Source organism: Jatropha curcas, chromosome 9 (assembly GCF_041381405.1).
Source record: "Jatropha curcas cultivar XTBG-Jc1 chromosome 9, XTBG_Jcur_1.0, whole genome shotgun sequence".
In the NCBI taxonomy this organism is placed as follows: Eukaryota; Viridiplantae; Streptophyta; class Magnoliopsida; order Malpighiales; family Euphorbiaceae; genus Jatropha; species Jatropha curcas.
In genome coordinates this window covers 26100627-26170504 of record NC_143159.1, presented here as the reverse complement: position 1 = coordinate 26170504, position 69878 = coordinate 26100627, and the positions used below count along the sequence as shown (strand labels likewise).

Below are 69878 nucleotides of genomic sequence, written 5' to 3'. Positions count from 1 at the left end.
GTATTTATCCAATATGGGATTACCCACATACTCCAACAATTTACTTGGATCGTGCCTCCTAATCAGACAAGTATCGATCTTACAAAGTCCGAGAGTAGTTTAGCACTAGCTAAGCCATTGATTGCACTTGTGAAGCCGCGATTGCCTGCGCACGTATATGACCAAATCATGCATGATCAATAAGAAAGGAGATGTATGGATTTCCATAAGTAACCTTTTATTTCATGTGTTGTGATGCGTCAAATTTGATATATAAACTCTAAATCTCAAATTAAGAACTCTAAATCCCAAATTAGAATCCATAATTCCCCGTTAGGAATTTCTTCTTTGATGGTACTCAACTAGAATTATGAATCAAAGATATTACGGTGAAAGCATAAATGCCACAAAAATTAATTATCTTTGATAAATTCGAAAACAAGTTTAATAAAGAACCAAAGAGAACTCATCTATCTTTGATAAGTATATATATATATGCTAAGAAACCCTAAAAATTAAATAAAACAAAAAGCCCAATTTAAATAAAGCCAATTACGCTAGTTAAAATATAAAACTAATTAAAAGACTCAAAGCTCATATGTTTGGATCATGTTAATTAGCATTAGATCTTCATGACCATCATAAGCTCGTCGTTTTTCCATTATTTGACACGCATCATACCCCTTTTTGGAAAATGATTTATCCTCAAATCTGAATCTTTATTACTCTATAAACATATTGGTGTATCTCTTTCTTCAAGTGCAACTAGATCAATGCACACTCCTAGATCAAATGGGAAGTTCTTGAATTCCTGATCTTGCATCAGACCAATTGAAAAGAGTATAAAATAATCCCTCCAGGCCAATAGAAACACTCTCCTTTTAGTTTCAAAACCTTCCTTTTGTCAATTTTTGCGGCCTTGCGAACTTTATAGATTACAATAAAATCAAGGTGAACACTATCAAAATTAGCAAGAAATTTACAAAGATCATATTCTAATGGTTGCACAAAAGTGCTAGCAAACATCCCTTCACCAACGTCATGATCATCATTTTTGGTGTGAAATAAAGCTTCAAGCTAATCCAAATAGCATTCTTAGATGGCCCCACAAATCGGAATCTAATAGGTTTTGCCTATATTTCATCATTATTTTTCCTTACGGAAATATGTTCTCTGGTCGGCTTATTTAATCAAATGGTCCAAATTGCTGCTACTCATAGTAGAACTAATTACATTAGAATAATGCTGTTACTAGGAAAGAAAAATTGGTTGGCTTCTGATGCAAATTTGAGTTTTTTAAACATGGATAAAAATAAAAATAATATCAACTAGTTACTAGAATTTATTATTTTATTTTTTTGTGTGGATCAAAAGCTTCAGTAAATCAGATTTTTTATTTAGTTGTTTTTTCCTTTAATAAGTGGAAGCTATATGACACAACTATTTTTATCAATAATAATTCTATCGATCTTATTTTACCAATCTTATCACTAATTACTGAGAACGTAGCGTGGAATATCCTCATCTTTTACTCATATTATTATTTCCATAAACATTAGGAACATGTCTTGCAGGTTATCAATAAGTGCATCTTGTCTTTTCATTCTATCTGTTTCAAACATCACAATCATTGTCAAACCGTTGCTGTATATCTTAAAGAAAAGAAAATTTTTCTTGTTTCATTATGTCACAACTTTGTTAAACATGATGATAAATGGATAAGAAATATAGCTAACAACTATTTTCCATTTCAAGAAAGAAGAAAATAAGATGATTTAACATGAAAACGCCAAACCAAGAAAACTTCAAATATTATATATTTGATTGAGGTACAGCCCAACTAGTTATGGCTTTAACTTTACTACTAGTGTTCATCTAAATTCATTTACTACATGGAAATGTGCATGTAGTTTAGCCAATGGAGAACTGCTATGGCTTTGCAGCCATTGGCTTTTCCACAACTCCATTCAGCTTCTCATTCATTACTATTCTGATGGGAACGATGACCTTACTACTAATTTATTTCATAAAATCCAATAAACCACTATCTCAAGATGAAAAATCCATATTGCGACAACAATTACCTCCTGGTCCAAAACCATGGCCTATTATCGGTTGCCTACCTGCGATGTACAAAAATGAACCTGCTTTTAGATGGATACACAATCTCATGAAACAAATGAATACTGAAATTGCATGTATCCGTCTTGGGAACGTTCATGTAATACCGGTCACTTGCCCCAAAATTAGCTGTGAAATCTTGAAAGCTCAAGATGCTAATTTTGCAACCCGACCCATAAGCATGTCTACCCGTTTTACTTCAAAAGGCTACTTAGCAACAGCTCTTGCACCTTTTGGAGACCAATGGAAGAAAATGAGGGGAGTTTTAGTGACCCAATTGCTTTCTCCGGCGAAACAGCGGCGGTTTTACGGGACAAGAGTAGAAGAAGCAAATCACCTAGTCCGTTATGCGTATAATCAGTGTAATGAAGGTGGTTTAGTGGATGTGAGAGTTGCTGCCCAACACTATTGTGGAAATGTAATTAGGAAAATGATGTTTAATAAGAGGTTTTTTGGAAAGGGAAGGAAGAATGGTGGACCTGGTTTTGAAGAAGAAGAGCATATCGATGCTATTTTTAGAGTTCTTCATCATTTATATGCATTTTGTTTGTCTGATTATTTACCATGCTTGGTGGGTTTTGATTTGGATGGTCATGAGAAGATTATTAAAGAGTCTAATGGGATTATAGGAAAATATCATGATCCTATAATTGAAGACAGAGTTCAACAATGGAAGGATGGAACTAAGAAGGAAGAAGAGGACTTGCTTGATGTTCTAATTACTTTAAAAGATGATAATGGCAATCCTTTGCTATCCACAGACGAGATTAAAGCTCAAATTACGGTAATCTGATTAATTTCTTTTCTTCTTTTCTATCAACCCCAAAGATTGGTTTAATTAATTAGAAAGGCATGCGATGATGTTTGCAGGAAATAATGTTAGAAACAGTGGATAACCCATCAAATGCGGTTGAATGGGCAATTGCGGAGATGATAAACCAACCGAAGATACTTGAAAAGGCAGTAGAAGAATTGGATAGAGTTGTCGGAAAGGAGAGACTAGTCCAAGAATCCGATCTTTCACAGCTTAATTACATCACTGCATGCGCAAGAGAAGCCTTTCGCCTCCACCCCGTCGTGCCATTCAATGTTCCTCATGTCTCCATGACTGATACAACAGTAGCAAACTTCTTTATTCCAAAAGGCAGTCATGTTCTACTAAGCAGAGTGGGTCTTGGCCGGAACCCTAAGATTTGGGATGAACCGCACAAGTTCAAACCAGAACACCATATCAAGAACAATGGGTCTCAAGTGACACTTATTGATCCATATTTGAATTTCATTTCATTTAGCACAGGAAGACGGGGGTGTCCAGGGGTGACAATGGGGACTTCGATGACATTGATGCTATTTGCCAGACTTCTTCAAGGATTTACTTGGAACGTGCCTCCTAATCAGACAAGTATCAATCTTACAGAGTCCAAGAGTAGTTTAGGGCTAGCTAAGCCATTGGTTGCACTTGTGAAGCCGCGCTTGCCTGCGCACGTATATGACCAAATCATGCATGATCAATAAGAAAGGAGATGTATGGATTTCAATAAGTAACCTTTTATTTCATGTGTTATGATGCGTCAAATTTGATATATAAACCCTAAATCTCAAATTAAGAACTCTAAATCCCAAATTAGAATCCATGATTCCCAAGTTAGGAATTTCTTCTTTGATGGTACTCAACTAGAAGTATAAATCAAAGATATCAAGGTGAGAGAATAAATGCCACAAAAATTAATTATCTTTGATAAATTCGAAAACAAGTTCAATAAAGAACCAAAGAGAATTCATATAAGTATATATATATATATATATATATATATATATATATATATATATGCTAAGAAACCCTAAAAATTAAATAAAACAAAAAGCCCAATTTAAATAAAGACAATTACGCTAGTTAAAATATAAAACTAATGTTAATTAGCATTGGATCTTCATGACCATCATAAACTCGTCATTTTTCCATTATTTATTGGTGTATCTCTTTCTTCAAGTGCAACTAGATCAATGCACACTCCTAGATCAAATGGGAAGTTCTTGAATTCCTGATCTTGCATCAGACCAATTGAAAAGAGTGTAAAATAATCCCTCCAGGCCAATAGAAACGCTCTCCTTTTAGTTTCAAAACCTTCGTTTTATCAAAGTATGTTGCCAATTTTTCCGGTCTTGCGTACTTTATAGATTACAATAAAATCAAGGTGAACACTATCACAATTAGCAATAAATTTACAAAGATCATATTCTAATGGTTGCACAAAAGTGCTAGCAAACATCCCCTTCACCAACGTCATGATCATCATTTTTGGTGTGAAATAAAGCTTCAAGCTAATCCAAATAGCATTCTTAGATGGCCCCACAAATCGGAATCTAATAGGTTTTGCCTATATTTCATCATTATTTTTCCTTACGGAAATATGTTCTCTGGTTGGCTTATTTAATCAAATGGTCCAAATTGCTGCTACTCATAGTAGAACTAATTACATTAGAATAATGCTGTTACTAGGAAAGAAAAATTGGTTGGCTTCTGATGCAAATTTGAGTTTTTTAAACATGGATAAAAATAAAATAATATCAACTAGTTACTAGTATTTATTATTTTATTTTTTTGTGTGGATCAAAAGCTTCAGTAAATCAGATTTTTTATTTAGTTGTTTTTCCGTTTAATAAGTGGAAACTATATAAACACAACTATTTTCATCAATAATAATTCTATCGATCTTATCACTATTTACTGAGAACGTAGCGTAATATCCTCGTACTCATATTATTATTTCCATAAACATTAAGAACATGTCTTGCAGGTTATCAATAAGTGCATCTTGTCTTTTTGTTCTATCTGTTTCAAACATCACAATCATTGTCAAACCGTTGCTGTATATCTTAAAGAAAAGAAAATTTTTCTTGTTTCATTATGTCACAACTTTGTTAAACATGATGATAAATGGATAAGAAATATAGCTAACAACTATTTTCCATTTCAAGAAGAAGAAAATAAAATGATTTAACATGAAAACGCCAAACCAAGAAAACTTCAAATATTATATATTTGATTGAGGTGCAGCCCAATTAGTTATAGCTTTAACTTTACTACTAGTGTTCATCTCAATTCATTTACTTATCGCCACATATCCAAGAAAATACTACCTTGTCAGTTAAAAAATGACATTTCTTCCAATTGGCATATAATTTTTGTTGTCTTTTTAGATTTTAAAATTATATGAAAATTATATAAAAATGATATTAGTATGTCATTAGAATAAACAACTATACACTTACTAATGAAAACTCTTGATTCGTAAGTCACATAAGGGAGAACGAAAGGCATAACCATCCATCCGCACAATCCATCTCATACCCTTATTTCATTGTTATCCTTTTTTTTTTTTTTTCAAAAACAAAACATACCCTTATTTCATTTCAAATATCTAAGATGCCTCTTCAATTTTTGTACCAAATTTTAATTTCTTTTACTTTAGTTTATATTTTTTTTCAAATAAATATGTTGATAGAATAAATAAGTTAAATTATTTATATGTATTTTTAAAGTAATATACATAGTTTTAAATGCTAAACAATAATTAAGTTTCGTTACAATTCAAAATAATAATAATAACCTCATAAAAATAATTTTTAAAATCATAACTTTAGATTTATGATTTTATTTTCACTGCAAAATAAAAAGTTAAAGAAAAATAAGTGGAATAAAATATAACATAACAAAACAAAATCATCGGAAATTAAGAGTTTTTTATAATTCCATATATTTTCGTTGAATAAATTAAACTATAGTAAACCTTTATTTATATATAGAAAGTGAAATTCATTAATTTCAGAATCCAAGAGATGTATATGGATTTCACAAAATCCATGAATTATGAAATCAATGTAATTTTACATTCCATGTCATTGGCTTGAAGAAACAGAATCAATAGATTTGAAAAATACTTTTATAATACAAAATTAAGTGATTTAAATTTCATCATTACCAATAAATTATTGGTTGAGGTTAAGCGACTTAAATTCTCATAAGACTGAAAATACAAGTTCAAATCCCGTGAAACCGGCTTTGCTGGGAGGGTAAAAGACATTTACACTTTACGACCTGAAACGGATTGTACCTCCTAGTTATAAAAAAAATTAATCATTAATAAAAAAATAATGAAATTTATAAAGTTTCACCTTTAAAATAGTGAAAATTATAGACAATGGTATTTATCAATTTCATAAATTTTATTATTTTTTCAACCAAATGAAGAATCTAGCAAATCTACAAAATGTTTAAATTTTATTGTTCAAATTCTATCGATAATGATTTTTCCAATTCCATTCTTCCTCATGTATCTATAATAAAACAAAGGAATGCAATCAGGATTTCTATATATCAGAACATCCAAATATGAATTCCCATTCCATTCTCATTTCATTGCAAGAAGTAAAAATTAATTATTTTATTGTGATAAGTAATAAAAGAAAAATACTTTTCTAGGTATATCTATAATTCATACACTTAGTCAATAGCAGACTCACATTTAAAAAATTTATAATGTTATACCCGTTTGTCACAGTTTTTTGTTTTTAATTTTTTATTTATTAGAAATATAAAGTTGTTTTTAATTTTTGATTATTTTTCTCAAAACTATTTTTGTTTCTAAAATTATTTTTTCATTTCTTTTAGTTCATGATGTGAAAAATTCTTCCAATTATCAAATCTCTCCCTCTTTGAGCCATTAAAGATTTTATTTAATAATAAAAAAATCTAAAAATATAAAATATAAGACAAAATAATTAAAAATACTTCACACTTTAATTTTTAAATTCAAAATGAAATTAAGTATTGATTATTTTATATACAGTCAATTGAATAAAATATAATATCCAAGTATTATAATAAATAAATAATACTAAATGACATTAGATTTATATGGATAGAGAAAATAATGATAAATATAAAAATAATACTAAACAGAGAAGAGATGGAAAAAAAAAACGTAGAATTTTAATAGAGATAACAAAACTAATGCTTATATATTTTGGATAAATAAATGACATTAGATTTATATGGATAGAGAAAATAATAATAATAATAATAATAATAATAATAATAATAATAATAATAATAATAATAATAATACAACTTTATGAGGACAAGTCTTATAAAAAATGAAAAAAAAAAGGAATATAGAATAAAAACAAAAAGCACAATTATAGAAACCATTATTTGCGGTTTCAAAAATTTTTTTTTATTTTAAAAAATAGTTTTCTAAAAAGTAAAGAAAAAAAATTAATCAAGTTTAAACAAACAAGTTTGTTTATTTTTTAAAGAAAAAAACAAAAAACAAAAAACTTAATCTAAAAACAAACGGCACCTTAATTATCATTATTAAATTTATTTCATATATTCATCCAATATAGCTCAGTTTTTTCTTAACTAAAATATTATTTTGTACATGGTACAATCATAACTTTTTTTTTTAAAAGAAATAAGACTGAAAATTTTATTAAATAGAAACTGTATATAGATATAAGATATATATCAATGTATTTTTTATATTTTTATATAAAAAGTCTAATAATAAATTGGTTATACAGAGAATAAAAAATATAATCTTCATTTGAAGTATCTGATTAAGTTGACAGAGTATAATATTTGTTTGCGATCGCTTGCTCCACTTGATGGCTATTCATTGCCACTTTTCGACTCCATAGTCTTTCTACGAGTCCGATCTGATTATCTTCAAATTTCTTTCTTCTATTCAAGAGGAGATCTGCACTTTTTTTTTTTTTTGCATATATCCAAATAATAAAAGAAGCTAGACACAATCATCATAATAGTGATAACAATAACTCAAAATTAAATCTGAAAATAAAATTTCAATATATTGGCAACAATAAATCTCAATATTGGGCGATAATAACTCAAATCTGTATACAGATCTGAGGATTATTCGCAAAAAGAAAACAAATAAAAAAAGAAAAAGAGGTGACCACCGATGGTCTCCCGTAGAAGAAGAAAAGAGAGCTTTTAGATTTTAGATTTTCAGTGAAAGAGAGAATTTTAAGGGTACAATCATAACTAAACTATTAAATTAGATGTAATAATAGAAAAATATATGCATAACAAGTTATAAAATTGCCCTAAACTATTAAATTAGAGTTGTTTAGTCTCATCTACTAGCTTGTTAAGTATTAAATTGGGATGTAATAATAAAAAAAATAAAAATATAATATAATTATCGCAAATCCTAAAGTTTGAAATAAATATGGCTGCGCTCCTTTTTGTCTTCCTTCTTCGTTACAATTTTGTTTTCTTTTCTCCGTTAAAAGACAAAAACTAAGCAATAGGAAGGGCCGATTTTTATCTCTTGTGACAACCATTCTCTATTATTTTTTATTTCATTGTAAATTTTTTATTTTTTATTTTTTTTGTTAAATAAGGTACAAATCTATAACTATTTAGCACAAATCTAAGTTATCGATGTTTTTGCTATTTTTTATGGTTTATCTTCATCTTGTGTGGAGTTTGTGATCTCTCCATCTTGTGTGGAGGTTTTATTTTATTTTTTGCATTTGTTTTGATTTATTAGGCCAAATGTGCAATTTGTGGATAATTTTTTATATACACGATGATCTTTGTTTTTTGAAGCTTGATAATGCGGCCTATTCCTCCATTGGATTTAGTAGTTCAAATTCTCTATGCTCATCATAAACAACTCGTTCATGGATATTATGCCGTATATAGAATATTTAGGGAATTTGTCTAACCAGTCACTTTAAATATCTATTAATTTTTTCAAGTTTACTTTCCAATTTTCATTAAAATTTTTTATTAGATCAGCGAACAATAATTATTTTAGTTATAATAATCCTCTCTGCATTATTTATATTGATTTGAAGCTTTTAATAAGATCTTAATATATTATACTCAAAAAAAAAAAAGAATATATGGCTAAGTAAGGTGTGAGCAAAGGGTAGGTTCGGTTCAAACCGAACCAAGGCCATAAGATATAAATTGAACTTTTTTGCGGAAATTGATATTTGTATTGAGCCAATCAATTTGATCACTTATGTTCAATTTTTACTATTTCGATATGATTTTCAGTCCAACCTATGAATTTTTATCAAATCAACTCAAATCGAATATCAAATTTGATTTAAACTGAATAAATCAATCAATCGAAATGTCAGTTCAGTTTTGAGTTCGGTCGGTAATTTTGCTCACCGTACAACGATATTGTAAAATTCGCTGTACCGTTTAAAATTACTGTTGATTGATTAACTGCAGCCGAAAAAACCAAACCTTATTATTAAGAACCAGTGAAAAGCGCTAAGCTATTAATGGAGAGAAATCCCAAATCTCGTGAAGAGAATTACTAAAAATAACAAACGCAAATGTCGATGGAAATCCAAGATCCACATTCCAAACACAATCCTAATTCTAATTCCAATTCCAATCCCAATCTCAATTCTGATCCAAATCCGCAAAATGCTCTCGCTCCTAGAATTCCTCTCTCCAATTCACATTCATCGACGTCAATGTTCAGTGTTCGACCCGGGCCCCACCATAGGAGGGCCCACTCCGAGATGAGCTTCCGATTGCCGGACGACATGACTATGATGATGATGGGTCTGTCGCCTTCTGATCCGATCAATGGCGGTGGAGGTGGAAATGAAGGTGGCGGATCTTCTGCTTGTAGTCTCGAGGAGATCGGGTCAGAGGACGACCTCTTTTCTACCTATATTGACGTCGATAAGCTTAACGGAGATGGGCGCAACTCTACGGATCAGAGTAATAACAATAACAACAACAACAACAACGGTGAAGGTAATGGAGATAAAGGAGGAGCTTCTACTTCAACGTCGAGGCCAAAGCACAGGCATAGCAACTCCGTTGACGGAAGCGTTTATGGAGACGTAATGGAGGCTAAAAAAGCTATGCCTCCTGATAAGTTACAAGAGCTTTGGAGCATTGATCCAAAAAGAGCAAAAAGGTAAGATTTTCACCTAATATTTTGAATTTCCCTGTGTTGGAGTTCTGTCATCTAACGTCTTGAACTTTGTAATTATGGAAATTATGGTTTTATCATTTTGAGAATGCAATTGTATATTGAATTGAATTGTTACTCAAGTTTCCTGAGCCTGAAAGTATGATTCTTTGGTTAGTTTTTTCTTTTGGTTCAGAGATTTTCTTTTAAAAAAATAAAATTCAGTGTTAAATTGAATTTCAAGCAAATTTCAGGAAGCAATATGTTGTAATGTTAAAGAAATCATTTAAAATGACATGATAAATTTGGCATCCCTGGTTAATTTAAAAGGAAAATTGTGATGTTCCTGTGAATACTCATTTTTATTGTTAAGGTTATTTTGCTTTTGAATTTTTATATATTAGTTTCGAAGTTTTATGCTGGCAAATATGCAAAAATTGAAATCTATACACATCCATGAACACATACTAATACCATGATGTGTAATCGTGTAGTATGATCTCTGTGTTTGTTTTTTAAAGATTTTTTATATTAAAATTGGTTTACTTATGCTCAAAAGTCTTGGTCTTTGCATACAGGATACTAGCTAATCGGCAGTCTGCTGCTCGTTCTAAAGAGAGGAAGGCCCGATATATTCTAGAGCTTGAGCGCAAAGTTCAGACCCTTCAAACAGAAGCCACCACTCTTTCTGCCCAACTGACCTTATTCCAGGTTCATTTTTAACTTTAGCACATATATGATCTTTCCTTGTGTCATGCATTCAGGAGGCAAGAGCTAATGACCTTAGTTTGAACATTTCACTGTGATACAAAAATGTTAATGTTGTGACCATACTTGTAATTATTGTACTTCACTCGTGACATGATTGTGTCAATATTAATCAGAGAAAACATTGATGCATGATTGCACAAGGAAGAAGTTTCCGTCAGGACAGAAATAAAAGTATGATTTACAATATTAGGGAAAAGGGAAGAGGGGAGGAGGCATTGCATCTGGATGAAATTTTATACGTATTCTTGATAGTCATTACCTTCGTCCAAAAATGGCTTTTTCAGAAGGCATGGTACAATGCAGAAGCTTCTAAATTGTAACATTGTGTCTATATTTATTCTCATGTCATTGTGCATTTGCCTTTTCACTAAAAAAAGTTCACATCAATGTGCCACCAAGCTGGGACTTGTATATTCCACTAGGATTTACGGTGTTCAGTCATTGTCCTGACCATGGTTCTGCTTTTTTTTTTTCTCAAATAGAGGGATACAACAGGACTGAGCACAGAAAATACAGAGCTTAAGCTTCGTCTTCAAGCTATGGAGCAACAGGCTCAATTGCGCGATGGTAAGTGCCCACATGATATTGATAAATGATACATGTTCAATTACTTTCTCTTGGCTGTATCTTTCTTCTAAATATTTGTGAATTTTATTTTTATTTTGATATTCTACAGCTCTGAATGAGGCGCTAAAGAAGGAAGTCGAGAGACTCAAAGTTGCCACTGGCGAAATAATGAGCCCCGCTGAGTCGTTCAACTTGGGAATGCACCAAATGCCATACACCCCATCTAACTTTTTCCCACATCCACAACAACCAGGGCCTGCTGGTCATCCAAATATGCAGTTGCCACCACTTGCACATTCCCAACCTAGTATGCCATCTCACCCTCTTCATCAAACAAATTCCCATGCTTTATCAGAAATGATGCAAAATGATCCTCTTGGCAGACTACAGGGGCTTGATATCAGTAGTAAAGCACCAAACATTGTAAAGTCAGAAGGCCCCTCGCTTTCTGCAAGTGAAAGTAGTTCCACATTTTGACAAAAACTAGCTGCTAACTAGCTGACTTGTTCATGGCATGTGTGTGTTTATAGACTGACATCCAGTCGCTTGGAGAAGGTACCCTTTTTTAATTTGATCATTCATTCTTTTCATGTTGTGGGGATCAATTCTTAATTGTTTATTCTTAGGGTTCTCCCAGAAAAAGGGAAGCACCCAGGTTTTGATGCAACGTGTACGAGTTCTTGTTTAACATGAAATTTTGTTCATCAATGGGGCTAGGTTCAATGGGAATGAAAGGTCATTCCCGTTTGGCTGTCAAGATGTTGTGACATTGTTGTCCAATTCATTTGTATCTCATTTCATTTGTAAACGTGGACATTCTCGTTCCATTTCCTGGATTGTTCAAAATGGGATCTCAATCGCCTCCTATTTTTGTTCCAACCTGGAAGCTTTTGATAACAGTTACTCACTACCCTCATTTCTCCCCATTTTCTTTTTCCTATTGTTTCTATATTCTTGTACGTTTTGGGGTGACTTAAAACTTCAGTTTTCACATTAGGGCGTTGTTCGATGACAGTTTGTTAAGTAGCTTTTACAGCTTTTACTGCTAAAAGCTATAAGGTAGCATTTTAAGATTAATCTCTGCAATGTTTACCTTTTAGCTTTTTATAAAAAGCTAATCCAAAAACTAAACGTGAGTAAAACAATCAACGCTACGAAAACAGACTAGAACAGTTAATGTTACTAAAATAATTAATTTTATCGAATAGACCTTAAACAACACTTTTGCCAATGGAGAATGGTAGTTTTGTTATTCCTCTATTAACAATGTGGTTTAAACCCTTAACTAAAAAGCTGAAGATTAAAATATGTGAAATTTACCTTAAAATTTCAAAAAAGTTCGGTTTTTTAGCAGACCAGAACTTTTTGCATCCATGGGATCTATGAAAAGTCAAGGGACTATGACAGCACTACTTGAAAACAAAGGGATTATGCAAAAATCTTGCCTGATAGTGAGGGAGTCATGTGACGCTTCGTTCAGGATTACTTCAAGGAAAATTAAATATTTTAAATTTACAAATTGGTCAACACAGAACGTGGCAGGGCATGGTTTGAGTAGGAAAGGAATAAAATTGTTCTCCATATCTCAAATCTGAACGTGGCGTTATTTGATTGGGCGGTAGAATGGATGTGGTGGAATAATATAATTGTTCTCCGTATATAATATACGATTTTAAGGTATGAGACTGCCTTACACGTATAAGCCATTCATATAATAAGTCACAATTTATTGTATTTTTTTTCTGCAAAAAAATATTAATATCCTTATTTATGTCAGCTGTAGTATTTGATTAATTTAGTATATGAGGAAGTCTATATATTAATTTTAAGTAAATATAATTAAAATTTATTGAAAATATATAGTTTTATAATAATAAAAATACATGTACTCATTCGTAAATTTTAAGAATTAAAATTACTACTTTCCAAAAAATAAAAATAAATGTAATTTTTTTCAACACATGTGGTGCTGATGTGCATGTAAATTTTGAATAGCTTTGAGAGTTTTGACCGATCAAAACACTGATTTGAATGCTACTTCAAAAGTTGTTTTGTAATATAATATTTGAACTAGTTTTTGAAGGTTAGCATAGCATTTTTTAAAAATTAACTCATGTAACGTTTAACTTTTAGCGTTTCATGAAAAGTTATTTAAACAGTTAAACACAACTAAAACAGTTATACGGCAATTAGCAAGCAATTAAATATTGTTCTCATACTTAATTATCTTGTAAACATAATCAAATTACAAAAAGTACCATTTTATTGATACAACATTGGCTTTTTATTTGTCTTTGTTGCAGTACTAATCAATAACCAGAGAAGAACTCTAGTTCTTCAATATATAGTTAAACTCTTCCACACCCTTCAAGCTTTTAATTATTCTCCTCCCAGCTACTTTAGAATCATAACCTCGAATCCTCTATGTTCTATGGTATCCTGAAAAAAATAATAATAATACCCATATAAATTAATTAGCATTTCTAAATCACATGATATATATATATATAGGGTAAATTGATGTTATAAAGTCTACTTGTTTGTCAGTCATTAGATTTAAAATTATATTAAGATAAATGTAATTATTTCATAGCGTCATAGCTATTGTAGTGGGGTCAATTATATTTATAATATAGGTTTAAATTGATGAAAAAATTTTAAAAAGTGTCCGTTATGTGAAAAATTTTTAAATTTTTAATCCAATTAAACTCACTAAAAAATATTTTTAACTCTTCCGTTGTACATATATAGTGGTACTAAGTCATTTCCAAAGATTATATAGTTGCGAGTTTAGATGAAAATTTTTTGCCTACACTTTGTATATGTCCGGTGCTCTGCATTAAACTAATCTAAAAAAATATTTTTTTAAAAAATGTTAATCTTTTGTCTTGTTTTTTTCAAAAATACCCTCGTTTGAACCAAAACGTTATTTGTAATTAGTTTAATATCCATATACACCGGTGCAAATAAGTTTTTCCCACTTTAGATTCCAACAAGCGTTAAATAATAATAAAAAAAGTATGTATATCTATAATTTAAAGAAAGAAATGGAAACGCATAGCAATAACTTAAGAAATAGAAGCATACTTGGAGCAGTCAGTCTTAGGGCTAACTATATATGGAGAAGTAGTTCCACAAATAGCAGGAAGCTCATTAACTCGAGTATAATTGAGTCCAGGGATATTAGCAGCACCGTCCTTGACGCATTGGCATTTAAGCCTTCGATCTTCGGTGGTGTTAGCGAGTTCAATCGACTTTTTAACACCATAGCAACATGCCGGTGGCACAACACCGCCAAAAACACCGTACACGATGCACGGAGTTAACAGAGCAGTTGCTTGCTCGCATGTTATTTTTGCATAAACATGAGGAGCAATTACTAGCATTGAAGACACTATCAGTGATATTAATATTGCTGCCTTAAATGCCATTTTGATATTGCTGTTTCTTTTTTTTTTTTCTCTTTCTTTCTTTTCCTCTTTTGTTGTCTAAACCAGTTAATGGATATGGCTTTTTATATAGAAGTGGAAGTTAGGGACGATGGACGATGGTTTGGCTGTTTTTGGCGCTGGTCTAGAGTGGCGGCCATATAAGCTTCGTTTTGAAAATTATTTTCCAAGACGATTCTAACTAATTACGGTGATTTACGTAAATTACAAAATTACTTAATTGCTTTTGTTGAATGTTAGAATGATTTTATCTGGATATAACTCAGGTCTGAATACGGAGACAAGTATATGCAAATTAAAAAAATTATTCTTGGAATATTGAAATTTATTAGTATCCCATAGTATTTATAAAAGGCTAATGGTATAATCTTTTTATTTTATTTTTTCATTTTTCTAAAAAATAATAAATAATTTAAATTATATATTAGATATGAAGTGTCATTTAGATTGATGGATAAAAATTATATACACTCAATATATGGGTCCATTTACACACCAAATATTATTTATATTTATATTTATATTATTTATTATTTATTTATATATTTTTTATATTTCTTATAGGAAATTTTTTATAGGAATATATTCATATAGAATTATTATATATACTTGTATATAGTAGTAAACATTAAATATTATTATTTTTACATATAATTATATTTATTACTGCTTATTTTATTATATTATATAATTATACTATTAAATTATTATATATTAATCAATAAATAATTTATTTTTGTAAATATATTTATATAATTATAATTATAATTAATTTATATAATCATAATTAGAAATTGAATTTACTAATTCTATTTATTATATAATTAATGTATAATTCATATATACATCAACGACGAGGTTTTTTAAAAACATTTTATTATTTTATTCTTTTTTTTCTGATAAGTGGTTATAAATGTCCTCGTTTGAAGTAAAAAATTAGGGGTGTATTTAATAAAAAACAGTTTTTATTTTCTATTTTTTGCTTTCTAAAAAAAAAAGTTTTTTTAAAAATGAAAATGGAAAATCCATTCACTTGGTAATAATATAAAAATTATATTTTAATTTAAAAAACTTCTTAAACATTATATATAATTAAAATGAAATATTATAAATTAACTTTAGAAATTTTTTATTTTAAATTTTTAAATTTTTATTATCGATTATTTATAATAATAATAATAATAATAATAATAATAATAATAATTTTTTTGTAAATTTTTTTAAAAATAAAGGATATAATATATTTGTAATAACAAAATTAATTATATATTAAAATATAATATAATTCTTTATGTTATTTAGATTTTTGATTTATTTAATAAAAATATTTTATAGAAAAATTATTTATAGATATTATAACGTCAATTATGAAAATGTCTTTTGGCACAAAGAAAAATTGTGGAAAACAACTTAAAATGGTGTTGCAAACCTTAGTTAAATTTTGTAAAATTGAAAATTTGTTTTCTAATTTTCCAAATAGAAAACTAACTGATTTGAACACAAAACTCTACTTTCAGTTTTCTTGAAAAATTTTTCTAAAAAACTACTTCAATTTTCTGCAAGTTAACACATCCTTGATTTTAAAAAAAAAAAAAATTAATAAATAATTAATTTTAATTGATTTCGATGTATTTAATAGCCTCCTACACAGGATGTAAATAGTGTTTCCTTAGACTAAGGAAAATCATTTTCAATTGGTTGTTTTCAACTAAACAAAAGGAATAAATTCCCACGTTCTCCAAAAAAAAAAAATCTTCTTTATAATTTTCACTTTATCCTTTTAATTCACTCTATTTTTTTATTTATTAAGAGATTCAATAAACCGAAATAACACGATATATTATACAACAATAATAGAGAGTAGTCATTCCCTTAACACATTAATTTAGTGAAAACTCTTATGATCGAAATGATTTGAACTCGAGACTCCTCACATTAGTAAAAACAAATTAGACCACATCTAATTAATCAATTCACTCCAATTTGACGAAAAAGAACAAAATCCGAGACATTATTTTCCACATATATACGTTCAAAATATGGAAAGATCAACCGAAAATTCCAAGATATTTTGTCGATAATTGACAATAAGACTGAGAAGATATTTAGTTGTTTGTTATGAATAATTGAACATAGCATAAAGGAGAAGAAAGCTCCAGATGTGCAATTAGGATTTTTTGATTACTCACCAACCGTGTCTAAATCACGTTTAGATATTCCATGGATCTTTGGATATTCATAACCTTATATTTGGATTGATGAATGATAAAATTTCGATTTTTTATAGATTTGCTAATTTTTTTATTTGACGGAGAAAAAATAAATTACAATTTATAATAATGTCTATAATGGCATTAATTTTCAATGATGCACTAGTAGTTAGATTTTTCCGTTTAAAGTTTGATGAAACAGTTCATTTTACCGAACATATTAATAATTTAATTTCAACTTTTTTTTAAGGATACTCAAGTTCGTTTTATGAAGTTTAAAATATTTAATATTATTAAAAAATATCATTAATTAAACCATAACATACGAAATTTTATGAATTTTGTGAAATTAATTAATTTTTTAAATTCTAATATAATCCAGTGAAAGTAAGGTAATTCAAGAAGGTTTTATAACTTGCACCTCCATTTGAAAAATGATTCCGTGAGTGGAATTTTTAACTTAGACTGGTACTAGGAGTAGGAGTACGTAGTGGACTAGTACACATCTTTAAAAACTTCCATTTCAATACGTTACGCAGCCTCAAAAGGAAAATTTAAAATATTTTTTAATTTCTTTCTAATATTTATGTATTTTGAATATAATTTAACAAATTAGAAATGAATTTCTTATTAAATTTCTAATTTTTAATTAATTGAATTTCTAATATTCTTAAATTAAAAGGTTTAATGCATAAAATTTGTGTGAAACATTATTTATTATATTTGTAAAATTTCAGCCTCTAAATTGAAAATCAGTGGTGAGATTTATTTTCAACAACAATTATTCACTTTTTATATTTCTACTTTTTTTTTTTTTTTGAAAAAAAAGAAACAAGACAATAATAATCATATGCTTGAATTTTAAATTTATGAAAACTAATATATTAGGCCTTGTAATATATTATTATTACTGTTTATATGGGCTTTCGCATGTCGTCATTCCTGGGCTTCCATAGAGTCCACTTCCAAGACTAGGGGAACTTGGACAGAGAGAGTTCAAGTCCTTTGCAAATCCAATTATGTCTATTTGGACCGTCCTACACTCCTACTCCAGTCATCTATGTCCTTTGCAAATTCAAAGTTTCCTTCTTTTTTTATATGTATATACCATCAGTTACATATGCAAAAAATATTGCAATCTGCGTTAAAATAAATATTATACACTTTCCATTATGGACAACAAATTTTTAAATCACATATTACACCTTGCAACTAGATTAGCACAATATTCAGCAATATCTCTTAGCCAGCTTTTAGCGTTTTGATTAAATCAAAACTCTATCTTTGTTGATTCTAATGATCAGTAACTGCTCAATGTTACAATTTCTAAAAAATATTATAAAAATTATGTTATTAAATGGCGTTTAAGCGTTTTCACATAGAATGTCAAATGAGTAGGGAAATGTGATCGTTAATGGGAGAGCTTGAATGAATTGCAAGCTGCTCACAAATATAGAGTTGAAATATATTAAAGTTCAGCGGAATTAGACAATAACTGATATTTCAATGAGTGATGTCAAATAAGAGTTTAAACTCGGCAGAAAGAATATCAATCTGCAGTTGAGGCCGTGGGGCAATGTTAAAACAAAATTTTTAAACTTGGCAAATAGATTATTAGATTAACGAATGATATATTAGACCGTGGGTAAATATATGGTAATAGTCAAAATGGATTGCCTCGGACAGGACAAGTTGGTCAAGAGTAGCATGTGAGACAATCGTCCATAAGACCATAAGAGCAAAAGAGAGATGGCAAAAATCACACTTCTATCATGCATATGAAACCAAAAGGGCTTGAGGTGTCACAATAAAATAATTTTTCTTTATATATGTACTTCATTGAGTTCTGCACGCCCCAATAAGTTAAGCTTCTATAAAGAGGGTAATAATTATAAAAATAAAATTGATTTTATGCAAAGTATGTGCACCAATATAGCATAAGGCTACCACGCAATGTTCCAAGAGAAACGGCACATAGAAAGGCAATTTGAAATCGACAATGAATCGTGAAAGAGGAAGTTGTAGTCAATAGTAAATCAATTGTAAATTGACTCGTATTGCAGTTACGGCAAAGCTCTAAAAATACGAATAAAATAACAAATGCAGCAAAAGAATAATGAAACCGAGAGATATATCATGAGACGTGCAGATGTTTAATTAGAATATATGTGTACGTGATATCATTTTCTTATTTTGATGTGTTATTTCATTTTGTGCTTATTATTATTACCATTGCGAAATATGAATGTGCACTTAAAATTTATTACATATACTTCTATCTTGTAACTGCTTTGGATTGTTGTTTGTATTTTGTAAGGTTCATATAACAACGGCACGAAGTAGCATAAGGCAAATATCTACTCGAGCGATAAAGAGCACTCGAATAATAATGGACGCAACTCAAAAGCAAATCAATTAATGACGGAAGAACCCTAGTGCAAAGAGAAATGCAGATGATACTCTAAGCACACTATCCTAATCGACAAGGTCATCGATTGTTTGAGTGGAAGAAAGTACATATGAAAATCCTATCTAGCTAAAAGGGGAGGAATGATGTAATATAGAGAATACTAGTAATTAATATAAAGTATAATCCTTTATGTAGAAAGGTAGTTGATTGGATAGATAATGATAATATGTAGTAGATAAGCGAAAGAATGTTGTACAAAGTATAATCATTTATTTTCCACTCAAAGTACATTCTTTCTTTTTGTAGCAACGCAACAAGCAGATGCAAAGGAGCATTCTTTCTTTTCGCAGTAGTGCAACAAGAAGATGCATAGAACTTTTTCAATGGAAAGTTGGAAATAAAAGTAACTGCAAGTGGAACGCCTAGAGTGGATGTAACACAATCGATGAGGTCAACGATTTGTCTGAGTGGGGAGGATGTAACGGTGCAAGTGTTTGGAACACATTGTCATGCTATTGTATGAAGTGACATGGGCTAGTTTGATCATACGAGAGAGATATGAGGGTGTGATAGCTGAGATATAACAATATTTCTTTGTGCTACATCCGAATTTACATTAATATATGCATGGTGGTGAGTCTAGCACCATACCCATGGATTCATACCACTAGTAGGTCTAAGGACAATTATAAAACCATTAAAGACTAAAATAATATGTTAACTATATTTATTAATTGTAATGTTTGGTAACCGTTAAACGTTATAATTTCTATAAATTATTATAAAAATTATGTTAGCAAATAGTACAAAAATTACGTTAGCAAACAGTACAATTAAAATTTTGACTTTTAAAATATAAAAACTAGCTTAAAAGTTATTTTCAAATAAACCTCAAAGTTAGAGCGTATTTTAAAATGGTCTAAATGGACAAACGTTGCGGTCTACAATAAAAAAACTAATTGAACCAAACCAAGCTGAGGATACCTTGCGTATGGAAACAAAAGGTTTTGGTTGCAACTCTGCGGTATGCGGCCTACTAATAACTTGCAGTTTCCAGAAGAAACCCTTACCAGTCTCTGTTCTTTCCTCTCGGTTTCAAAGAACCAAGAAACAAACAATGGTGGCTCGTTGCATCTTTAAATCGGACGATATAGTGATAAAATCGCCCAATGATAGGCGACTCTATAGACTAATTGAGCTTGAAAATGGTCTCTGCGCTTTGCTAGTTCACGATCCCGAGATTTACCCTGACCAGGATTCTAAAACCCTAGGCAACTCGCACCAAGTAGAAGAAGAAGATGATGATGACGAAGAAGAAGAATATGAGGATGATGATGAAGAAGATGATAGTGAAGGAGAGGATGACGATGAAGGTGAAGAAGAAGAGGAAAGTGAAGATGATAGTGAAGTGAAAGGAGCGGGAAAAGGAAAGGAAGGTTCGCAGACTAAGAAGGTTAGTTTTCTTGTATCTAAATGAAAATTCAAATTTACAGCGGATTGAAGATTGGAGAGAGGATTTTTGCTTCACATTGATAGCTGAAAGTTCAATGTCGCTGTTCTTTTACACTGATTATCAAGTTAATACCTTATTTATGCTTTTCCCTCTCCGCGTGGGATAGTATATGTTTAGTCTCTTTTGTTATTGCTTTATAGTGCTGCTTTGAGGAACAGTGGACTTACAAGTTTGGTTTATTTACTTGCTCGCAATGTTGGTTTCTAAGAGATATGAGTATGGACTTCAGTGTGATATAGTGATGGGATTTTTATTCTCTTTGCAGGCAGCGGCAGCAATGTGTGTAGCGATGGGCAGCTTCTCTGACCCAGTTGAGGCACAGGGTCTCGCTCATTTTTTAGGTTTGTTTGCTAAGATCTAGTGATTGTGTCCTGTGCTGCTTTTAACAGTGTGGAAGCTAAATCATTCAGTAGAATCTTTTTCAAAGTCTTAGAGATCACTTTTGGCTCATTTTCATTATAGAAATTGAATGCAGTCTATGAATTGCGTCCTTTTGTTATTTTTTTTATTTTGGGTTGGTGTGGAAGCAATCTTTTTGTTTTTTTTTTTTAATCTTTATATATTTGAATAATTTTAATTTGGGCAGGAAATATCCATGTTAAGTGTAACTTTTAAGATTACCACTGTATTATATTTAATATTTCCATTCCTTTTTGTTATAAAGCAGAAAAAAATGTGAAATTTGCACCACTAGCTAAACATTATTAGATTAAACCTCTAGAAGCTGGATAGCAGAGATCCAATAGGTTGAAAGTATAATAGATCAGTGTTATTAAAGGTTGTGTCAAGAAGATTACTGGCAGAGTGCTAGGCTGAAGCTGTTGATCTTGTTATATTTGTTGGGAGGTCTTGAAAAGAAAGTAAATTCTGGACTTCGTTAAGGTTCTACTCTTCTAGCAGAACGTAAACAGATTACTTGTGTGGGTTCTAATGTGGTTTGGAAGTAAAATTATCACTGGCTTTAGTTGACAGAAGTACTTGTGTTGAAAAAAAATTGTCAAAATTTGCAGCACTAGCTTACTGTTTCTTACACTATACCTCCAGAAGTTTTAGGCTGAGTTCCAATACTTGTTGAAGAATCTAATGGAACACCATTTGTCAAGGAGATTATTGGTAGAGTGCTGGGGCTCAAGTTGTTAGTCTCGTTATGTTTGTTAGGAGGTGTTGAAAAGAAAGTAAACTATGGACTCCAGTAAAGGTTCTACTCTTCTAGCAAAAGTGAAGAAAATTATTTGTGGTTTGGTTGTACTGAGGTTTGGAAACAAAATTACCAACAACTTTGGTTGACAGGAGTACTTGTGTTGTGGTTTACACAGTGAAAAGTCTGCTCATAAAAGGACCAAACTTCTTGCATTGCTCGCAGTGTTTTCCTCCCTATGAGCTCTCTCTCTCTCTTTTTGTGTATATCAGAAATTTTTAAAGGAGGGGATGGTGTCCTTAGTGTTCTAACCATCACTTCCTGTGCTGCAAGGCAGGCATTCAACTATTAAGACCTTCTCTTGGATAAAGGAAGAGATTACTCATTCTGTTTCTAGGTCACTTTTTTTTTTAAACAACATGCATTTTTCTTTCGTTTCAAAATTCATGCTGCTCGATATAAGTTTGTCACTCCAATATTTGCTCACAGCCTATACTTTTTTCAGAACACATGCTTTTCATGGGGAGTACTGATTTTCCAGATGAAAATGAGGTTTGTTTTACCATGTCTTTTATTGAACACTTTCTGGAACAATACTGAGAAAAATTAGGAAAGTTGGGAGTTTAAGTTTTTTTTTTTTTTTTTTTTTCCCGAAATTTATGTGTAAAAGAAGAATATTAGATGTATGACAATGGGAATTATGGAGACAATTTTTCTCATTCATGTTTGTTACTTTATTAACTCTTGAAAGGCATTGATATTTAAGGGCAACAGATGCCTCTTAAGGGACAATTGAAAGAAATATTTATCCTAATATGTTGTTGTGGTAGTTTTTTCCATAGTGTTTTATTGTCCTATAATGGTTGAACCCTATGCTAGTTGTTTGGACAAGATATATGTATGTTTCATTTGCCACTCCTATTAAATTGAAAATAATCTGGTTGCAATAATATAATTGTAGCTTGGTCTGCCACCTTGACTATTTTATTTGCTAGTATGATAGTTACCTGTCCAAGCATGGAGGCTCATCAAATGCATACACTGAGACTGAGCATACATGCTACCATTTTGAAGTCAAACCCGAGTTTCTTCAGGGTGCCTTAAGAAGGTAATTGACTGATGCTTACTGGACAGTAATTTGATAGTCAAAGACCTAAATTACTAATTCCACTTTTGTATGTGCCTGTGCATGTGCATGTCAAAATGATCTCTTTGGTTCCTCTATATGTGTATGCACAAGCATGTGCATGTGGAGCCATATGTACAGGTGAAAGATGCTATGGTCTTTCCTGATGCTGTTCATGTTGATATCGGGTATATAATTTCTTGCGAGTTCTGATTGTATGTCCACTTGTCATGGTCAAATACATATTGCAGCTTTAACTCACCATATAATTTTTCTCTTTTATTCAAACTAGAATTATTTTTATATTTCATCTGAAGTTTTTATAATCATACAAGTTAAATGCATGTGATGGGCGAGACCTAGCAGCAAGGAACAAGTGAGGCTGCAAGGCTCATACTGACTGTCAATGGACATTACTGTCTGTTTTTATTTGTTTGGTCATTGTGATCATTCCATTGATGATTATTGTGTCTGTGTTTTTCCTAGCTTCAAAAATATGTTGATATTATGTATTAGATGATAATTATTGCTTCTTGTTATGATATCTTGCCCTGCATACAGTGCTTGCTTTGTAGTGTTTTTCTTTTGTTACAATTATATTATTATGTGAAAAATGCCTTTAAGATACAGAAAATGCTTTAGATTTTTATGTGTCTGTTGTTGCTTTGTCAGATTTTCTCAGTTTTTTGTTTCACCTCTTGTGAAAGTTGAAGCCATGGAAAGAGAGGTGCTTGCAGTAGATTCAGGTGTGCGCAACTTTTCTCTATCCACCATTCAGTTGTCTCTCTTAAGAGCTTAGCTTTCATCTGTACTGAAATTGAATTTTTATTTTGCTATTTTCCTGTTATATCCAAAACAAAATGGATATAGAGTTTAACCAGGTTTTGCAAAATGATGCTTGCCGCCTCCAACAGCTCCAGTGCCATACATCAGGACCTGGTTATCCATTTAACAGATTCTTTTGTGGTAAGCTTGCTTCTGTTATATTTTTTAGGACTTATTTGTCTGTTTATGTGAATCAGCATAATTTTCTTTGTTTTCATGGAAGGGAATAAGAAGAGCCTTATTGATGCTATGGAAAAAGGAATAAATTTGAGGGAACATATTTTGAAATTATACAGAGATTACTACCATGGTGGATTGATGAAGCTAGTTGTCATTGGAGGAGGTAAAGTTTCTCTTTCATGATTCTCATGATATATGCCATGTAATATAGTGCTTAGGAGGTACTCAGATGAGAGGAAAAGAAATTGACACAAGGTAAGTCAATTTGTTGGAGTGCACTTAGTTCTTTGTTGCATTCAGAAGTAAGGGTTTTCTTTTGTAGATCATTGGGTGCCATGGAAATGGAGATATTCTAAATGATTGGGATGATTAGATGAAAATGAAGATCAGGATTATGCTGGAAATAACAGTAAGGTGGTAGCACTAGGAAAAGTTATAGCCCAGTGTTTGTGTAGTGTCAAAGTTGGTTATAAATAGCTGTAGATGGTTAATTGTAAGAATTAATATTTGACTAGAAAACATTTGAACATTGTGTTTTGCATTACCTATGTATTTATGAAATTATGTAGAAGTGATAATGATACTTCAAATTATTAAAAGATGTGGCTAGATTGTAATTGGGAAAAGTGGGGAACTTTCTTTGGGAGCGTGTATTGAATTTATGTTGATGACAATGCTATTATCTGATGCAGAGTCTCTGGACATACTCGAGAATTGGGTTGCAGAGTTATTTTCTAATGTCAGAAAAGGTCCTCAGGCAAAGCCAAAGTTTCAGGTACAAGGTTCTGTCTGGACAGCTGGTAAACTTTATAGATTAGAGGCAGTTAAAGATGTTCACATCCTTGACTTAACATGGACACTGCCATGTCTTCGTCAAGATTATTTGAAGAAATCTGAAGATTATTTGGCCCATCTCTTGGGGCATGGTAAGATAAATTATTGCATAGTTTATTGAATTGTTGCATAGTTTATTGGTTATTCACCTTCTTATAAAGAAAGGGCCACTTGCTTTTCAGTAAAGAAACTCTGTGATTGCACAGTTCATGCATATATAACCTATGTTTATAATGGGATATGGGAGTGTGAAGTTAGCACAAAATATGCATTGATGACAAAAATGTTGCTAGAATCAATCACTCCCTTTCTAGGCTCAAAGAACTTGAGATATGTAATTTCTCACCCAAATCAGATATAATTTCATGACGCAAGAACCTGGAATTTGTACATGCATAAAAAAAAAAAAAAAAAAAACAGAATATAGTTGGTCTCACTTTTTCCTAAATGTATGTGCAGCATCAATTCATGCTTTAGGTTTCTCGTTGGTAGTAGAATGTAGTTTATATTGGTTTTCTTGGACATCTTCGGTCATGAAGTTTATATGATTACTGTTGGTCAGATACTTTTAGCTTGAGTTTCATTTGTAAGCACAAGGTTTACACCTTGCAGAGGGCAGAGGAAGCTTACATTCCTTTCTCAAGGCTAAAGGATGGGCAACTTCTTTGGCTGCTGGGGTTGGAGATGAAGGAATGCATAGATCAACTGTAGCTTATATCTTTGGCATGTCCATTCATCTCACTGACTCTGGCTTGGAAAAGGTAATGCTTTTGTCCCATCTTCTATGTATTTTTGGGATCATTTCCAAATTTTGAGTTTGTCTGTATTTGGTGCTGCAATCCTTATGTTCTTGAAGAATTTTATTTATGATTTTGCTTTCTTGGAGGAATTTGAGGGGATGCTATTGATGCGATTCATCACATGCCCATCTAGGGATGTTTTCCTTAATCATAACTCATGGGTAGTGAGATTTATTCACTTCCTATTGTGTTAGTTCTCTATGGGAAGTTATCGAAAGCTTTGTATAGTGAATAAACTTACAGAGCTAAAGACCTTTGTACCTTCTCTGTCTCTCTGTTTCACACCCACACCCACACATACATCTACACTGCATCCACATATGCCCATACCTTCTTGTTAAACTTACAGACTATCTTTTTCCTTTCACTTCTCACCTCTTTCTATTTTAATTTGATATTGATTTCTTTTCCTATCTACTTTTATTTTACAGCTTCCTTTTGAGAAAGAAACAGGGAAAAAACTGTTGTTGTTTGATCATCCTGTCACTTTTATACCACTCCCATCCCATGTCTATTATGACCACTCATACCTCCTGATAGTGATCATGCCCTAGCTGGCAATTTGAGTGCAGTAATTGTTTATTGATGAAAAAGAACTTTCATTTTAGCTTGCTTCAGCAATTATTTGTCACTTTATGCCGTCACCAACTCATGGTATACTCATGCTACTGCTATATTTTTATTTCCAGATTTTTGACATCATTGGCTTTGTTTATCAATACCTCAAGCTGCTACGCCAAGTTTCTCCACAAGAATGGATATTTAAGGAACTTCAGGATATTGGAAACATGGAATTCAGATTTGCAGAAGAGCAACCACAGGATGATTATGCTGCAGAACTTGCAGGTTTAGCTTTGTAGTTTTTCCTTTCAGCTGGTTTTTATGGTGCATTCTTTACAAGTTGCTTTTTTAGTACTAATGACTGTCTTGCACTTATACATTTTGCTGAGATTTGAGAATTGAAGTCAATGTCACGTTGGATTTGGAAATTCAGTTCACTCATATGATAATAAACCTTTTTCCTTATTCAAAAAAGATAAATTATTTTAAAATTCAACAAAATAGGATTGGAAGTGATTATTATTAGAACACTTATTATGATCCATAATACCAAATAGTTCATTATTGCAATAAATATAAAAATTTGCAGATGAAGTAGATTCATTTTCTAATTGTTCTGTGTATATAATATACGTCTTCTTTGGTTTATCAACATTATGAAGCAACCCCTTCTTCTTGCACCAAATATCTTACCATTTCTGAAGGAACTGGAGTTACATCTCTTTTCCATTTCCATTCAAGAGTTCTTATGTGACATATTATGTTAAAGTGAAATTCTATATTTATTATAATGGGTTATAAGACTTTATTTTTTAATAATAGAAAATGGTCCTATTAATAATAATGTCAACAAGCATACTGTGGTCAAATTAAATGATAATAGGGGATCAACATTGTCCAGACATTCACATTTCTACAGGAAGAAACATTCCTGCCATTAATTAAGGTTGGGAATGTATTTTTCCATGTACATGGAAAGTACTAGTCTGGCCCTCAGGTGAAGGAATGTGACTTTCACAAATTTAAAATTTCCATAATAAGATGAGAATGTTAAATTTCCTTCTCTTATTTTTAGGTGGTTCTCGCAGCAAAGCACTGTTAATGGAATGAAATGGTAAAAAGAAAAATGCCATAGAACAAACTGTAACTTGTTTGGGACTGAGCCTTTATTTTCCTCATCTGTCTGACATAATATTTTCATTTTCCTTTGGCTATTGATGCCTGAGAGTTCTTTGTTGCAGAGAATTTGCTTGTTTACCCAGCAGAACATGTCATCTATGGAGATTATGTGCACAAGATCTGGGATGAGGAAATGATAAGACATCTCCTGGGTTTCTTCAAACCAGAAAACATGAGGATTGATGTGGTATCAAAGTCATTCATGGATTCACAGGGTAATTGCTAGTCCAGCTTTTTGATCATGTTATTACTAAAGGCCTAATTATTTAAAAATCTACAGCTTCTGACCCATTTTCACATTAAAGCCGTATAATCTTAATAAAATAGTTAAATTTGATTAGTGAAACGATTACCTGCCAATGTTGTGTCATCATTACTGAAGGAAGTATTATCTGTATCATTTACTTATGCCTAGGCATTGTCACATAAGACACCACATATTCACTTTAGTTTAGAATTTTTCTGAAAAGTGTGGAATGATGGCGTCCCTAGTGAGACCAAGTTATTAGTTAAAGCTTCTATAGTTCTCTATTGCCTATCAACAAACTATACATGCTTTTATAGATTGTTATGAAATGTTTTTCCAATTGTGTGAACTTGAAGTTTAATTGCTTGCTAGAAACATATAGAATATTCCATGTGTCTCATCTAGTCTGGGTTATTGACTCTCTCCTTTGCCACCCCCTCTTTCAGATTTCCAATTTGAGCCTTGGTTCGGATCACGTTACATTGAAGAACATATTCCCCCTTCTTTGATGGAATTGTGGAAGGATCCACCAGTACTTGATGTTTCATTACATCTGCCTTCAAAGAATGAGTTTATTCCATGTGAATTCTCTATCCGTGCTGATAACTCAAACGACACAAACTCATCTTTGCCAAGATGTATAATTGATGGAGCATTGATGAAGTTCTGGTACAAGCCAGACAACACTTTTAAACTTCCTCGTACAAATACATACTTCCGCATGAATTTAAAAGGGGCATACAATGATGTGAAGAGTTGTATTCTAACTGAGCTATTTATTAACCTTCTCAAGGACGAACTAAATGAGATTATATACCAGGTTAGTTGGTCTTCTTTAATTATGAGCAATTATTAGCTTTTTACAATGAGGGACTTGTATTTTTCTGAATTTGTTGTTGGGGAAAACCTAAATGCATTTCATGCAGATTTATAACTAGTGATGGAACTTGCAAATGAGTCAACTTGAGCGATCTGACATGATGGTCTGCTTATACCTTGTTATAATAAGGGTGTATTAAGAATGCTGATGCTGTTTATAGAATAGACAGTTTTCTGATAGACTAAAATACATTTTCTTTTGGGGTAAACTTTTACAACATCCCTCTGCATTTTTTACTGTTAAAGGTGTGATATTTACTGTTTAACCTACTTTTGAAAAGTCTGTTTTTTATAACAAAAAAAAGAAAATCTTGTTCAATGGAATCCTTCTATCAGCCTGTTTGGCAGATGGTTGATACTTGTTTATTTTCTTGATTATTGCTTTGTAATTTATTTCCTGACCTTCATATTCCACTTGATCTGTTTGTTTTTTCCATATTGTATGTAGAATTTTGTGTGATAGTAACCATTTACTTTTCTTTGCAGGCGAGTGTTGCCAAGTTGGAAACATCTGTATCTTTTGTTGGTGATAAGCTGGAGCTAAAGGTTTATGGTTTTAATGATAAGGTTCCAGTTCTATTGTCTAAGATTTTGGTGATAGCCAACTCTTTTGTCCCTATCAATGATCGGTTTAAGGTACATATGACCTTTCAACTGAATGGCAGACTCTAATCTCACATTGCATTTAGATGGCAAGTTTTCAGTTCCATTGCTTATTTATCAGACTGTCCATTTTAAATTCACTGAATAAAGGTTATAAAAGAGGATATGGAAAGAAGTTTGAAGAATGCCAATATGAAGCCTCTAAAGCATTCATCATACTTGAGACTTCAAGTTCTCTGCAAGAACTTCTATGATGTAGAGGAGAAGCTTTGTGTTTTAAGTGATCTGTGTCTTGCTGATTTGAAGGCATTTATTCCTGGACTTCGTTCCCAGGTGCACAAATAAAATACATGCCAATATTTTTATTCTTCACATTAAGACTATCATTGTTCGTTTTGATGTATTACGGCTGTATTTTGTACACGTTCAACTGACTCCCATTTTCTTATTGTACAGCTTTATATTGAGGGTCTGTGCCATGGTAATTTGTTGGAAGAAGAAGCAATCAACATATCAAATATATTCAAAAGCACCTTTCTTGTACAACCACTCCCTGTGAATATGAGGCATGAGGAGCATGTATTATGTCTTCCTGCTGGTTCCAACCTGGCAAGAGATGTCAAAGTGAAGAATAAATCTGAAACAAACTCTGTTGTTGAGGTGACTGATAATTTTACTAACTTCCTGTATTTTTCTGTATATTATGTACATATCTTTTTTCTATCAAACTTAAATTATTACACTATTACTTTCTCCTTGATTTCTGTTTCATATTGCAGCTTTATTTCCAAATTGAGCCGGAAACAGAGTCAAAATCCATAAAATTGAAGGCATTGATAGATCTTTTTGATGAAATTGTCGAAGAACCACTTTTTAATCAGCTAAGGTAACTGTTTTCTGCTGCTGGAAGCATTTCATATTTATCATCCTTTGGTTAGGGGTGCACACCTATTTTGAGAGCATTTGAGAGCTGTTTGTTGTTGAAAGATATTCCTATGATATTTCAAACAGATCAGTGTGGTTACTTTACTGAACTTTATATCCAGCTTCCCTTTAGGCATATGTAAACAATGGTGCATTTTTTTGTCCATGTGGTTCCTTGGATTGACATAAATGATATCGTGATATTCATGTTCATTTACCATGAATCTGACTGAGTTTTAAGTAAGGATCTATATTGATGTGGTCATTTGTCATTTCATTCTTTCTAAAAGCTTTTCATTTATTTTGGATTATAGGACAAAGGAGCAGCTTGGTTATGTTGTTGAATGCAGCCCAAGAGTAACATATCGTATTTATGGGTTTTGTTTCTGTGTTCAATCTTCCAAATACAACCCAATTTACTTGCAGGGGAGAATTGACAACTTCATTTCTGACCTAGATAAGTTGTTGGTAATACTGCTAGTTTCATGGATTTTGGATTTTTAGTTTGCTTTAAAGTGTGTTCTAGTTGTTGTCCTAGTTAAGGTCATTGTATAATTATATACCATTTACAAGGAGTATCTGCTGTCTGTAAATGATTTAGTTGTTCAGATCCTCATAGGAATTGCATCATTTTGAAGGCATCCTTTAATTCTAAAACTTAATGTGGTAACTTAAATTTAATTTTTTCAAATAAAATGCTTCACTCTAGTTTGTAAATCAATTAGGTAACCCTTTGCCACATTTCAGTTGAAATCAAGTCGCTTTGTTTTTGACGTGGCAACCAAGTACCTTAGTACTTCCATTTTTTTTTTTTTTCTTTTCTTATTTTTTATTCCGCTGCTGCTAACAAAAGTTTCAATGTGGGCATCACAGGAAGGGCTTGATGACACATCCTTTGAGAACTATAGAAATGGGTTAATGGCTAAATTACTGGAAAAAGATCCTTCCCTTCAGTATGAAACTAATCGGCTCTGGAATCAGATCGTCGATAAAAGGTACTATTCTTATGTTTTTAGGCTGTTGTGAGATGGTAATTGTCAAATTTCAGTAAGCTACCAGATCCCGAAACAAAGAACTCATCATCACGTTAAACATAAGAGCTTTTTTCAAGTCATTGGGATATCACAACATGGATACTGCGGATCATCTTGTCCGTCTAACTTATTTTTTGGCTTTGATATACACAACACACACAGGGTTTGAAAAAAATGAGGAAGAAAATTCAATTCAGGGGTCCATTTGAATAGATAGTCGATTTTTAATGAAGGTGGATTTGGATTTGGCATCGTGTTCACCTTCATAATAATTTGCTTAAAACACATCTAAATTCACCATCATCTCACATGCACACTTATCCAAAATGACTCCGATCGAATTCTATTAATTCGTATTTTATATGTTTGGAATAAATTTTAATATAGTAGAATTCTTTTAATTCTATAATTTCAAATACTTGAAAAGTAAAATGAAATTGTCTATGTTCGCATTTTGCTTTCATTTATATCAGGAAACATTTAATTTAAACAAGGATATATTAGGTTTTTAATTGTGATTTTTCATTAAATGAATTGAATGCTTGCAAAATTATAGCACTGTTAGACATGATTTAATTTCTTTGAAAATGACTTATTTTTAAGTTGAATTGAATTTATTAATTATATCTTTTCCAAAAATGAGAATTGGCAGAATGGAATTCAATTAAAAATGGTGCAAATTTTGAGTTCCCAGACGGTAACATATACAAACATTTTGTGTATACTTCTACCCAAGCTATTTATATTCCTCATCATTGATGGATTCAGGTATATGTTCGACTTCTCACAAAAGGAAGCAGAAGAAGTGCAAAAGCTTCACAAGGATGACGTTATCAGTTGGTACAAAACGTATTTGCAACAATCATCTCCCAATTGCAGAAGACTTGTAGTTAGGGTTTGGGGTTGCAACACGGACTTGAAAGAATTCGAAGCAGAAAGAGATTCCGAGCAGGCCATTAAAGACCTCTCTGCTTTTAAGATGTCATCTGAGTATTATCCAAGCCTTTGTTGAGCTTGTCATTTCGACTAGTTGAAATAATCAAGTGTACCATGAAAACCCACTGAAGGTCCTGATACTGCAGATGAATTTTGAAGAGGAAACTGCCAGGAACAAATTCACTGGCGAATGGCTGATCGGAGATTACTAGCGATTCCAACAATTATTATCCTTGTAACATTGAATTCATTTTACTTACAATTTTATTGAATTTTTTAATTTCCGCTAATAAATTGTTAAAGTTTTTTGGTTTGAGTTGGTATAATAATCTCAAGTCAAATGGTGAGATGGTTGAGTTCTTTTTAGAGATGATATTGGATGATTGAGTTTCTTTTAGAGATGATATTGGGTCCGATACCAGTCAGATTTTATAATATTTGTATCGAACCCACCAACAAAAAGTTAGTGTACGCTGGATACTATCCCTGTGTTAGATCGAGATCGGGTTCGGGTAGGTTGGGGCTGGATTGATATATACATATCCGCTCCGTCTTCAAATAGATTGAATTTTATATACTCTAAAAGGTTAAAACAATAATTTTTAAATAGATTGAATTTTATATACTCTAAAAGGTTAAAATAACAATGTTAAAGGAGTGAATTTATATATTTTGGGAACTGAACTGATAAATATCAACTTAGGTTAGAGTAATTAACTTTGCAATGAAGTTTGCCCAAAACTTGCTTAAACTGTACTATTTACCAAAACTGTCCGAGAGAGGAAATGAGGGAATGGAAAAGACAAATCATTGGGTCATTTGTTTCCCATGCTCACATAAGAAACAAACTGAATGACACATGGACACATATTGTCCAATCAAAAAGGGTCATTTATGTCATTTGAGAAAAGATAAAACTCATATAACGTGTCATTCATAGGAAAAGCCAATGTCACCATTATCTCAAACCAAATTGAAGGTCCAAAAGCCAACCATTAAAAACCACCACAAAACATCCCTGCGCTATCTAAACAAACTACATCCAGTGGTCAACCAAACCATCATAATAATTTAAGTCCTTGAATAGAAGCCAACCAGTAGATGTCAAAGTCAACAATCTAAATCTGATTTGCAAAAGAGTACAGATATAATTTGCGCACCACCACAGCATATCTATACCACAGTCCGTTTCCTGGACTACCAGAAATTTAAAAAACGTCTCACACTTTTTCTTTTTGCTTGGTTTACACTGGCATTCTTGTTTCAACTCTCTGTGGCTTGAACTTGCCATGGCAAAACCAGTTTCAATTGAAGTATGGAACCCAAGTGGGAAATACAGAGTTGTGAGCACAAAATCCATGCCTGGAACTCGTTGGATCAACCTCTTAATTGAGCAAGATTGCAGAGTTGAGGTGATAACCTTTCTGTTCTTTATGAAAACTCCTTTGCCCTTTTTCTTGAATTGATCATGAGAATTTGACGAACTCTTTAATCTTTTTTTTTTTTTAAATTATTATTTTTTGTGTTTAGATATGCACAGAGAAGAAAACAATATTGTCTGTTGAGGATATTATTGCTTTAATTGGAGATAAGTGCGATGGGGTAATTGGCCAGGTAATTGAATATTATTATTGAGTGGAAATGATTGTGTTTATATTTTTGGAATTTGGTTTTAAGGTGAAATTTTGGGATTTTGGTTCAGTTGACAGAAGATTGGGGAGAGACTTTGTTTGCAGCTTTAAGCAAAGCTGGAGGGAAGGCTTTTAGTAACATGGCTGTTGGATACAACAATGTTGATGTTAATGCTGCTAATAAGTATGGTGTTGCTGTTGGAAATACTCCCGTAAGCTCGAACTTCTTTTCTTTCTGATGTGAACTCCACATGAAAAATAAATTTTATTGACATCAACAATATTTTCACCATAGAGTTTCTAAATAGCAGCTCAAACAACAAGACCAAATAAACACTTATAAGCACTTATTTTTATGGCTATTTTATGTATTCTTAACTATTATTTCTGTTCCATAGTAGTGAATTCATAATTTTATGCGCAAAATGTCAAATTGAGTAATTTACGAAGCTGAAGCACCTATATATCTGTATAAATATATGTGAGTGAATATGTTGATCAATGTATGATTTGTTCAAATTTAGTTATTGGCAGAAAATTTTTATATTTAGATTTTTCGTTGCTACTTTTGTTAGGGAGTTCTTACAGAGACAACAGCTGAGTTGGCAGCTTCACTTTCTTTATCAGCAGCTAGAAGAATAGTTGAAGCTGACGAGTTTATGAGGGCAGGCTTATATGATGGATGGCTTCCTCATTTGTATGACATACATTAGTGATTATCAATATATGTACTGGATTTTAAATGCTTTCCGTGAGAGCAATTTTCATGATTTGGCTTTGTCATTCTGATAGGTTTGTCGGGAATTTGCTCAAAGGACAGACTGTTGGTGTCATTGGAGCTGGTCGTATTGGATCTGCTTATGCCAGAATGATGGTAAACTTTTTTTAACTGAATTTCACATCAAATGCCTTATCTCTAGGCCTGAATTAGTAAGATCAGTTACATGCTAAGTGCTTTGTTGATTAGTGCACCGACAAACTTGCATGAACTTTTTACAAGCACAAGTGGTGGATCAGTTTTAAATGAATAGAATTAATTAGACATCAATGAAATAGAGAGTTAAAATATAATATATGCCAAAAGTTTGAAGCTTGAACTAAACTTTCTTTCTCTATTTTGCTTTATTGACTCTTGACTGGGGTTCAAAGTTATAATTTCAGTCCTAAAAACAACTCATATACCAATGAACAAAAGCTAATATAGTGTGAATCCATTATCATTCCGTTTACATATATTGTTAACTCTTGTACTTCATTATCATTTTGGTGGACAACGAGGATTGGAGTTTCTTTCATATTTAATATTTGTTCAGTTAAAAACTTGAACAAGAAGTGTGAAGCATATATATATATATATATATATATATATATATATATATATATATATATATTTTCATGTTTAAGAAAATTAATTAATTCCTTTACATCATACCAGGTTGAGGGGTTCAAAATGAATCTAATTTACTATGATCTTTACCAAGCCACACGGCTAGAGAAGTTCGTTACGGGTATGCCACAAACAGTCTTTGAAATTCGATTGTTTCACGACTCTTATTTGCTTGATAATGTGCTTCATAATTGCAGCTTATGGTGCATTCTTACAAGCCAATGGGGAAAAGCCGGTTACTTGGAAAAGGGCAGCCAGCATGGATGAAGTGCTTCGCGAGGCAGATGTGGTGCGACTCTTTTTCTCAGAATTTAATGTGTTTTTTAAGTCTAAAGTTAAATTTCTGGTTGGAAGCTGCATGATTGCCATTGACCTTTCTTGTAGATAAGTCTTCACCCGATCTTGGACAAAACAACTTATCACTTGATCAACAAAGAAAGGCTTGCAACAATGAAGAAGGTAAAACTTTAAACAAACGTCCTTCTACCATTAATGCCTTGTTTGGTATCGACCCAAAAAACTTTGCGAAATTGATACGGAATTTCATATTTTCATATTTGGTATAAATGAATACATGTTCATTTCACTTCTAAAAGTTAAAATTTTATGTAATTCAACATAAATAAACCAAATTCTGTCGTTTGTAAATTAATTCTATATTTCAAATTCATTTCTAACTAGTAAACTTTAATCTGTTTCCGTAGGAAGCAATCCTCATAAACTGTAGCAGGGGTCCGGTGATTGATGAAGTGGCTCTTGTGGAACATTTGAAACAAAATCCTATGTTTCGAGTTGGTCTTGACGTCTTCGAGGTGACTGAACTCTCTCTCTCTCTCTCCCAAATTCACAAGCATGGCTACTAAACCTCTGCCAAGTCCACATATAATTTTTCATTGATTTCTGTTATTAGGATGAACCATACATGAAACCTGGACTTGCTGAAATGAAGAATGCCATTGTAGTACCTCATATTGCTTCTGCTTCAAAGGTACATGCTATTCAAGCATCGAAGAACATCTCTATTCTGGTTCAAAATTTCTGCTTCTCTTTGTTTAATTAGTTATATCTGTAAAATGTTCTGCCTTGTGGTGTTCATAGTGGACTCGCGAAGGAATGGCGACTCTAGCAGCTCTGAATGTACTGGTATGTTAAAGTTTTGAAAATTTAAGTTGCAAGTGGACGATTAACTTGAACATGAAATTGTTCTTTCAAGTTCAATGCATCTGATATTTCACTGTGTTGGCCTTTTCCATGATGCGTTGCAGGGAAAGATTAAAGGATATCCGGTCTGGGGCGATCCAAATCGAGTAGAGCCATTCCTGAATGAGAATGCTCCTCCTCCGGCTGCAAGTCCGAGTATTGTCAATGCAAAATCCTTGGGTAATATTTATATGAGTTTACTATAATTAGCACATTGGTCCAAGCTTTTCTAAAACTAACAGTTTCAAGGGATTTTTTAATGACTGAACACTGTAAGGTTTGCTCGGCAAAATTAACTGTTTTGATAGTTTTTAGATATTTGAGTAACTTTTTATAAAACGGTAAAAACTAAATATTATATGGGTTAACTTTTTATGAAACGTCACGTTAATCTCTAAAAGCTAGTTTAAACGTTATGTTATCCAATACTATAAAAAATAGCGTTTAGCATTTTGACAAATCAAAATGCTAAAAGCTACTTAAAAAGTTGTTTCCGAACACAATTTTAGTCCTTGATGTTTTAGCCTACAAACGCTAACATCTAAAATTTAATATATATGTATGTGTGTGGGTTGAACTATTATATTGTAAAACATTTTAGACCCTTAAAACATGCACTACTAAATTTAGTTTAGGGAACAAAGGTGCTAATTTTTGAAATATTAGGTACTAAAGTGCTAATTACAGTAAACTCAAGGCTGAATATGGTGATTTACCAGCTTGTTTCCTTAATTATTTGCTTCTATCCACAATTAAGATATCCCTTGACCTTCTTTTTATAATTGTCTCAGGTTTACCAGTTTCAAAACTATAAAGATTGGAAGGCTGCAGATATCACTAAAGGGCCTTGTTAGATTTCACTTATCAGAAGCAGTAACAATCTATGTAGTTTTACTACAAGGAGTAATATTAGCACTGTAATCTTGTTTTACCATGTTGCAATAACTGCCTTCAAAATTCTTGAATATAAGAGCTTGTGTTGTGACGCTACTGTATACTTTAGCAACTTCATTAACTGGATAAAATTACAAACAATTTGAATTTTTCAAATCATATTAAAGTCACCAAAATTGGGAAAAAGAATAAAAAGAGTTCTTAGTAATAAAATAATTTTTATTTCAATCATTTGCCACACTTTGAAAAAACTATCGTGATTTGTTCATGTGATTTGATTAATCAAATGAAGCATACACATCTAAATAGTAAAAAGATTACTAAAACTAAAAATCATCTTAATGTTTAGAAAAATACTTACCTAGACTGGGTCTATAACAGACCAAATCAATAAAAATAGAAATTTTTTAAAAATTATTCTCAGTTTCTTTTTTTTTGTTCTCAATATATAGTCAAAAATACCATAATTTCAATAAATTCTATTTTCATTAATTTGACGGTCATGTACCACATCTAAGCAAGTAAATCCCGTGAGTTTTAGGTGTAGAACTAACCAAACTTATGAAGACTGGCTGCAAATTGTAATTTGTGAAAATAGACCAAAGTAAATGGAAGAAGCCTTATAGACACCAAGACAGTTTGTTGAAACAAGAGCAAATGAGAAACGTACGTAAGAGAAGGAAAGTTTGCTTTCATTTATCTTCCATTAGAAGCACATGCAACTTAAACGTCGCACTCACCCAAACAGGTTGTACATAAAAGAAAAATAAATAAATAAATAGCAAGGCCTCAAACATGGTAAATGCTTATTCCTCCAACTCCAATAAATACTGTTCTCACCAATACTAGTAAACCTAGGCAAACTCAGTAATCAGAAATATAAAATAAAGCATACAATTAATTAATATTGATATTACACACTAACTTACGCTGCCAAAACAGGTACTCTCCTGTGTCCGTAAGCTTGCTTAAGCCTATAATACCCATTTCTATAATGATCAAGTGAGAAACACAATTGCCTTATAGCTTCCCTTTTCTCTTCTGCTCCTTCTAGGATTTCGATTCTTTGCCTTTCAACTTCTTCCTCCAAATTCTTCGCTTTCGATCTTAACTCATCGACCAATTTACTTGCAGCTTTGGCTCCTGCTATAAGCTCAACATGCTCCATATGTAATTGATGCAAGTGCTTATTCATTTGATCGATCTTATCATCTTTAGATGTTACTTCTGCTTTGAGTGCTGCAACTTGCACATTGAGCTCTTCTTTCTCCAACTTCAAAGAATTAAGAGTTTTATTCAAATTTTCTATGTGGCTGTCTCGTTCGGAGATTTCTTCCTTTAAATGATTAATTTCAGAGTTGAGTCTTTCCTCTGTTTCTGACTTTTCTATCTGTAACATTCTAATATCGTCCTCTAAAGAACGGTTGCGCGATTCCCATTCTCTTAGCTGCTCATCCAAGATGGACCGTTCATCCAACAACCTTGATATTTCAGCCTTTATGTGTGCTTTTTCAGGGAAAATCTTCTGCTCAGCATCAGAAACTGCTAGTTTCAAGTCATGGATCTCATGATCTCTGTCTGATAAACTACTTTTCAACCTTGCAATTCGTTCCTGCAGCTTCAAGACCTCTTTTTTTTCTGTATTGAACTTTGTTTTCCATGTATTAATGTCTTTATGAGTCGATGCAAGCTGATCCTGCAAAATGTTGACCTTTTCGGATGATCTATCACTCTCGAGCTTTAGCCTAGCAATTCCTTTCTCTGCTTCTTGTAACTTCCCTTTTGTTATTCTGAGTTCAGTTGCCAGTGCCTTAATCTTGTTATTGGATTCCTCAGTTTCAGCTTCAAGTCCATCAATATTTTCTTGAAATTCTGATACCCCAGTCATCTCAGATTCCAGCTCCACCTCCTGAGTCTCAAGATTTTCTACTTTCGGGGACGCGGACTCTGGCTGTAACGCATTGGCTGATTCCTGTGCTTTATATTTTTGGAGGTCAATGTTCAATCTAGCCACCTCTTCTTCGGAAAGCCGTATCCTCTGATTAGCAATCTTCAGCTCTTGCTCATATGTGGCAATCCTGGAAAGAAGATTCTCAGAATTCTCATTCCTTATCCCCTTATATGAGTTATCTCCGTTATCCTCCTGCTGCGCCTGGAGTTTCTCTTTCATTTCTCGTAGTTCAATCTCTAATTCCATTATCTTCCTGCTCATTCCATTATCACCACCAGTTCCTAATAGACCTGAGTAATTGTTTATAGAGGAGTCATCAGATTCTGAATCGGAATCTGTTAGTGTAGATGATTCATCTCCTTCTTTCTGAAGATCAGAGCTACTTCCACCGGCACCAAGGAAAAAATCAAAACCAGCAGCTCTGTGACTGGATTTACGAGGAGGTAGCCTACCTTCAGGCACAGGAGAGGGCAATGCGGAGGTTGTCGGTTCAGAACCATTGTCTGAATGGCCTGATCCCTGGGAAAGGAGCTGTCTATCAGAAGTTCCTGAGCCCTGAGATACGAGGTCCGATGGAATATTCTTCCTCAGTTCTCCTGTCACGTGATCATAACGTTCGGCAAGAGACCGGTACATGCGGTAGAACTCTTCAACAAGAGAAATCAATTCTGGCCTCTTCTGATAATACATTTCAGCCTTTTTTGCAAAAGAATCTCCGTCCTCTTCAATAAGCTTTAACATCCGCCTCACGCTTCGGTCCATTTCTATTGTCACAGATCTTTTTGTTATTTTCTTGTTTGACATTTTGGAAATCAAAACTATAACAGGGTAAAAAGATTTTTGCAATTTAAAATGAAAATTTAAGAAACAGTTGATCCTCTTTCAGCAAAATGACTATTGATATTAAGGAATGGCAATCGCACAAAGGTATCCCAAGTTAGAATTCATAATAAAAGTTTATTGCATAAAAAATGACTAAAATTATCAAACCGTTGTCTACCTTAATTGTTTTTACCTTGAATCTTTTAGGAAATGAACCAAAATAGAAGGCAGATCCCAAAAATATAGGCAACAGAAATTTAATATGAAACAGCATTAGGTATACATAGTAAAGAAATGTAACTTATAAACTAGAGCTTGTTACTGGTAAAAATTTGTTGACAGAGTGTAATCCACAGAGCAATAAGAACCTAGTGATTCATAATTTTTTCGTGTTCTTTTAACTGATAGAGTTAGGACCAAGAGAAGAAGAAAAAGGAGTTGGGATACTCTGTGATGTAGTTTATATTTCTTCCTGTAAGGATAACCTGACACCTAAGATCATCATAGAGGGAACGACCTCAATGCAACTATTATTAAACCTAAAAATTAATTTTTATATTTTCATAGGGTCATCTAGTATATATTTTTTTTTAAATGGATAATTATTTAGACAATTCTATTTCTTTAATAAGCCTTATTTATACCATTAAGCTCTTTGGAAATTTGCTGTAAGGACTCAATGTGGTGAGATAACATCATTTAGTGATCTTAACACTACATTGAGGGACAAAAGGGACAGGGCAACATAGTTGCTTACCATCAAGATTCTCTGCAAGCCACTTGGAATTTTTAGGACTGATGTGACTATCCCACCACCAGGAATGTGATTTCTTTGACTGCAACCTCTTAAAATTCTTGTTTGACGGAACCTGAAATTAGCCGCTCGCAATATTAAATTCTTTTGACTGAAAAATAAAATTCCACAAAGAGCATATTACAAGGAACCTCATATAACGATGCTAAAGTTCAAGTCATCAGGCAAGGAATGTGCAACAAAATGGTTTATCATGACTCAAAATAAAGCTGAAAAAAATATCTAAACAGCTAAACATTTCTAAATTACAATGGAAGTGAGAAATGCAAAGTAACTAAAGTGTTCTGCTGGAAAATATTCCTTACCATAGAAGAAGCCATTTGATAAGCTGATTGAAACTCAGAATTGAAGTAAAAGAAATTGTTCAGAAGGTCAACAGAATTCAACTTAGAAATGCGAACCTGCCACATACACAAAAATTTCAACCTTAACATATCACTGCATAAGTAGTCAAAGCCTTCGAAATTTGCATAGAAATTCTGATGTTGCATCCACTTTAATGTACATCTATAATCAACAACGAGAAATAAGCCAACCCTTGGGATTTGGGAGTTAATTTATCCCAAATGATCAAGAATATCCAAATCATCATCCATTTAAAAAAAATAATGATAATAATCAAACCTTCTAAGTTTGTCAAACTTTAATATAAACCTGATGACATTTGATATTATTAGTTCATTTCAATAGCTAGTGATTTGAAATAGCCAACTTAGTGTAGGCAAACAAAAAGGTACACCTAAAGCCAAATAAACCATTTCTATGGACAAAGAAAAATTATTTTTAAATTGTTCACAATGTCATTAAATATAAACATTAGTTTACATATTTTATTTTTTAAAAATAATTTATTCAATATTTTTGAAAGATTATTTTTTCTATTAAACTTGATAAGTACAGTTTATGCACACATTTTATTTCTCCAAAGATCTAGATAGTTTGTTTTATCATTAAGCTTTCATGAATCATTGCAATTGAAGACCTTGGTGATATTTTTTTTTCTTTTTTTTTTTTTTCCCTCTTTTTTCTCAACTTCTGAATAGGGTAACCTAATGAAGCTGGTGTGTTATTTTAAATATTAACCTATTAAGTCCTTAATCCTATTTCTAGGCATTATGCTGAAATTTGAGTTTGTAGTAAGTACTAGCATCTACTACAATAAACATAGAATGATATATTTCAATAGCAATGGTGTAAAAAGTATACAAGAAAAGACAAATGGATTAGATTTTCTTAAACTAAGTCTAATGCCACGCTTATGAACCAAACCAATAAAAATATAAATTTTTTAAAATTATTTCTACTTTACCATCTTTTTTCTCAGTATATAGTCAAAAAAATATCATCATTTCACAAAAAATCATTTTCTATTCGTTTGATCTATGAGTGGGCCTATCGAGTAGATACAGGCAAATCTATCCCCAACTATAATATTGGTAATAGGGGAAATTACAACCTAAATACAACATTTATAAGTCATTCAAATAAAACTATCTATAATCTATCTATATTATATATAAAAGTGGGAATAAGGAGAAAATAATGGGATTACCTATAATGCCTTTAGTGAAATTTTAAACGTTCTAAAATAACCTTATTAATGATCAATTAAATTTATTTTAATTAATAGATAACTAACGTAAGAAAATATTCTTAATAAAATTTAAAATATTATAAAATAACTTTACTAATGACCAATTAAATTTGATTTCAAATATTCTGCTTAATAGATAATTAACGTTAACTATATACCATCTCAATTTTATTTTAAATATCATGCTTAATAGATAATTAACGTTTACTATATATTAATAAAAATATTTTATTTTTAATTATTTTAATATTATATAAGAAGGCTATATATTAAAATTAAATATTCTTTTGTTTACTATATATGTTTTTAATTTATTCAATTTAGGATATAAATTAAATGTTAGAGCTAAATACATATACATATTTTATGTATTTATTATATACATTATTTTGCTCTATTTAACTTAATACATAAAAAAATAAATTTAGAATCTATAATCTATCTATTATCTATACTATATATAAAAGTGGGAATGAAGAAGAATAATGAGATTTCTTATATTGTCATGTAAAATTTAAGATACTCTAAAATAATCTTAGTCATAACCAATTAAAAAATTTTAACATAAAAATATATATAATATCTCCATAATTTGATTGGATTTTTTTTAACTTTTATTAATAGATAAATACACATAGATAATTAAGCATTTGAAAATTTACAATTTATTTAATTTTACTATTATTATCTTATTATGTCTAATTATGTTTTATTTCATTATATTATTATATAAATTATTAATAATAATTAAATAATTTTAATAATTTATTATTCTTATTTATTATTTTATTTTTATTTACTAATATTGTAATTTATCTTCAACATTATTATTTTTATTATTTTAAATGAATATGTGTAAATATGAGGCATTTGAAAATTTTTATTTTTTCGAATTTATTTTAAATAAATATAATAGATAATTATAATTTTGATTTAAAAAGAGTTTCGTTAAATTTCTTTAATTACAAATTGCACTCTAATTTGATTGGCCAAAAATAAAATAAAAATTTATTATTTTTAAACATTTTGAATTTGATTAATTATATTGATATCTTATTTAATTCAAATCCTATTCTTTCTATTAAGGAATATAATTTTAATAATTAAATTTTTAAATGATTTCATGATTTTGATTGGATAAAAAGATAAAAAAAAATTTTTTGTTATTATTTATAAATATTTAATTTGATTTATTAAATTAGTTTCTTATTCTATTGTTAAAGTATATTAATTTACTTAAAAGATTATAGTAAAATTTATTAACAAGACATGTAAATTAATTATAAAACGTAAAATAAAAGCTATATGATGATTTTTACAAATCAATTTGGTACTTAAATAAAAAATAAAAGCAACTAGCGTATAATAAAAACTATATGAATCAGTATGTTGAACAGAATATAAATGATATATTTCATATTTAAATTGCTATTTTAGAGAGAGAAATAAATATATCAATTTTTTTTTCAATGAGATATTACAGTGCAAGATATATAATCAAAAAGAATATTTTACTGTATATATAAAAACGACTATATATATTGCAATCTAAATAAAAATTTATATTTTAATTATATAAATAAAAAACTAAACTGAGTATAAAAAATGAGCATATAATGAATATAGTTAACATGCATCATACGTCATAAAAAGAACTAGTATATATAAAAGTGAGAAGTGCAAGGAGGGGACATTCAAATATGAATCCTAATGTTTAGTTTTGATTTCAAAATGTCCACCAATTTAATTTCTAAAGGTTTCCTCAAACCATTTTTTAATCTAATTGATGGGTAAATCTACGGTAGAGAATAGAAAATTTCTCTATCCATAAAGAAGTCTTTATAACCATTAGGTAACATTAAAAACAGTGATATTTTATTTAATTTTTTATTAATAAATATAGAATTACTTTTTTTTTTAAGAGAATAGAGATTTTATTCAATAATAGAATCATCAAGAACAAGAGCTTCAAATCTAATGGAAGCTCATACCACAATTGAAAACTAGCATATGAAATAGGTACCCTAGCTAAGATATAAATTAAAATAAAAAAAGTATAAATTAAAAACATTGATTCTCTTATCTAAAAAAATATATTTAATTCTTTTTTCTCTTTAATATTGTAACTAATCTAACTATAAAAAATAATTGCGATATTGTCAATATTAAAATAACATGACCTTAATTAACTGCTTTGTAATTTAGACTCACTTAAAATACTATTATGTACATGGACAATTTAATTTATGTATTTTTTACTTTTTTCATTTGAGCTAGCTTTTTTTTTTATTATTCTTTTTCACTTGATTTTCAACATTATAACATATTTCAAGAACTATAGAATATGATTAAAATTATTAAAATAAATAAATAAGATTTATAAGAGAAAGAATCAACAGAAAAATAATAGATTTGTACGAATTAAAACAAATAATGTTTCCAAAAAAATTAAAAAATAAATATATTTAAAACTCATGATACATACTTCTTTTATATATGTGATTTAGGAAGAAAGTTCCAAAGACCAAACAAAAAATTCAAAAGAACAAAAAAAAAAGCCATAATCAACATATTACCCTTGCTATAAGACAAAGACAATTTTTGTACCTATAAAGAATTTTTGATTTCTGCAACGTAGTAAAACCCTAATTGATTTAGGATTTTAAGCATCCATACGATAGGAAAGGTGAGTATTTGAAATGAAAATGGATTGAAATTTGTATATGCAATAGCGAAATCATAAATAAAATTCAAACACAATCATATCCAAATACTGAAATAATAATTCATATATCAATTATTGTTGTATAATTCACTTTCAAAAAGGTGTGAGGTCTAGCTCCTCCAAATCATGGGGCCAATAGAATCCTGGGCCAGCCCGGCCCGCCTATGAAACACGTGTGGCTATGCCTAATCATAAGCTATTTGATTGAGTGATCTGAAGCACCCAACCGTTCCATTGCTTTGAAGTTTGAACAATGGGAATTAGCGTCGCCACAGCGATGCTTATCAATATATCTGACATAACTCACGGGTCCAGCTAAAGTACAGAACTTATGTGTGTGTATATAATACATACACATATATATATAGGAAGGTGCAAGACACGCTCGATAAAAGCGCGGGCCCAATATCTAAATCCGCGGGAATTGACCACAATTCGCAACTGTCCAAACAAGAAGGTCCAGAAAAATCCACGCTGCCTATTTCTTTTATTTATTTTATTCTTATTATTAATTATTATTCTACCTGACGTAATAAATAAATCTAACAGTAAACGAGTTTAGACGAGCAGCTCGATTCTAAACCGAAACCTAAACCTAAACCTAAACCTAAACCTAAAGTAAAATCAAACCGATTAATATTGAAACTGAACTGTGATCAACCATTTTCGATTCTACGATAACTGAGAACACAAAGTTACGGTTTGATTTGATTTCGGTTTCCTTTTTTCAAATCGAACCGGTTTGATAAAAAAATAAAAAATAAATTTCTAATTAATTTTTATTTTGTTCTTCCTTGATACCGACCAGAAGAAAACTAAACAACAAATAAATTGGCCAAATAAGAACAAATGTTGGGAAATAGTCACACTAAACAGTAATAGCATCTTGATTTCTCAGTCTAGATAAGGATTTATTTTTCTTTTTTTTGTAATTTTCTTTTTAGCTTCTTTGATTTCATGACTATAAAGCATAAACTACTACTCTTAAGTCCAAGACTAAACTACAAGAAAAAAATGGATTTAAATGAAAAAAAGCTCATACAAATGGATTCAAAAGAAGAAATCAGAAAAAAAAAAAAAAAGAAACTAGAGAGAGATTCGAGAAAAACTTACAGAAGAGAAGAAGAGCAAGAAAGCCTTTTAGCTAGAGAGAGCGAGTATCAGTTGTGGCCTCGAAAACCATGAGAAATGAAGCGAATCTTAAATGGCAGAGATGAGAGAGAGAGAGATAGAGAGAGGAGAGGAAGGCGATGGGTATGGAGTAGAAGAAACTCGAGAAAGACAGATGAAGAAAAAAAAAAAGAGTGTCCTTAAAATCGTTTCCACATGGAATTCAATTCAATGAATATAAATTGTCAAAAGTTCACACCCTTTTTTATTTTTTTTTTATTTATATATTATATTTGCATTCTATGCGAGAGATAATTTTAAATAAATATAAATTTTTTTTTGAAGAAGAAGAGATCTGAGTAGTTGCTTTGAGCATCCGTTGAATATAAAAACGTGTGCCGTCCCTTTTTCTTTTTGCGTTCTTATTAGTATTATTATTTTTTTATCCTTCTCAAATTTGATACCTGAAAACAATAATTTATTTATAACATCTATAATATATATATATATATATATATGAGAAATGATCGAACAATATTGGAATTTAAATCTAAATTTTATTTAACTAAATTAAAAAATTATATATTACATACTGAATAAACTATATATTAAATGCAGTAATAATATTATATTTATAAAGATTTTAATTTTATTAATTAAAAAAATAATAAGGACTTAACAATTCAAAAGATATTAGGTTGAATTTGAATCAAATTACATTTATTATATGTTAATTTAAATTTTTAGTTCATAAGGAAACCAAATAAATTGATGAAACGTTACGAGTTAAAAAAAAAAAAACCATCTAACTCAGATATATTACCAAATATGAGAACATGTGTAGAAATTTTTTAAAAAAAAAGTAGTAGTGTGAATCAATTTACACTTATCAAAATTTTTTATTGTTTTGGTTTATAAGGAAACCAAATAAATTAATGGAATATTAAAAGTACAAATAGAAAAATCTAACTCAGATTTAAATTTATTGAATATGTGAACAAACTTTAAAAAAAAATTATTAGGTTAATTGTGAATCAATTTACAATTATTACATGTGAATTAAAATTTTTCTATTGTTTTAGTTCAGAAGGAAACTAAATAAATTGATGGAATATTATGAGTAGAAAAGGAAAAACTTCATCTAGATTTAAATTTATCGAACATGAGAACATATGTACAATAACAAAAATCAAGTCTTTGTCCCAAATTAAAGTGTATATACGACTCGATAATAGTTCTGGATTCGAATCCCTCTCCCTCAATACTAAAAAAAAAAAAAAAGCATTTATCTCAAATTAGTTTGAAGTCAACTAAATGAATCATTTATTATTATTTTCTACTATGTTCAATTAATAGCAATGAATAAACAAAATATAAAATAGGAAACAAAAGGTTTTAGCAATTTAAACAAGACAATATAAAAAAGCTTTAAATCGTGAAAATTTAGCAATTTAAAAGAAATTTATATTTATTACGTTAGCTTAGGTTTTTGTTCACTAGAAAACCAAATATATATGTTAATGGAATATCACAAGTAGAAATACAAAAATATAACTTAGGCATAAATTTACCTACTCAAATTTGGTCTTACATTATACTAAATTCACCTATTCAAATTCAACTTGCATTATGCTAAATTTACATAAATTTTAAATCATCTAAATTATAATATTATCGATTTGAAAATATAATTCGAAATATTATTTGTTTTTACTCATTATAAATCAATAAAAAAATATCTAATATTTTAACAAATCTAAAATATTTCTATTCATGAAAGTTACTTTTTTCATCACACATAAATAGATTTATTTTTATTTACATATAGATTAAAAAAATAATTAATATTTTTAAACAATAAATTATATTTATATTTTCCTAATATAATCTTATCTTAATATTAGATATCACTTTCAATAAAGCATCAAATGGAAAAATTATTGATTATAAAGCATATTTGACAGGGGTAATATTAAAGAATTAAAAAAATAATTATTCTTTTAAAAAAATGAGTTATAATTTGGAACAGATAAAAAAAAAAAATCAAGCATAACTTTATGAGATAAAGAGAGGTGTGGATGGGTGGATGGGTATAAATTATTTTCTATGATAAGTTTCATGGTCTTGACTAAATAGTCAATGTTTCACAATGACTTGTTATTTTTCTATAATGACCTGAACTTTGTTGGTGCTGATCTATAATGTTCTATGCGAATAGTTTTTTTTTTTTTTATTGGAATGAGAATTCGAATCTGAATTTATTTTATATTACATAATTTTAACTTCAAAGATCAGTACCAACTATTCACATGGAAAACAAAAAGAATATTTAAATGAGAATATTTATGACTATTCATTGAAAATCAAGGATAAAACAATAATATATTTTAAAAAATTTTTGTATTTCGCTTAGTGTTTGTAAATAAATCTTATTCTTAATTAAAAATCACACTTATCCAATAAAAAAAAACAAAAATCGATACTGCTTGAACTATTTTCATTCAAATTGGAATTTTGGGTTACCGAAAGTAATTTGTGTTAGAATTTTTCAGTTTTTATCTCAATATCTTAATATTTTCTTTAGAGGGTGGAAGCTAAATAATAATAAAATAATTTTTGTCAATTTTTTTGGGCTTTGTTCATCATGTTGGCAGCTGCTTAGTCACTTGTGCTGAGCTTTGGGCCCTCTCTGAAGGCATGAAGCTTGCTTGATCCTTGGGCATGTGAATTTGATAGTGCTTTGGAGAGTTGAGATGATTCGTGAGATCAAACTCCTCAGGGTGAAACTGGAATGTAGTGTCTCACATATGCAATAAAAAACTAACAATTGCACAGAGAAGCTAGCTAGTTTTGCAGAGCAGTTTCACATTAACATGCATGTCCTTCACCAACCTCCAGTTTCTTTGAATCCATGGCTTCTTCCTGGTACGACTCGGATGGAATACCCGAGAGATTGTATTTAGTGTTCTTTTGAGCTCTTACTAGGACCATAAAGTATAATCCTTTACGTAGAAAGGTGGATGATTGGATGGATAATGATAATATGTAGTAGATAAGTGGAAGAATGTTTCTCCCAGAAGAATGATAAAGAAGAGAAACGATCCAAAAGTACAAAAAATTATTTTCGCTCGAAGGGAACTCTTCTTTTCACAGTAGTGCAGCAAGTTGATGCGTAGAACTTTCTTCACTAGAAAGCCTGTACCGGGAGAGTGAAAAAAAAGAAAAAGAAAAAGAAAAATGATCTCTTTTCGCCTCTTAATTTCCGACATGTTAGCCAAAAAATGAATAATTTCAAATAATCTGCTAGCTAGCTAATACTTTGGCTTACATTTCTTGGTCTTATCACAACATTTTATTGCTTCAATATTAAATCCTAAGCATATACTAAAAACAATTTATATATTCCCTAGTTCTGAGTGTATTTTTTGGCATTTGCACACCAAATTTCTTGTATCATATATACTTCTCTATGTAATATAAATATGCCTAGTGCAAATATAGCTTTGGTTTAAGGCACTTTCTTTCTTCTGATCAAGAATGGAAAATTACAGAATGGATTTGCTTTGTCTGTCAATGGGGATTTTTCTTCTTCTTTGCGCTAAAGCTGATGCTTATGACTACAGTAATCTTAATTAATTTTTTCTTTTCCTTTTTTGTTATTTTGATTTCCAATTAATCATTATAGAAATCATTTTTTTTTCTTTTTTGGTTATTTATTTTGTTCAGACCCATTAGGAAATGTGAATCTGAGTCCATTTTCGCAGATGAGAAGCGCATGGGAATGCATGCAGAATGTATAGTATCTCTTCTTATTCTCCTCCTCCTCAAGGCTTCTTTGTTTCTACATTTCTTTTTTCTCTTTTGACTTACATGCTTGTTAATTATGATGAATTTCCACTAATATTTGGGAAATACTGAGTATATTAGGCACAAAGTAATTCACAAATTTTTATGGTACAAAAATTTAAGATAACTATTACATATAATATATCTTTTGCTTTTTTTTTCATAACTAGCGGTAAAATTTTAAAGATAAAATTTATTTAGATTCGGTTCATAAATATATCTACGGACTAAACTAATCACAATAAAGATTTTTTATCGGTGAGTCCAAAAAAAAAAGGAAATATTTTTCAATGATTTGATTTGTGACTGAGCCCACAAACCGTGTCTAGATAAATTATTCTCAAGGTTAAAGGACATGACTATTTTGATGTTAGTTGTCAATCTACTACAACCCTCTCTTCCTTTAGTTAGTTATTGTTGTTGCCATCGAGGGTTCCACCGTATAAAAAGAGTGGTGGATGACAACTAGGTGTGATCTAGTTGGTCTTTTCACTATGATATAAAAAGCGAAAGGTCTCGATTTTAAGCATCACAAGAGTTTTCATCAATTTGATAAGTCAATGGGAGGATTGCTCATATCGTGTAGTTCATCTTGTTATTTCAGCGCATTAAGCCTCTTACTGAATAAAAAGGATCCTTCTTTTTTGAATTTTTCTAATAATATATATATATATATATATATACACACACACCTAAACTAATCCATTAAATTCAATTCATTTATGCTTTTACCCCTCTTTTTTCAAAAAGATTATATATTAATTTCACGGGAAAAAAAATCTCCAGATCCACCGTTGGTTGTTGTAATGGTAAAAGTAAAGTTATTTAAAAGTAAATATTAGATTTAAATTTGATCAATATAATATCCCTCGTAGAAATTGTGGTGGTGCAATATAATAACTGGGTCAATGTTATTAATATAGTTCTCAGAAGCATGCACATCATCAAAGGATGTGCTAAAACTAGAAGGAGTGGTGAATGTAAGCAAAGCTGAGGTTCCAGAGTACTGTAAATCTGGTGGGTGTGGAGAACATACCAAACATGTGCTAACTTGTGTCTTTTATGTCAAAAGAGACTTCACGTTCGCCAATGGTGCCACTGTTCACAACATCACCGGCACCATTGAACGAGGATGTACCACCAATTCAAGTAAGTTTTTAGCCGTTTGATATCCGTTTAATATATCAGAATACTCTGAACTTTATAAGTTTTTACAATTTCATTTTAATTTTATCCATTTTATCCAATTTTGACCTTTTTAACAAATTGAATCATTCGAATCAAGTTAAATCTATTCAATTTTCATTTAAATATATATATATATATATATATATATATATATATATATAATAAAATGAAAAAACTGATTTTGAGACATCTCTTTACAGGTTTCAATACAAATTTCAAAGCCAGTGCAATAAGGACATATCAGAATTTGATTGTTCCGTTGGTAGCATCTCTCGCAACACTTGTTATTGTAAACATCTTCAATGTCTGAAACTTTTCATCTATGTTGGCTTTTGGGATTAAAAAAAAAAAAAAAAGCATAATAATTTGGGATATTTTGTACTAAATAATACATCTGTACTATGTAATATCTAGCGAGTATGGATACTATAAATTTTATATTTTTTTTTTTCAAAAAAAAATTAAAAGATATATATAGACCTCAAACTTCCAATTTGAAAAAATACTGTTTAGATGTTGTAATCGGACCAATCTCTTCTTAAGATTATCTAGAAAAGAAATTTCAGTTTCGACGCATATAAGCTGGAGATAAATGATAAAGATAATAATGAAGGGAAATTTCCTTATAATTTCGAATACTCATGGAGTACAAGGAAATGTGGCTCTTTTTTAATTAAAAAAATTAATATTTTAAAATATAAATTTAAAAAAATTACTAGAACATAAAATTAAAAATATTAAAAACACTTTTATGAAAAATTAATTTTTTACCGCAATTGCTTCTCTCTTCTTAAATGAAATGAAATTCATATTTTTCTTTTACTGCACTTGTAAAGAATAAAAATCACAAAGCAAAATTTTTTTAAAACAAAGGCTGAATGAAAAATAAATCATACTACTCTTACCAATGGACAACCATACATTCTTATCTCGTAATCGAACCGGATCCAAACTCCAATCTTTTTTATCAGAAAACTCGAAATCGAAACTCAATCTTGATCTCATTCTAATTTTCATTTAAGATAACAGTCAAGCTCAAGATAAAAGTTGACAAACCAAAAATACAATACCATTTCCATTAAGATATAATAAAACTAAGTACAATCCCAACCTAATACATAGTATTATTTAACTCCCGTAAAAATCGAGTAAACAGTAGAGAGTAGGTAATGGTAAAACATCTGTAACTTCTCAACTGCACACCTCAGTTTTAATAGGTTCATGGCCCAGTATTTTTTTTTTTTCCCCTACCGCTAGCATATGCAACAAATTAAGCTTTAGAAGACTCATGTCCCTGCATTTCTGCGGCCAACACGAGCAACAAAACCAGCTTTGATGGGGGCGACTGATCGTCCAGAACCACACTGTACGAGCATAAAAACATCAGAAAGGAGACATACAGCACAAATGAAAATTATAAGAAAATTCTTCCACTCCGCAGTGAGAATCCTTGTTTTGTCTTGGCAACTAAAGGGGGTGTGTGTGTGTGTACAACACGAACAAGGAGGGAAGAACTTTATTTAGAAAAAAAATACAAACACAATGAAACCCCAAGAATAAGCAATGAAGGATCCAAAAAAAGTGGTCAATGGTGGGGAGCAACACATATATATACACACACACAAAACATTAACTAAGTTGAAACATAATGCACATACATTTTACAAATAAACATAATGACAGGAACATTAATAATATTCAGAAACATCAGTAACAGTCTATGGCATGTTGTATGCATGAAAAAGTTTACCTTTAAAATAAATAAACAGATCAAATCAATTGGTTAACTATATTTCTTCTCTATGTTTCATCAACATGCTAACCAAACGAAATAGTGAATCACCCAGGTTACCATAAGAAGAATGAAAAAAATAATGCTTCAAAACAATCTGACACTGTAGGCAATCTTAAGATCATCCTATGCCTCCTTTAGACAAGATTCAGAAAATGGCCATTTTAGATGCATTATCAGGCAATAACAGAAAACTGCAACAATTAGATTAATAGCACTTCCCCAAATCAATATCATGTGTAATAATAATGAGAATATTAATTAAGGATTAAGGCCTCAGCTGTATGTCTCAGTCATGAATTAGACAATCTGACAATGTAGGCAAATAATTAATCATCATAGGCCACATTAACTTTTCCTAATCATTATATCATCAGGTTAGCCATGCAAATAAAAAGAATAAGCAGTAGCTGCTTAACATATTAGTCATGGACTAAAGTCTGAACAATACCACAACATATGCAAATCTTAATATCATACCAGGCCACCTTATGATAAGTTACCAAATGACAATTTTAGATACAAAATCATGGTAATATTAATTAAGGATTAAGGCCTCAGATGTACATGTCTCAGTCATTAATTGGACAAATCTGACAATGTAGGCAAATAATTAATCATCATAGGCAACATTAACCTTTTTCTCATCATTATATCATCAGGTTAGTCATGCAAATTAAAAGAATAAGTAGTAGCTAGAAGAAGACCTCGGAACTACTCAACATATCAGTCATGGACAAAAGCCTAAACAATACGACAACACATGCAAATCTTAAGATCATACCAGGCCGCCTGACGATAAGTTACCAAATGAAATTTTAGATACAATATCATGGTAATATTAGTTAAGGATTAAGGCCTCAGATGTACACGTCTCAGTCATGAATTGGACGAATCTGACAATGTAGGCAAATAAATTAATCATCATAGGCAACATTAACCTTTTTCTAATCATTATACCATCAGGTTAACCATGCAAATAAAAAGAATAAGTAGTAGCTAGACGAAGACCTCAGAACTACTCAACATATCAGCCATGGACTGAAGCCTAAACAATACAACAACACATGCAATCTTAAGATCATACCAGGCCGCCTCTCGATAAGTTACCAAATGAAATTTTAGATACAATATCATGGTAATATTAGTTAACGATTAAGGCCTCAGATGTACACGTCTCAGTCATGAATTGGACAAATCAGACAATGTAGGCAAATAATAATCATCATAGGCCACATTAACCTTTTTCTAATCACTATATCATCAGGTTAGCCATGCAAATTAAAAGAATAAATAGTAGCTAGAAGAAGACCTCGGAACTACTCAACATATCAGACATGGACTAAAGCCTAAACAATACGACAACACATGCAAATCTTAAGATCATACCAGGCCACCTCATGATAAGTTACCAAATGAAAATTTTAGATACAATATCATGGTAATATTAGTTAAGGATTAAGGCCTCAGATGTACATGTCTCAGTCATGAATTGGACAAATCTGACAATGTAGGCAAATAATTAATCATCATACGCCACAATAAACTTTTTCTAATCACTATACCATCAGGTTAACCATGCAAATACAAAGAATAAGTAGTAGCTAGAAGAAGACCTCAGAACTACTCAACATATCAGCCATGGACTAAAGCCTAAACAATACGACAACATATGCAAATCTTAAGATCATACCAGGCTACCTCAAGATAAGTTACCAAATGACAATTTTAGATACAATATCATGGTAATAACAGGGAAAAAAGACAAATAAAAAAAAATAAATAAAAAAAGGATTTTGCTAAATCAATATCATAAGCACAAAAACTACAATAATATTAATAAGGCCTCAGACATATATGTCTCAGTCATGAGTTAGACAATCTGACAATGTAGGCAAACAGTTAATCATCATAGGCCACATTGAAATTTTTCAAATCAAGATCATCAGGTTACTATGTATATAAGAAGATAAACAAGAAGCATGCAAGCGAAGGCTGCCTCAAGACAAGATTTGGCAAAGGATAATTTTTAGATATATTATCACAGTAAACAAACAAGCAACAAGAAGTAAGCCTTAGTCCCAAACTAGTTGGGGTTGGCAATATGAACCATTTGTCTCCAACATCCACTCATCAAATTCTGATCACAGTAATAACAGAAAATTTGAAATCACATATATAATATTTTCCAAATCAATATCATAAAGTAAAAAAATAATAACAATATTAACAAGGCCTCAAAGGTATATGTCTCAGTCATGAATTAGACAATATGGGAATGTATGCCATATCAAAATTTTGCAAATGATTATATACAAATCATCTAGGATGATTACAATGCATATAATACACTAAAAACTGTTCATTTCATCACCAAGACTTTTAAAACTCATGGTAGATGCAATACAAAAAATGCAAAAACAGTACAAATATGTTGTTATGATATTATATTTTCCAAGCTTTCTCATAGACCACTCAACATGTATAGATGTCTGCAAGACTACTACACATACATAGCTTTCTGCAGGACTACTATGAATATATAAGCAAGAGTCTCATGATGTATCAGGAAAAGGGAAAAAATGAAAAAGAGATAAAAATGTATGAACTGTTACCTTTTCACATCTGAGAAAAAATAGACGATTCTCCTTTGAAAGTATAGTGTCTGGACTTTTACAACCAAGGCAAATCACATATTCATCTGAAAAGCAAAGATCATATTGCTCAGGTGACGAATACAAGCTGCCCACCTAAACACTTGTTCACAGCTCCACATGATGCCAGTCAATTGAAAAAATGAAAATACTTACTGATATATCGTCGCAGGATCCCCTCAAAATTCTTGGGAGCAAATCTGCCCTTCACAACTAATCTTTGCTGTCCATCAAGAGAACCACTCGTTCCCAACTCGGCAAGCAAGAAGGCCATGACATGGTCTGGTTGCCGATGCATTCTGAAATTGCACATCAATGAAATATCAATGTTCAAATCTCAATGTACAGAAAAATATAAAAATTAATGTATACATCTTGATGCATGAATCTAATTTCTAAAACGTTAAACAGCACCAACCAAAAAGTTCTGACCTCAAGAACAATGATTACATGTTATTAAGATGTTGACCAGGATTAAAAGTAATTGCAGCTTATGAAAAATGGCATGCCCTGGTAAATGTATCTTGTCTATATGTACCTAATACATGGAGTACCAAATTTCATAAGAATAAGTAAAAACATTTAATATTGCCAATGGTTAGTAACACATGAATCAAAATATGCCATTTGATCCAGACTTGCTAAAAGGCACAAAAGGAGAGCAAAATACATACGTCTTGCAGAGATCCATGAAATTCACAAAAACAGTCTTTTTTGTACCCTCACGAAGAACTTGTGGAGGCCTCATCACAGTTCTACGCCTGTCTCCAGCAAGTTCAGGATTGTTCTCACGCAAAATGTTGAAGACCCTACCAAGAAGCTGCCCATGTCACAATGAAAAGAAAAGAAAATGTCAGCCTGCAACTACAAGAACTGTATAAATATCGACCAGTTAAGAAGTGAGGGGCACAAATAAAACATGAACAAGGATGAGAGAATCACAGTAACTACTTACAGAGAGAAGATTCTATGCAGTGATATATGTAATAGAAAGAAACAAAGAGCAGAAATATGTTCAAACATTTTACAATGTCCAAAAGCACACCTAATAATTTAAAGAACACCCCTTGTATAATATCCCCACCCAAATCTTAGTCAAATGGCTAATATGTCCCATTGTATAAGGATTACCACATCCCAAACATTATGAAGAATTAGATACAGAGTCTCCACATTGCATAGCAAATAAGTTATTCAATGTTTGAACCCGATACTTCCACATAAAGAGGAAGCCACCTTATCACCATACAAAGGCTAACCTTTTGCAAATGGCTAATGCGTATATTATTGAACTTTTGGAGCACATTTTTGCAAGTGCTATTAAATATTTGTCATTTCATACATGCTCATGCACACATAATACTTACAATGTCTAATACTATACTACCATCAACTAATTGGATGTATATTATACATACAACAGACAACATCATAACAGAGCATTCAACAAAATATTTTTACATCAATCAAAATGGAAAAATAAAATTCCACTCAAATGGATAATATACCTCCTCATATTCATAATCCCGGTCACTCCCTTCCCATGGATAAAGCTGTTGTTGCTGCTCAAGTCCTTCTCCTTCTTCATCTTGTACCACATGATCTAAACAAGCAAGAAACCACAACACTTAGATTCAATAAAACAAAGTAATTGAGCAAGACGATATTCATAATCCATGAATTTAAAGAATGTGACTTCTTACCATCCAAATCTTCTCCTCCATCCAGACTTTCTTCATTCAAAATACTAGCATCGACCTGCAATATAAAGTCAAGTTCACATGTCTATTGCGGCTGAGAATACAAATACAAGTAAATCATAATCAAGGCAATCATCCAATACTCAGAAGAACAAACTTACTGGCTTCTTTTTCTTCTTTTTCAAACCAGTGAAAGTACTCTCAAGCCCTTCAGAGACTGCAATTAATTAAAAAATTAAATGCCTAGGAAAATGTACTCCACGGTCCTTTTATGCCAAGTCATTCACAATGTATTTCGTGAAATAAATAACATCCCATAAGTATAGACTGCTCGCTTTAGGTACCCGATAGTGATTCTGTTTTCTCAGTAAGCTTGTCCACAGAATCATCTGCACTATCCTGTAAGACTGGTTTCTTCTTCTTCTTCTTTTTGGTAGGATCAAAGGGAGCAAGCTGCAACAAAGAGATGCAATAACTAAAAAGACTAACACAGGAAAGGGATAACACATTTAGGCCACGTTTGGTGTATGATATAATGGACAAATTTGCACTTTTAGTTCAACGTTTTGTAACCTACTCATTTCATTGCATAGAATGTCAGCACCATCAGAAGCATACATAGGTACAACTTTCTTATTGCATTATACAGTCTGTTATGAATCAAAGCATAATCAAAATCTAAGAACAACCAAAAATAAAAGGCTTACTTCTGCCACCTCGTCCTTCACATTAATGGGATTTTCATCCATCAAGGTTACTACAAAAAAAGTAAAACACAAGAAATTAGCAACAACTAAAAAATCACACATCTCGCCTACAATGTCACACAATCAGAAAGCCACAAGCAGAACACCTAAACATCCCAGGAAACCACATACAAATGAAAATAATTATAAAAGGAAATGCTAATGAACCACTAACACAATATCAGACATCTCATCTATACTTCAGAAAAGAAATGCAGAGGCCATATTAATAATTTTGTCTTTACAACTTAGCCAAGAAAAGCCTCCAAGAAGGGAAAGAGAAGTGATGAATAGTGAGTTAGCGTATGTTTCTTTCTCCAGATGAAACTTAATATTCTTGACTTAATGCTTCTTTCCATGCTAAATCTCAATCGATGCACTAGTAAATACCTAAACAGGCATAAACAGAAGCTTTTAAAACACAGTTTTCAGACGTAAAAATCAGATTACAACCAAAAACATAGATTACATGAGAGAAAAAAAAAAAAAAGCAAAATCAGAGGAAAAAGAAGCAAAGTAATTAATCGTATCAGAAGAAAAAAAACCCGAAAGATTTTGTGAACCGCTAGAGGAAGAAGAAGGAGAGCAGAAAGGGAAATGGAAAAAAAAAAAAATATGAAAATGAACCGACCTGTTTCGAGTACTGGAGGCAGAAAGACGTTGAGGTGCGGCAAGTTGAAGGTAGGAATGAGGCAAACGATGAATTAGGGCACTAACTTGGAAACCTATATCTTTTTGTTTTAGTAACAGGTGTTTTCTCTCCTTTGTATTTTATTTTACCCATCTAATTTATTCTTTTTGTTCCGTACATTGCAAGAATAAATGTTTTTTTTAGTTTGATGAGAGGCTTTTACAAAAATAATGTTCTCCAATAAATTATTTCTCAATCTAATATCATTTCAAAATTACTTATAAATCTAATATTTATCCTAATATAGAGAGTGTGTACTACACCCATCAATTGAGTCAGTGATTTCAATACAGTTGAAAAAATAACACATAGAGTTGAAAAAATAACACATAGACAGTCAGTAAAAAGTAATGAATAAATAATAATTTTTAGGGAAATTAATTATTTAGTTACTGAAATATTACGAAATTATATGAGTAATTCTTTCGTTTTAAACAAATATTTAAAGCATTCGCATATGTCAATCTAAGTAGTCCCTCCGTCCAATTTTCTCCATTTTTTCTATTAAATATTGCAAAAAGCAAGAGAGAGGTGAGAGAAAATACATAAAATTGGCAAAATTACCCTTCTCTTCTTTTTCCTCAATGGGAAAACCTTCACACATCTACAGGTGAAACTAGCCTTTCATGTTTTTGGTAAAATTATTTCACCAGTATTGCAATTAGCATATTTAATTAAAAAAAATCCTAACGAAGAGGAAGTAATTGCTCCAAAACCAATATATTTTTTTAACTAATTTCTCCTTGCTAGCTAATAGCAAGAAAATTAAAGTTAAAGAAGACCACCTAAACAATAGTGGAGAAGGATCGGCTCCAGCCATGAGAGGCTTAGACCACCTAAATATTGAGCTAACAGCTAGCAATAGATTTTATCTCTTATTTTTGTAACTGTTTATATTTCAAAATTGTGTTTATCTTGTACAGCTGTAGTTGTTATATTGTTATAGAGAACTGCTGTATTTATAGGTTTGAGAAATAATAGAAATTAATTCCGCTCAAATCGTTTTATGGTATCAGAGCCAAAACCTATTGGTTTTTGCGTTTTCTTCTTCGGTCATTACTCTCAGTTTATTCGTTTGCCTAAAACCTATTGTTCTTTAAAATGGCTTCTGCGTCAAATACCTCCAACCTTACACATATGTCTGGTAACGTTTTGATTTCAATTAATGGCTCTCAGTTTCCTCTGAAACTGACTCAACAGAATTATTCGACATGGAGAGCTCAGATTGTTCCTGTCCTACGTGGGCATAATCTCCTAGGGTATGTTGATGGATCGTATCCCCGTCCTCCACCAATTTTGAGGAAGGATGATAAAGAAGTTTCAAACCCTGACTATGATCATTGGGTCTGTCAGGATTAGCTAGTGTTGGCAGCATTGATTGCTTCCACGAGTGTGTCCTCTATGTGTAACGTCCCATTTTTCTATGTCTGACATTATAAGTTGTGACATCCTACTGAATCGAGTCGTTGCTTAGAGTCAAGTCGGGCTGACCCAAAACCTGGTTCGAGCCATTAGAGTCCAGAGTGGGGTAGAATGGGATGTAACTGAAAAGAAGTGGACTTACTTGAAGGAAGCAAAAAGATCAAAGTATAAGGATTAGGACTTACTTGCACTAAAAGATAAAGCTTAAGTATTAAGTTGTAACCTATTGACACTTGAGGTACCATTTGGTAATTTTTACATAAAAATCATTGATATTTTAGAGATGTGCCCGTGAGTTCCATTTCATTTTCATTTCTTCATCCTTATCTTCATCTCCTTCATCTACTTTACTCTTCCACCTTCTTTTCTCCATCTTCTTCTTCTTTATCTCCATTAATGGGAGTTAAGCATTAATTCAACTTCTATTCTATCCAAGTAAGTAAACCTTCTTGAATTTCATAATTGAATCCTTTGGTGATATTTTTAGAGTATTCATAAGAATTCTTATTTATAGGTGAAGTGAGCTCAAAGGTAAAAGGAAGCTAAGAAGAAGATTCCAAGCTTGTTAAGTGAAGGTGTGCTATCTCTTTTAGTTTAATTAATTTCCTTGCATGAGAATTTGTGTGGTGCATTGATAATGAGAAAATATGTTGTTTAATGTTGAGTAAGAGGACTGAAAATGGTGAGAAAGCATGGGATCAAATGAATAAATGAAGTAGATATTGAGTTCATGCTGAACAGGTTTTGCTGGAAAAGTAACTAGTAACTTCACCTTGATTTTGACCCTATTTAATAATGGAATTAGGAAGTGTCATAGAAGAGTTATTTGTTCCTCTATGTGTTAGCTTTCAATGGGTTTTTGAATCACCCAAATCGGAGTTATAGATTGAGAGATATGACCAAAAGAGTACAGACTGTGCAGGCTGGAAAACACGACGCGCGCTCGCGAATTTCATGTCGAGCTCGCGAATTGTGCCTGTAAACTCTCTGACTCTCATTTTGTGCTTCTCGAGCTCGCGAATTTCATTGCGCGCTCGCGAATCTCACCTGTAAACTCACTGACCCTCATGTGTGCTTCTCGCGCTCGCGACTTTGCATGGCGTGCTCGCGACATGTGTTTTGATGCTCATTTGGACCTCATTTTCTATGCAATTGTATTCCTTTGCTCAACTTGTATGCCTCCAATCATTTTAAAACAAAAAGACAACATGAACACATGTATAAACACAAAATGCAAGCATGCAAATGATGTGAAACTAACATGACACAAGTTGCCCGCTTGGCGAGGCTATCAGCATACAGGTAAGCAGTATGGGTTATGAAATTATGAAGTAGTTAATATGCTTTTGTTTTATATATTGATATACCGATATTATGCTCCATTAAGGTTAGGTAGAAACCACGTAGATAAGGCTATGTCGCGACATAGGATAGCAGATCTGCGCCCCATACAGTTTGGTACTCCGGCTACAGGCCGTTGAGTGGATATGATTATATAATGGCCATAGCAGCCCAGTCATACAGTATTCATCCAGTTTCATACAAAACTTCTTATCACTTTGGTTTCACTATAACCTTATGGAGCTATACAGTTATATTGACTACAAATTGCATAATCATACAGTATAATGAGCAACAAGTACGATAATGAAAGTATCATGATATGTGTGCTTACATTCCATATGTGAGTACATGTTTATTTCTACATATGTATGTGCTTATATGTTTCTTTATTCGTTGCGATATTCACTGAGTTTTAATAAAAGTTGCAGAATTCATACAGTATAAAGAACATCAGGTAATTAAGATCATGAAAGTATAATGCTATGTATGCTTACAAGTTTATTTATTTAATTCTTAAGGAGCCATACAGTTATGAGATTTTATTAATCATAACTTATATGATGTGACTAAAAAGTGCATAAGTCATACAGCATAATGAACAGCAAGTAAGACAATGAAAATATACTGTTATGTGTTCTTACATGTTTATTTGTTTAATTCATACAGCATAATGAACAACAGGTAAGATCATGATAGTATCACGATATGTGTGATTAAAGGTTCATGTAAATGAGTTATGAGATAATTAGAACTCAATTATTTATATTATGAATTAGAAGTTTATTATGAATTAGAAGTTTATTCTTCACTATAAAGATACATTTATATTGAAATTTAATGATTCTAAGAGTATCAATGATTTTATGAAATGTGTATTTTAAGTAAGTTGCCATCGCACTTTGTTAAGTATGTGAATTATGAGCACCACTGAGTTTTATACTCAGTGCGTCGATTTTTATCACGCGTAGGTTGAAGATAATGGTTGCTACTTGAAGACTTGAAGAGTACTATCAAAGCAGAAGTGACTAATTTGGGAGTAGTAGATTGAGAGTTATATAATTAAGAATTATGGCATGTATAATTATTACATTTGTTAAAGCTTATGTAATTGGAAATATAAGTGAAGTATGTAATTATTTTGGTGTAAGTAGTTGGAGATAAGAATAATACTTATGAAATGATTGAATATGAAATATTTTACAATAGTTGGTGTGATTAGTTCTTGAAGACTTGATATAGATCATGAATGCACTTAATTGCTGGATATTAAATGCTATTGAGGATTTATACAATTCTAAAAAGATATATAAAGTGTTATTGTGTTCTGATGGTTAGTTGGAGATATTAGAAGTCTGAAGTTTAATTAGGAGTGTTTTATATTCATATTTAGCATACAGTATGATATCCGCATGACAGGACATAGGTTCAACCAGATTGTAGTGTCTCGGCTCGGTTCATTCGGGTTAACGGGTGGACCGGGAAGGGATGTTATACTATGCATATTGTTTCCACTGCTCTAACTTCAGCAGATGCGTGGGCGAAGATACAGACTGCATGTGCAAACCGATCTGCAACACGTATTCTGTCTCTTCGAGAAAAGCTTGCTAATAGCAAAAGAGATTCTAAACCAGTTTCAGAGTACTTGCAGTCTATTAAAGCAATTTCAGATGATCTAGTTTTGTCTGGAAGTCCAATCTCTGACGTTGATCTAGTGATTTATACATTAAATGGAATTGGCCCTGAATTTCGCGATATTGCTGCTGCAATTTGCGCACGTGATACTATTATTTCTTTTGCGGAGCTTCAGGATCGGCTTCTCGCTCATGAAGTATATGTTAAGAAAATTGATTCGGCTTATGATCCAGCACCTGTTGTGGCAAATAATGTTCGAAAAAATTCTTATTCTTCTCGACCGCAATCATCATCTGGTTCTCGTGAAGATTTTGGGTATTCAGGAAACTTAGGCTCTCGATCCCAGCCTATGCGTAGGAATAATGGAGGTTCCAAAGTTCAATGTCAGATTTGTGATAAGCCGGGTCATAATGCCAAGCAGTGTTACGATGCAAAGGACTTCTTCAAGAATAATTTTCCTAGACCACCACCGCGGGCTAATCATGTAGCAGCTTCTGATTCTTCGAGCTGGGTGTTGGACACTGGAGCTACGAAGCATGTCACCAATGATTTACAGAACTTGTCTTTGCATGCTCCATATAAAGGATTAGATGAACTTCACCTCACCGATGGTTCAGGTTTGTGCATAACTCATGTTGGCTCTCGGGTTCTTTCCTTTCCATTGAAAAGTTGTTCTTTACAAAATGTTTATTATGTTCCTAGGTCTAAGGAAAACCTTATTTCTGTTTCTGAATTTTGTTTAGCTAACAATGTCTCTATTGAGTTTTTCTTTGATTGTTTCATTGTCAAGAATCTCAACACGGGGGAGATCATCACAAGGGGGCAAATTAAAAATTGCTTGTATTGTCTGTCTTCGTTATCAAGTGGTCGTTCGTCTTCAATTGTTGCCAATGTCTGTGTTCGTGATTATTCGTTGCTCTGGCATTAGCGATTAGGTCATCCTGCTGCTAAAGTGTGTCGTCAAATTTTGTCTTCATTTAATTTGTCTAAATTTTCTGATGTTTCTATTGATTGTAATACATGTCGTTGTAATAAGAGTCATAGACTCGCGTTTGGAACTTCTACTCTTTCTAGTTCTCGTCCTTTGGAACTATTATATTCGGATTTATGGAGACCAGCACCAGTTGAATCTATTGATGGTTTTAAGTACTATTTGATAATTGTTGATCATTATACTAAGTATGTTTGGCTCTATCCTACTCGTGCTAAATCTGATGTTGCTTTGATTTTTCCAGCATTTCTAAAATTAGTTGAAAATTTGTTTCAAACCAAAATAGGTTCTATCTATACTGATGGTGGTGGTGAGTTCCTTGCTCTCAAAACAATTTTTCGGGACAATGGAATTCAACACTTACAAACACCTCCTCATACACCACAGCATAATGGTGCCACAGAGCGTCGTCATCGCCATTTGGTAGAAACAGGTCTCATTCTTCTTCAATCCGCTTCCCTACCCTATCAATTTTGGTCATATGCGTTTTTAGTAGCAACGTATTTGATCAATCGGTTGCCTACACCTATTTTAAAAATGACCTCTCCTTTTTCTAAACTTTTTCATAAAGATCCAAATTATACCAAGTTAAAAGTGTTTGGATGCCTCTGCTATCTCTTTCTTAAGCGTTATAATAAAAACAAATTCGAACAAAAGTCAAAGCCTTGTATTTTTATAGGATATTCATTAAACCAGAGTGCTTATTTGTGTATGGAACCCACCACAAGCTGAGTTTATGTATCACGGCATGTCTATTTTGTTGAGAATAAGTTTCCTGGACAACATTGTTTTCGTGATCTTTGTGAAGAGACTGGTGCTTGGTATAATATTGATAGTGGGCCTTTATCCGAAACGGTACCGTTTCCATCAAATAATAAAAAACTCCCTTCTCAATCTGATATTGGGTCTTTGTCGGGTATGGGTATTCAAGTTTCTAGGGATTTTGGTTCTTCTACACCGATTGTAGCATCTTGTCCTATATCTAATTCCATGTCTTCTCCATCGTCTACTCCAGATTCTTCTAATTTTAGTTCAACCTTTTCTCAACCAGTTTCTGCAGGTACAAATTCCAGTTCTGCGTCGTCCATGGAAGAGTCTCCTGTTTCATATCATGTGTCGTCTCATGCAGCAGTTGTGTCGTCTTTTGTGTCTACAATGTCTGGTGAGTCTCTAAATTCTTCTATTGCGTCTTCGGTTGAGTCTGGGTCTTCTGATTCGTCTTCTACGGTTCCTGTTCGTACTCATCCTATGGTCACACGTTCTCAAAATAATATCTTAAGCCGAAAATTGTTCATTCTGTTTGTAAACATCCTTTACCCGAATCTGTAGAGCCAACTCGAGTTTCTCAAGTGCTACAAAAACCAGAGTGGCGTGAAGCTATGTCTGTTGAGTTCAATGCATTAATGGATAATGGCACTTGGGTTCTTGTTCCACCAAATTCTAATTATAATCTGGTTGGTTGTAAGTGGATTTTCAGGGTTAAGCGTAATGTGGATGGCTCTGTGGCTAAGTATAAAGCACGCTTAGTCGCTGAGAGGTATAATCAACGCCCTGGTGTTGATTTTGAAGAAACTTTTAGCCCAGTTCTAAAGCCAGCAATGATTCGCATTATACTCACCCTTGCAATGACTAATAAATGGGATATTTGTCAATTAGATGTGAATAATGCGTTTTTACATGGTCCTTTGCAGGAGGAAGTATATATGCAGCAACCTCCAGGTTTTGTAAGTCCAGACAAGCCGAATTATGTTTGCAAATTGGCTAAGGCCTTGTATGGTCTTCGTCAAGCGCCGAGAGCATGGTATCAAGCACTCCATGCTTGTGCGGTTGAGTTTGGTTTTCAGCAGTCCATAAGTGATCATTCTTTGTTTATTCTTCATAAGGATCAGTTTATGTGCTATTTCCTTGTTTATGTTGATGATCTGTTATTGACAGGAAATTCTCACTCCATTATTCGACAATTTATTGGTGTACTACGAAATAAATTTTCTCTTAAAGATCCACAACAGTTAAATTTGTTTCTTGGGATTGATATCCAGAAAACAGCTGCTGGACTGTTCTTAACGCAGCATCATTATATCCGGAAATTGCTACTTGCTGCAAATATGGAAGGAGCCAAGCCTGTATCCACACCATCTGCTACTAGTACTTCTCTTGTAAAGAATACAAAATCAGAGTTGGAGGTTGATGTCAAGAATTATCGCAAGCCTGTTGGTGCGTTACAATATCTCACTTGGACGCGGCCGGACATTTGTTTTACAGTAAATAAGCTATCTCAGTTTATGCAAAGTCCAACAACTATTCATTGGGATGCTTTAAAACGGTTACTTCGATATCTCAAGTTAACGGTTGATTATGGGATACTAATACAGTCACAGACTTCCTTGGTTCTTCATGCCTTTTCTGATGTCGATTGGGCGGGTGACCCGACTGACAGAACGTCAACAACGGGTTTTATTCTTTATCTAGGCACCACTCCAATTTCTTGGACATCTCGCAAGCAGAAATCAGTTACGCGAAGCTCTACAGAAGCAGAATATAGGGTTGTCGCCACCACAGCTTCTGAGGTTATGTGGGCATATTCTTTACTAGCTGAACTTGGTATTAAACAAAAGCTGTCTATGCCTATCATTTATTGCGATAATGTGTCTACCACTTACACGTGCCAGAATCCTATGTATCATTCACGTATGAAACACATTGAGATTGATTTATACTTTGTGCGTGATTTGATTCAAAAAGGCAAGCTTCGAATAAGTCATGTATCATCTAAAGATCAACATGCAGACTTGTTAACCAAACCGTTGTCCAAGAACATCTTTGCAGCTAATCGATTCAAGATTGGTGTACGCAAGGTACTACAATCTTGCGGGGGAGTATTGAGCTAACAGCTAGCAATAGATTTTATCTCTTATTTTTGTAACTGTTTATATTTCGAAATTTTGTTTATCTTGTACAGCTGTAGTTGTTATGTTATTATAGGGAACTGCTGTATTTATAGGTTTGAGAAATAATAGAAAATTAATTCTGCTCATATCGTTTTACTAAATAGTACTAGATGCAAATTTACCAACGATCCCTAGAACCAGTCCTCTGTATCTTCTCATTCCTCGACATAGCAGTTGCACCAAGCTAAAGCATCCAAAAGCCAAAAACGCATGGCAAGAGAGCAAATGAGTCTGCGCACAATAAGCCAATAAATAGAGCCATCACTGTATCCACGATCTCCTCAGTCCGTGATGCGTCCAAGTGGACAAGCTAGAGCCCCAAGTCGATAGCAAGAGCCGAATCGACGGCATGGTCAGTTGAGCCGAGGCATAGGATGAGCTGGTAAGGACGGAATCAGCATTGAGCGGCACGAGGAAGGTAAGCAAGAGAGTGGAGGTTTGGGGGTGGAGGCGAGGGGGTTTGTGTGGAGAGGTTAGGAAGAGAGTTTGAAGATGGCGAAGATGGCAGGGGTGAGAATATTGATGGCAAAGAAGTCGATGGTGGAGGATGCAGTGCCGGCGAGATGGCAGAGAGGGAGAGAATGATCTGTCACTTTCATATGGCCAAAGGGTGTTTTTGTCCCCTCCATGTCACTTTACGAAAAAAACAGAGGAAATTGGAGAGAGGGACTTCTTAGAGTGACGGATGCAAACGTAACGAATGCTCTGAATATTTATCCAAAATGAAGGAATTACTTGGATAATTTCGTCATACATCGGATGCTAAATAATTAATTTCTCTAATTTTTATTTTGTATTCAGACCACCAATCCAATTAGTGGTTTCAATACAAAATGAAAATTTTAAGTTATTAATTTGCTATTTCACTAAAACACACAATTTGTTTGGTGATTTTAGTGCAACTATGGGATGTGACTAGTAGTCAGCAAAAACTATATAGAAAAATAGTGGTTTATTAAGAGTTCATTAGATTAATTAGTGGTTTCAATAATAAAATATTTATTCACTCAAAATATTTTTTCACCAAAAACACACATATAATCTGATGGTTTTGGTGCAATACATTTGATATGTGCAATGAATTAAATGTTAGATTTCATTCCGAGGTGCAGAAATTGGAGTTGCAGTAATTATTCGATATCTTTTTATTTTATCTTGTAATTTTTTAATCTAATTGAATAATAAATTTTACTTTCATTTTCATAATATTTTTTTAATACAGACAAATGGGTTCCAACACATATATCACAGTTAACATCACCAATACGTAGAAATCCATCATTCCGTCGAAGATTATTTAGCCTAGTCAATGCAATGTATGAAGAAATTCGTAATGAAACTCACCTTATGCTTCAACTTGCTCCTCCATCTATAGAGTTTCTTCATGTTCAAACACCAAAAAAACTATACAGGCAAAAGAGATGTAAAATGACATCTAGGACGTATTTCAGTTGAGGTCCCACTAATAGACGATATGCCTCAAGTCTCTCCCCCTATGACATATAACTATTATGAAGATTATCGCACTAAGATTCCTAGCACATTATCTTCTGCATCACAACCTGAGTGGAGTATATTATCTGCAACATTAGAAATTACGTTGAACAATCATTACACTTCGATGATAGCAACCTAGCAAACCCACACTTCTTTCTCCAAAATAGGCGAGGCATCGCCATTTCGATATACAATATCTGCTTTTGAATACTTCTTCGGTGTGTTTCGGCACATGTGATGGATCTACATCTCATGCTAGACAATCATTTAATAATTTTTTTGAGATAATGATGGTACTTGAGCAATAGACTCATCTAACATTTTTTAACCTACAACAACCATTTGTTAGTGTAGTTCAAGTTCCTTGCACAAGTGTCGATATGAATATTTAGCATGGAGAAAAATATCAAGGTATTAGAGAAAATGCAATACGCCGAGATCCTTGTCGTAATAGAAGGCCTTCAAAATGTGGTACAGGAGGACATGTGGGTAAACATTAATATGATCAATTTTCCATATATTAGGTATTAAGACATTTTAACATAATACAAGTTCAATTCAAAGCACTTTATTATTCTCGATAATTTTTAGATGTGTAAAGAAATTTATGTTGCTATTACTTAACTTGAAATAATTGTGAACTAAAACCACCAGATTATAAATGTGTTTTAGTGAAAAAATATTTTGAGTGAATAAATATTTTTTTATTGAAATCACTAATTAATCTGGTGGACTCTTAACAAAACACTGTTTTCTCATGTACTTTTTACTGACTAGTGGTTAGAACCCATAGTTGCACTAAAAACACAAAACGAATTGTTTGTTTTAGTAAAAAGAAAAATTGACAATTTAAAATTTTCATTGTGTGTTGAAACCTCCAATTGGATTGATGATCACAATACAAAATAAAAATTATTAATTGTTCATATAACTATTTTTTGTTGACTACTTGTCAGCATGAGTTACCTTATCTATTGCACTGAAACCACAAACTCAATTGGCGGTTTTAGTGTAACACTTTATCTCCTTGTTAG

General features: G+C 31.8%; 8 protein-coding genes and 3 non-coding genes across 13 annotated transcripts; 5 read left to right on the top strand and 6 right to left on the bottom strand.

The window, feature by feature from the left end:
• Nucleotides 1-1798: 1798 nt before the first annotated feature.
• On the top strand, nucleotides 1799-3657 carry LOC149493915 (phenylalanine N-monooxygenase CYP79D16-like). Its single transcript, XM_089725627.1, has 2 exons — nucleotides 1799-2884; nucleotides 2971-3657. Exons 1-2 carry the CDS (start codon nucleotides 1898-1900, stop codon nucleotides 3613-3615), a joined length of 1632 nt encoding a protein of 543 aa, XP_089581753.1. The 5' UTR covers nucleotides 1799-1897; the 3' UTR covers nucleotides 3616-3657.
• A 5740-nt stretch (nucleotides 3658-9397) lies between these two features.
• On the top strand, nucleotides 9398-12296 carry LOC105638744 (transcription factor RF2b). The gene is made up of 4 exons (XM_012222606.4): nucleotides 9398-10085; nucleotides 10658-10790; nucleotides 11333-11417; nucleotides 11527-12296. The coding sequence occupies exons 1-4, from the start codon at nucleotides 9487-9489 to the stop codon at nucleotides 11892-11894; spliced, it is 1185 nt and encodes a 394-aa protein (XP_012077996.1). The 5' UTR covers nucleotides 9398-9486; the 3' UTR covers nucleotides 11895-12296.
• Nucleotides 12297-13606: 1310 nt separating this feature from the next.
• Nucleotides 13607-14901, bottom strand: LOC105638734 (non-specific lipid-transfer protein 1). Its single transcript, XM_012222595.4, has 2 exons — nucleotides 14505-14901; nucleotides 13607-13856 (listed from the first exon to the last, which is right to left on the bottom strand). The coding sequence occupies exons 1-2, from the start codon at nucleotides 14846-14848 to the stop codon at nucleotides 13847-13849; spliced, it is 354 nt and encodes a 117-aa protein (XP_012077985.1). The 5' UTR covers nucleotides 14849-14901; the 3' UTR covers nucleotides 13607-13846.
• Nucleotides 14902-20462: 5561 nt separating this feature from the next.
• On the top strand, nucleotides 20463-32581 carry LOC105638720 (Insulinase (Peptidase family M16) family protein). 2 transcript variants are annotated; one of them, XM_012222575.4, is made up of 19 exons: nucleotides 20463-20939; nucleotides 21265-21340; nucleotides 22643-22689; nucleotides 23133-23245; nucleotides 23936-24009; nucleotides 24134-24229; nucleotides 24312-24431; nucleotides 24961-25194; nucleotides 25715-25863; nucleotides 26592-26748; nucleotides 27705-27857; nucleotides 28336-28709; nucleotides 29255-29404; nucleotides 29522-29704; nucleotides 29828-30031; nucleotides 30151-30257; nucleotides 30610-30763; nucleotides 31169-31290; nucleotides 32098-32581. In XM_012222575.4, the coding sequence occupies exons 1-19, from the start codon at nucleotides 20478-20480 to the stop codon at nucleotides 32339-32341; spliced, it is 3219 nt and encodes a 1072-aa protein (XP_012077965.1). In that variant the 5' UTR covers nucleotides 20463-20477; the 3' UTR covers nucleotides 32342-32581. The 2 variants fall into 2 exon arrangements, with proteins under 2 accessions (XP_012077965.1, XP_012077974.1); XM_012222584.4 differs by lacking the exons at nucleotides 20463-20939; nucleotides 21265-21340; nucleotides 22643-22689; nucleotides 23133-23245 and adding an exon at nucleotides 23294-23451.
• An 897-nt stretch (nucleotides 32582-33478) lies between these two features.
• On the top strand, nucleotides 33479-37473 carry HPR (hydroxypyruvate reductase). The gene is made up of 13 exons (XM_012222563.3): nucleotides 33479-33677; nucleotides 33796-33879; nucleotides 33968-34108; nucleotides 34472-34593; nucleotides 34689-34770; nucleotides 35332-35404; nucleotides 35481-35572; nucleotides 35668-35742; nucleotides 35988-36095; nucleotides 36194-36271; nucleotides 36382-36426; nucleotides 36549-36663; nucleotides 37275-37473. The coding sequence occupies exons 1-13, from the start codon at nucleotides 33555-33557 to the stop codon at nucleotides 37295-37297; spliced, it is 1161 nt and encodes a 386-aa protein (XP_012077953.1). The 5' UTR covers nucleotides 33479-33554; the 3' UTR covers nucleotides 37298-37473.
• Nucleotides 37474-38048: 575 nt separating this feature from the next.
• Nucleotides 38049-46655, bottom strand: LOC105638703 (protein NETWORKED 4A). 2 transcript variants are annotated; one of them, XM_012222551.4, is made up of 4 exons: nucleotides 46397-46655; nucleotides 41270-41365; nucleotides 40908-41019; nucleotides 38049-40092 (listed from the first exon to the last, which is right to left on the bottom strand). In XM_012222551.4, exons 2-4 carry the CDS (start codon nucleotides 41282-41284, stop codon nucleotides 38303-38305), a joined length of 1917 nt encoding a protein of 638 aa, XP_012077941.1. In that variant the 5' UTR covers nucleotides 41285-41365; nucleotides 46397-46655; the 3' UTR covers nucleotides 38049-38302. The 2 variants fall into 2 exon arrangements, with proteins under 2 accessions (XP_012077941.1, XP_020537203.1); XM_020681544.3 differs by lacking the exon at nucleotides 46397-46655 and adding an exon at nucleotides 45166-45312.
• Nucleotides 46656-49804: 3149 nt separating this feature from the next.
• LOC110010149 (uncharacterized) lies at nucleotides 49805-51852 on the top strand. The gene is made up of 4 exons (XM_089726403.1): nucleotides 49805-50015; nucleotides 50120-50187; nucleotides 51163-51388; nucleotides 51628-51852. Exons 1-4 carry the CDS (start codon nucleotides 49931-49933, stop codon nucleotides 51735-51737), a joined length of 489 nt encoding a protein of 162 aa, XP_089582529.1. The 5' UTR covers nucleotides 49805-49930; the 3' UTR covers nucleotides 51738-51852.
• A 559-nt stretch (nucleotides 51853-52411) lies between these two features.
• LOC105638694 (eukaryotic translation initiation factor 2 subunit beta) lies at nucleotides 52412-59098 on the bottom strand. The gene is made up of 10 exons (XM_012222540.3): nucleotides 58951-59098; nucleotides 58281-58330; nucleotides 57918-58026; nucleotides 57735-57790; nucleotides 57577-57631; nucleotides 57382-57476; nucleotides 56548-56693; nucleotides 56030-56172; nucleotides 55835-55920; nucleotides 52412-52791 (listed from the first exon to the last, which is right to left on the bottom strand). The coding sequence occupies exons 2-10, from the start codon at nucleotides 58320-58322 to the stop codon at nucleotides 52714-52716; spliced, it is 810 nt and encodes a 269-aa protein (XP_012077930.2). The 5' UTR covers nucleotides 58323-58330; nucleotides 58951-59098; the 3' UTR covers nucleotides 52412-52713.
• On the bottom strand, nucleotides 53489-53567 carry LOC119371362 (small nucleolar RNA SNORD34). Its single transcript, XR_005178977.1, has one exon. It is a non-coding gene; the product is annotated as a small nucleolar RNA SNORD34 (small nucleolar RNA).
• LOC119371365 (small nucleolar RNA SNORD34) lies at nucleotides 54376-54456 on the bottom strand. Its single transcript, XR_005178980.1, has one exon. It is a non-coding gene; the product is annotated as a small nucleolar RNA SNORD34 (small nucleolar RNA).
• On the bottom strand, nucleotides 55060-55140 carry LOC119371366 (small nucleolar RNA SNORD34). The gene has a single exon (XR_005178981.1). It is a non-coding gene; the product is annotated as a small nucleolar RNA SNORD34 (small nucleolar RNA).
• Nucleotides 59099-69878: the final 10780 nt, after the last annotated feature.

Coding starts and splice junctions, on each gene's coding strand:
- HPR (XM_012222563.3), top strand. CDS start 33,555: ATGGCAAAACCAGTTTCAATTGAAGTATGGAACCCAAGTGGGAAATAC. Junction 34,109..34,471: donor TTGCTGTTGGAAATACTCCC/GTAAGCTCGAAC, acceptor TACTTTTGTTAG/GGAGTTCTTACAGAGACAAC. Junction 36,664..37,274: donor TGTCAATGCAAAATCCTTGG/GTAATATTTATA, acceptor TAATTGTCTCAG/GTTTACCAGTTTCAAAACTA.
- LOC105638720 (XM_012222575.4), top strand. CDS start 20,478: ATGGAAACAAAAGGTTTTGGTTGCAACTCTGCGGTATGCGGCCTACTA. Junction 22,690..23,132: donor ATTTTCCAGATGAAAATGAG/GTTTGTTTTACC, acceptor TTTATTTGCTAG/TATGATAGTTACCTGTCCAA. Junction 27,858..28,335: donor GTCATTCATGGATTCACAGG/GTAATTGCTAGT, acceptor CCCCTCTTTCAG/ATTTCCAATTTGAGCCTTGG.
- LOC105638734 (XM_012222595.4), bottom strand. CDS start 14,848: ATGGCATTTAAGGCAGCAATATTAATATCACTGATAGTGTCTTCAATG.
- LOC110010149 (XM_089726403.1), top strand. CDS start 49,931: ATGGAAAATTACAGAATGGATTTGCTTTGTCTGTCAATGGGGATTTTT. Junction 50,188..51,162: donor CATGGGAATGCATGCAGAAT/GTATAGTATCTC, acceptor TTATTAATATAG/TTCTCAGAAGCATGCACATC. Junction 51,389..51,627: donor AGGATGTACCACCAATTCAA/GTAAGTTTTTAG, acceptor ATCTCTTTACAG/GTTTCAATACAAATTTCAAA.
- LOC105638703 (XM_012222551.4), bottom strand. Junction 40,093..40,907: donor GCTTGCAGAGAATCTTGATG/GTAAGCAACTAT, acceptor CTGTGACAATAG/AAATGGACCGAAGCGTGAGG.
- LOC105638694 (XM_012222540.3), bottom strand. CDS start 58,322: ATGGATGAAAATCCCATTAATGTGAAGGACGAGGTGGCAGAA. Junction 57,477..57,576: donor TGGAGGAGAAGATTTGGATG/GTAAGAAGTCAC, acceptor TTGCTTGTTTAG/ATCATGTGGTACAAGATGAA. Junction 55,921..56,029: donor GATCCTGCGACGATATATCA/GTAAGTATTTTC, acceptor TTTGCTTTTCAG/ATGAATATGTGATTTGCCTT.
- LOC149493915 (XM_089725627.1), top strand. CDS start 1,898: ATGGAGAACTGCTATGGCTTTGCAGCCATTGGCTTTTCCACAACTCCA. Junction 2,885..2,970: donor AGATTAAAGCTCAAATTACG/GTAATCTGATTA, acceptor TGATGTTTGCAG/GAAATAATGTTAGAAACAGT.
- LOC105638744 (XM_012222606.4), top strand. CDS start 9,487: ATGTCGATGGAAATCCAAGATCCACATTCCAAACACAATCCTAATTCT. Junction 10,086..10,657: donor GATCCAAAAAGAGCAAAAAG/GTAAGATTTTCA, acceptor CTTTGCATACAG/GATACTAGCTAATCGGCAGT. Junction 10,791..11,332: donor CCCAACTGACCTTATTCCAG/GTTCATTTTTAA, acceptor TTTCTCAAATAG/AGGGATACAACAGGACTGAG.